This window comes from Rhinoderma darwinii, chromosome 2 (genome assembly GCF_050947455.1).
Source record: "Rhinoderma darwinii isolate aRhiDar2 chromosome 2, aRhiDar2.hap1, whole genome shotgun sequence".
In the NCBI taxonomy this organism is placed as follows: domain Eukaryota; kingdom Metazoa; phylum Chordata; class Amphibia; order Anura; family Rhinodermatidae; genus Rhinoderma; species Rhinoderma darwinii.
Genome location: NC_134688.1, coordinates 31180262 through 31252350, shown reverse-complemented (window position 1 = coordinate 31252350; position 72089 = coordinate 31180262). Strand labels below are relative to the sequence as shown.

Here is a 72089-nt window from a genome sequence, read left to right as displayed (position 1 = left end):
TCTGAACCTGGGCCCAGACTGTGCACAGTTCCCAATGAACGACAACTACCTCGGGATTGTTGGAACCACCAGGTGAAACGGAGGAGAACCGTGGATTAAACCCAAAATTACAGAAAAAGGGGGAGACCCCTGACGAGTTACTGACCCAGTTATTAAGATAAAATTCGGCGAGGGGAATGAAGGAGACCCAATCATATTGACAGTCAGAAATAGAATACCTTAAATATTGTTCTAGGGACTGATTAGTCCTCTCAGTTTGGCCATTAGTTTCAGGATGGAAGGCCGAGGAGGACAGATCAATCTCCAACTTTTTACAGAAGGCTCTCCAAAACAATGAAACAAATTGTACCCCTCTGTCAGAAACAATATTGACAGGAACCCCTTGGAGACGCAGGATGTGTTTGACAAGCAAGGTAGCTAACGTCTTGGCATTGGGTAATTTCTTGAGGGGCACAAAGTGGCACATCTAACTAAAGCTGTTGACTACAACCCACACCACCGACTTGCCTTGAGATGGAGGCAGATCGGTGATAAAATCCATGGACATATGGGTCCAAGGTCTCTAGGGAATGGGCAAAGAAGATAGTAAGCCCGCTGGTCGGGACCTGGGAGTCTTGGACCTAGCACAAACCTCACAAGCGGTGACGTAGGCCTTAACGTCTTTAGGCAAGCCAGGCCACCAATAGTTTCTAGAAATTAGGTGCTTAGTACCCAGGATGCCTGGATGGCCAGATAGTGCAGAGTCATGATTTTCCCTGAGTACCCTTACCCCTAATTGCAGGGGAACAAACAGCTTATTCTCAGGAAAATTCCCGGGAGCTGAATCCTGATCAGCTGCAATTTCGGAGACTAAGTCAGAATCAACAGTGGATATTATTATACCTGGGGGCAAAATACAAGCAGGATCTTCCTCCGAAGGAGGGCTGGCCATGAAGCTACGCGACAGTGCATCAGCTTTAATATTTTTAGACCCAGCCCTATAGGTGAAAAGTTGAATCTAGTAAAAAACAACGCCCATCGAGCTTGTCTCGGGTTTAGCCTCCGGGCAGATTCTAGGAAGACCAGATTCTTGTGGTCGGTAAGGACCGTTAGGTGGTGCCTAGCCCCCTCCAAAAAGTGGCGCCACTCTTCAAATGCCCATTTAATGGCTTAGAGTTTGCGGCTGCCCACGTCATAGTTACTCTCAGTGGGCGAAAACTTCCTGGAGAAGTAGGCACAGGGACGGAGATGGGTGAGGGAACTGTTACCCTGGGACAAGACAGCCCCCACTCTCACCTCGGACGCGTCAACCTCCACGACAAATGGCTCCATTTGGTTGGGCTGAACCAGCACCGGGGCCGAGATAAAGCACTTCTTAAGGACCTCAAAAGCCTGGACAGCCTCAGGAGGCCAGCGGAGGAGATCAGCACCTTTGCGAGTGAGGTCCGTAAGAGGCTTAGCGATGACCGAGAAGTTAGCTATAAATCTCCTGTAATAATTAGCGAACCCCAAGAAGCACTGTAACGCCTTCAGGGAGGCAGGTTGGACCCATTCCGCCACAGCCTGGACCTTGGCGGGGTCCATGCGGAATTCATGAGGAGTGAGGATTTGACCCAAAAATGGTATCTCTTGCACCCCAAACACACATTTTTCGGTCTTCGCAAACAGTTTGTTTTCCCGAAGGGCCTTGAGAACCTTCCTGACATGCTCAATGTGGGAGGACCAGTCCTCGGAAAACACAAGTATGTCATCAAGGTACACTACAATAAATACCCCCAGGTAATCTCTTAAAATCTCATTTATGAAATTCTGGAAGACCGTGGGAGCATTACACAACCCAAAGGGCATGACGAGGTATTCGAAATGACCTTCGGGCGTGTTAAACGCAGTCTTCCACTCATCCCCATCTTTGATGCGGTTAAGGTTATACGCCCCCCGTAGATCAAACTTAGAGAACCATTGGGCCCCCTGAACCTGATTAAAGAGATCAGGAATCAAAGGAAGGGATACTGATTCCTTACAGTGACCTTATTCAAGTTACGGTAGTCAATGCATGGCCTAAGACCACCATCCTTCTTCCTTACGAAGAAGAAGCCAGCACCTACAGGAGAAGTAGAGGGGCGACTGTAACCCTTGGCCAGGCATTCCTGGATATACTCTCTCATGGCTTCACGTTCAGGACAAGAGAGATTAAATATCCTACCCTTAGGGAACTTAGCTCCTGGTACCAAATCGATGGCGCAATCGTATTCTCTATGAGGAGGTAACACCTCGGAGGCCTCCTTAGAGAAAACATCAGCGAAGTCCTGAACAAACTCAGGTAGCGTGTTCACCTCCTCAGGGGGAGAAATAGAATTAACAGAAAAACATGACGTCAAGCATTCATTACCCCATTTGGTAAGCTCCCCAGTATTCCAGTCAAACGTGGGATTATGCAACTGCAACCAGGGAAGGCCTAAAACCAAATCGGACGATAATCCCTGCATCAACAGTACAGAGCACTGCTCCAAATGCACGGAGCCAACAAGGAGTTCAAAAACTGCGGTATGCTGTGTAAAATAACCATTAGCAAGAGGAGTGGAGTCGATACCCACTACCGGGACAGGTTTAGGCAAATCAAACAAAGGCATAGCTAGAGACATAACAAATTCCACAGACATGATATTAGCAGAAGACCCTGAATCCACGAAGGCACTGCCGGTAGCAGACCTACCACCAAAAGAGACTGGAAAGGGAAGCAAGATTTTATTAGTTTTCATATTTACGGGAAATACCTGTGCGCCCAAGTGACCTCCCCGATGATCACTTAGGTGCGGAAGTTTTCCGGCTGCTTATTCTTACGCCTAGGACAGGTGTTCACTTGATGCTTGTCATCCCCACAATAGAAGCAGAGACCATTCTTCCTGCGGAACTCTCTACGTTGTCGGGGGGACACGGAGGCCCCGAGTTCCAAAGGTACCTCCGAGTCTTCCGTGGAAGAAAGAAGCAACGGAACCTCGGGAGGCATCATGTGGGAGTCAGAGGGGAAAACACAAAAACATTCCAGTTGTCGTTCCCTGAGACGCCGGTCAAGTCATACCGCTAAAGCCATAACCTGGTCTAGGGACTCAGAAGAGGGATAACTAACTAGCAGGTCTTTCAGGGCGTTCGACAGACCCAACCTAAACTGGCACCTTTAGGCAGGGTCATTCCACCGAGAAGCTACACACCACTTCCTAAAGTCAGAACAATACTCCTCCACAGGTCTCTTACCCTGACGTAAGGTCACCAGCTGACTCTCGGCAAAGGCAGTCCTGTCAGTCTCGTCATAAATGAGTACGAGAGCAGAAAAGAAAAGATCAACGGAGGAAAGTTCAGGGGCGTCAGGGCCCAAGGAGAAGGCCCATTCTTGGGGCCCTTCCTGGAGCCGGGACATAATTATACCCACCCGCTGGCTCTCAGTACCTGAGGAGTGGGGCTTTAAGCGAAAATAGAGCCTACAACTCTCCTGAAAGGAGAAAAAAGTCTTCCAGGTCCCCTGAGAACCGGTCAGGCAACTTGAGGTGGGGTTCAAGAGGTGAGGTGAGGGGCACTACCATGGTAGCATCAGGCTGGTTTACCCTCTGAGCCAGGGCCTGGACCTGTAGGGAGAGACCCTGCATTTGCTGAGCCAGGGTCTCAAGGGGGTCCATAGTAGTGTGAGGGACCAGGGTAGACTAGGTAAAGGGCTTGTGATTATGTAATGATGGGGGTAGGGAAACAGACACGTGAGCCCTAATCTACCCGCCACTCAGTCCCTGCCTACTTGCAACGACCCGCCCTAGGCGACGGGGTACAACTGGGCGACGGTCCCTACGCTCAATAAGTGCACGACAGACAGACAAGGGTACACAGAAGCAAAGGGGAATGGGGCAGTTGCCCACGGCAACACCGTGAACAACAAGAGTAGTGAACGAGCCGAGTCAAACCAGGAGTGTACGAGGTACCAAACGCAGAGCAGGAGAGTAGTCAGTAAGCCAGGGTCATATGAAGCAGGGTCAAATAGTACAGAAGCTGCAGCAGGGCTAGGAAACCAAACAGAAGAATCACAAGCAAGGAGGAACAGGAAAGGCAGGTATAAATAGACAGAGGGCGGGAGCTAGCTCCGTCTGGCCAGGCTGTGATAGGCTCTCCCACTCCTAAGCCTGCCATCCTGAGTGGTGGAAGATGGAGTCAGTCTCACAGACATAAAAGCAGGTGCAGACTGATTATCTATGGGCGTATACATAGAAGCTGTGCCTGGCAGATCCTTAACAAAAATGGTTAATGAGGGTTGTGTTTTTTTATTTCAATAAAATATTTTTTCTATGCCCTAGTATTATTTTTAAACTTTATTATTACCGCCTTAGTAATGGCTGCTGACTGATTGACAACCTCCATTACTAAGGCGGGGCTTAATGTTAGCAGGTGTAGAGGCTAATACTAAGCCCCATTATTACCCCTGTACCCACCGCCACCAGGGTTACTGGGAAGAGCCAGGTACGAACCAGTACCCGACAATCTATCGTGATTGTCAGGCACCGGGGCGGTCGCAAGCTGGTAGTATTAGGCTGTGGAAGGCTAAAAACAGTGGCCCTCCCCACCCTGGTAATGCTAGGCTGCTGCTGTGTTGTATCTAGCTGGTTATGAAAATAGGGGGGGTCACCACATCGTTCTTTACAACTTTTTTTTTTAAATGACTTTGGGGCCCCCCATTTTTCATAACCAGCCAGATACAATAAAGCAGCAGCAGGTTAGCATTACCGGGGGCGAAATGTCCGCTGTTTCTGGCCATTCCTAGCCTGATAATACCAGCCTGCAGCTGCCCCATTACCCGACCATCACTACAGATGGTCAGGTACTGGATCGTACCCGGCTCTTCCCAGCACCCCTGGTGGCGGTGGGTACCGGCGTAATAATGGGGCTTAGTGTTAGCCTCATGCATTGGCTAACACCAAACCCCGCCTTCGTAATGGACGCTGTCAATCAGCCAGCGGCCAATACTAAGGCGGAAGTAATATAGTTTATAGATTACTGTCTGCTGGAGCCTTGTATCTAAGCCTACCATGTGGTATGCTGATATGCGGGGCCCCTTAGACAGGATCACACATGGGCCATGTATCTAAGCCTACCATGTGATTGGCTTAGATACAGTGCCCAGCTGACAGCATCACACAATCTGTGATCCTGTCTCATGGGCCCTCTAAGCTTGCTACATCGTAGGCTTAAATCGGTTGTCCAGTCCCTAAACATTGATGGCCTATCCTCAGGACAGGCCATCAATAGCTAATGGGTCAGGGTCCGACTCCCGGGACCCCTGCCAATCAGCTGTTTTGAAGGGGCCGCAGCGCTCGTACGAGAGCTGCTTCCCCTTCATTTCCCTTACTCGCTCACACTGTGAATCGCCGACACGGATTCACAGTGTGAGCAAGTGACCGGAATGAAGGGGAAGCACCAGCTCTCGTACGAGCACTGCAGCTCCTTCAAAACAGCTGATTGGCGGGGGTCCCGGGAGTCGGACCCCGCCAATCAGCTTCAGCAGACTGGGATATTAATCTTACCTTCCTCTTCAGCCGCAGCTGATGTCCTGACTCTATCCAGGATCAGGATGCTGTGCGCGGCGCATAGCGTTGTGACGTTATGCGCTGCGCACAGCGCTGTGACGTCAGGACCTCTGCTGCGCTCCGGAAGCAGGATGGTAATTGTATGCAATTGCGACTGGTGCAACTCCTATAGCTACGCCACTGACCCTAGTTTTATATATCTTTACAATACTACACATATAACTGGTATCGCTGCTTCCATAAAAATCTGAACTACAGTATTACAACATAACATTATTTAACCCACACGGTGAACGCCGCAAAAAAATAAATGTAAATGCCAGAATCGCTGTGTTATGGTCACTTCATCTCCCCAAAAAAATTAAATAAAAAGTGATTAAAAAGTATTATGTACCCCAAAGTGGTACCAATAGAAACTACAGCTCGACCTGCAAATAATAAGCCCTCACACCACTCAATAGACAGAAAATGTAAAAAAATAATCGCTCTCAGAATAGGGCACATTTTAGTTTTTAACAATCATTTTTTTCCTTGTAAATGTAGTAAAATATATAAAAAAAACATAAAATCGCAGTAATTGTGTTAACCCGCAGAATAAAGTTAAATGTCATATTTACTGCACAAAGACCCCCAAAAAATAGAGGAATCAAAGTTTTTTTTCCCATTCCACCCCACAAAGACTTTCTTTCCAGTTTCCCAGTACATTATATTGTACAATATATGGTGTCGTGAAAATATACAACTCATCCCGAAAAAAAAACAAGCCCTAAGATGGCTATATAGATGGAAAAATAAAAAAGTTGGCTTTTGGAAGGTGGGGAGGAAAAATATAAGTAAAAATACGAAAAATGGCTGCAGCGGAAAGGGGTTAAGAAAACATTATTTTCACATTGTACCCATTAAATGAAAGTTTTACATAAAAGTATGCAGAATTTCTAGTTTATCAGCAAACAGTAGACTGCATAATAGGAAGTTGTATGTTTGTAGTGTAGTTTGTGCTTCGTGTGAGATACAATTACAATATAAGGAGGAAACACTCAGTGTAGTACAATGTGGTTAAAGGGGGAGACAAACTTTTAATTTAACTGAAAAAAGTTTTTAAACCAAACACTAGCTGTTTATGCCATAAAATAAAATATAATATAAAATGCTGATTATGGAAATACAAGGGGGCTGCACGTTATTTTTTAAAATTATTTGATGAAAATCCCAAAAATCTTATATAAAAAAATAATTTTTAAAAACAATGTGCAGTTCCCCCGGATTTCCAAAATCAGCCAAGGAAAACCAACAGCCGCAGTGTGATAATATCAGGATGTGAAGGTTCATGGCTATTGGTGCCTTCCCTTCCTAAAAATACCAGTCTGCGGCTGCCCCGGGATCGTCCCGTCTCATCAGATTGGCCGATCCTGACTGTTCCCAGCACTTCCCGATACCTCTGGGGCATTGGATACCAGTGTAATAGTAGGGGTTAGTGTCAGCTAATCGTGGACATAGCATACCTCTGGCTGACACCAAGCCCCAGCGATAGTAAGGGTATGTTCACACGCAGTGACTTAAAACGTCTAAAAATACGGAGCTGTTTTCAGGCGAAAATAGCTCCGGATTTTCAGACGTTTTTGTAGCAACTCGCGTTTTTCTTGGCGTATTTTATGGCCGTTTTCGGAGCTGTTTTTCAATGGAGTCAATGAAAAACACCTCCAAAAACATCCCAAGAAGTATCCTACACTTCTTTTGATGAGCCGTCATTTTCCACGCCGTATTTTGACGACGCGTAAAATGAAGCCTCGTGGGAACAGAACACCGTAATTTCCATTGAAAGCAATGGGCAGATGTTTGTAGGCGTATTAGGGGCGTAAAACGCCCGAATTACGTCTGAAAACACTGCGTGTGAACATACCCTAATAGAGCGGCGTCAGTCAGAAACTGCCATTACTAAAAAAAACACGTTATTGAAATAAACACTTCCCCACTACAGCTCTCTATCACCAGTTTATTTGTAAAAATGTACATCCAAGACACGGATACCTGTAAAAAAAAAACACAGGCAATAAAACATGGCAATTACAAGCATACAATGATATAATTACATCCAAGAAGCTGATTCCTGACGTCCCCGGCGCTGTCAGCGAGGATGTTTCTGTAGCTGGAACTCCATCAAGATCCTAGCAGGGAAAGTGTCAGAAGAGATGGACACAGCGCTGACGTCATCAGCACTGACGTCGTCAGCGCTGGTCCATCCGAGGGCAGTGGAGCAGAGGGCATGTCTCAGATTTGCAAACAAAAGTCTCCATATGCAAGCCTGAGACAGCGGCGACAATCTTGCATCCAGAACAATAGAGAACGGACAAGAGGGAACAGTGTCAGAAGCAAGAAACAGAAGGACACAGGTAAGGTTTCGTTCACATCTGCATCGGGCTTCCGTTCATGGGTTCCGTCAGACCTTTCCTCAGGGGAACCCATGAACGGAACCTAGTTGCCTACGCTATTGATTCCACCAAAAGAACGGAAACCATAAGCAATGGAAGCATTACCATTGAAATCAATAGTAATGGAAAGCTATGGTTTCCGTTTGGTTTTTGTTCACGGGTTTCCCTGGCGGAAAGGTCTGACAGAACCCGTAGACAGAACCCCGACGCAGATGTGAACAAAGCCTAAGTTAACCATAATTTTGCAGTTTTTAATGAATTTTTTTATGTCTTTTTAAAACTGGATGGTTGCTTTAATTTTCGCTGTGGTGTGGCTTTATGAAATATATACGCACTGCCAGGTTTCCTTACAGATTACAGCTGGTCAATGGGGACGAGGGGGGACACTTTGTGGTCTACTTATTGTCAAGGGACCCTTCTGACAAATAGAGATTGTCCAAAGCGGAGAACCATTTTAAGGTCTGGTTTTGACTCTCCCTTTTTGTTAGAAAAATCCCTAAAAATACCTGCAGTGATCAGCACAATCTGCAGGGGAACCTAACAGGAAGTTTTTAATTTCCCTACAGCGCCACCTCAGCGGATATGAAGCATTGCAGTTTCCCACTGAAATTAATAGGATGTCCATGTAATGCACAGTTGATCCAGGTCCTCTAGAGACACTCTTTGTAGGATTTCTAAATCTCAAACAGCTGTAGAGAAAACTATTCCTTCTATGTATAGACCCAAATTCCTGGTGCTCTAGAGTTCTGTGATTTATAAATAAATTAAATATTATATAAAAGTTTTGACTTTTCATTTACAACTTTCCATAATCTGAAGTAATAACACGTTGTACTCCAAAATGAGTCAAATGTGAAATCCAATCTTGTTGTTGTACCTTGTAAAGTTGTACTTGTCACCTTGTTATTAATCAGATGTTCCATCACCGATTATAAGTCTTACATTATAGAAGCTTTATAGATCCTGAAACTCCAAATAGGAGAATTTTCCAGAAGTGATATAAACCAGATGCTGTATTGTCAAATCGTCAAGCAAAACCAATGACTCATGTTACTCCTGTCTAGTTATAGAGATAGAGAAATATAGGATTGGCTTGTACTCATGCTCTTCATGTGGTTGGGATACATGCGTTTACTAAGCAATGAAGCTGTACAATAAGTATAGCGGGCAGGGTCAAATTTAGAGTTTATTCCGCCCTAGGAACTTTAATCCCCCCCCCCCCCCTTCCATCAAATCCAAAACCTCTGGACTGGTCTCAATTCCTCTCCCTCCATCAAATCCAAAGATTCTGGTCGGGTCCATTGATTCTCCTCCCCCACCTCAACCAAATCCAAAGCTCTTGGGCTGATTATCCATTTGGACATCCATATCTCCCCTAATCAAAACCAAGGCAGACAGCCCCTGGGCTAATCTCATCACCCCCTCCCCATTAAATCCAGGAGTTGGTTATCCTGCAAGTTCAGAACTGTCTATTAGATCCCATTTAAGTGGTTACACCCATTTGAATCCATGATAGATTAGGGGGTTTCTACCATTTGATTTACATGACATGCCTACTGGTTTGAACCTACAAAATATTTTTTATTTTGAACCTGCAAAATATTTTTTATTTTGAACCAAACAATCATTAAGATAAAAAACCCAACTTTATTGTGATATGTATTCACCCTCTGAAAGTCAGTACTTTGTCGTGGTGCCGCCTTTTGGTGCCATTACAGAGAAAAGTCTCTTGGGGTGAGTCTCTATTGGCTTAGCACATCTAGACACTGGAGTCTTTGCCCATTCTTCCAGGCAAAACTGCTCCAACTCCGTCAGATTAGATGGTTATGTTGTGGTACAGCCCCGTACTACATCCCGTACTGTGTTAGCTCCTGTGCCTTATCTAGTGTTGGAGTCGTGTTGTGTCATCTGCCACGCCTGCTGTCATATACAACCTCTGGTATAATCCGCCATGACTGGTGTCATCTTCCTCACCTGTTGTCATATACCACATCTGGTATCATCCGCCACGTCTAGCGTCATCTGCCACATCAAGTTCCATCCGTGCCAAAGTCTCTGCTACTGTCTGGACTCTTTCAGGTACTCTAGTGCTAGGACTTTGCATAGACTTTTGATATAGACTGTTGTTTTGCCAGCTGGCACTCCACTAGGGCACAGCGGCTTAGTTGGTCCACATACCCCTAGATCTTGACAGGCACAGGGTATGGTACTATTATATTCAGGGGCACAGTGTATGGTACTATTATTTTCAGAGGCATAGTGTGTAGCACTATTATATTCAGGGACACAGGGTATTACACTATTATATTCAGGGGCATAGAGTGTGGCACCATGAGAATTTTTTCTTGGCTTATAGGTGCGAAATATTGGAAAAATTAGCTTCCGAAGACATCTGAGCGACAAACGCTGCAGAAATAGGTCGTGGCCAAGAGGTGTCATCATAGAGGTCTGGACTGGATGGAAAAGAAAAGAGAAAAAGAACGACTCCAATCTGAGAAGACATTACATTCACTAAATGTAAATGTTTATTCTTCCTGTTACTGATCAGTACTGTAGTCACTGTATGATATGCAGCGAGATGATGGGTGTATCATTCTTTTTTGTGAAACAGCAACTCCCAGCATATCCTTACCATTGTTCATGCTATACTGGGAACTGTGGTTTTATGCTATACAAAACATATGGCAGGGGTTATTTGTGCTTGTGCTCCATATATGTACTGTACTTTGTTCTGGTGCTGTATATATGTACTTAGCTTGGTCCAGGAGTTATATACATCAGAACAACCAAGCAAAATACATATATACAGCACCAAAGAGAAGCTCAATACATATATACAGCACTAAAGAGAAGATCGGTACATATATACAATTTCAGAACCAAGCTCAGCATATAAATACAGCACCAGAATCGAGCTCAGTGTAACACCACCGGGTTTGTGGACACGCTTGACCACTACAACATAATGTAGTAGTAGCTGGTCAAATAAATATAGGACCGTCACTAGTCAGTGGTATCTGGTTGGCAGGCTGGTGCCGGATAGCTGGAGGCTGGCTTGTGCTGGATTTTTGGAAGTGGGCCTGTGCCGGATTATTGGAAGATGACCTGTGCTGGGTTATCGGAAGCTGGCTTGTGCTCTATTATCGGAAGCAGAACTGGTCTCGAACAATGGAGGCAGATACTGGACTTGTCATGGACAACGGATACTGAAATCTTCAAGGACACGGGATTTGACACGGACACCAGACACGGATACTGAAGTTGTCACGGACGCTGGATACAGAAACAGGCTACGGAACCTTTGCAGACCAACACAAGGTCAGCAACAACATTGCTCAGGCACTGAGGAAGTGGGCGGAGTTCCTTAAAAAGTCCAGAGTGTGCTGGAAAAGTTTGGGAGCAATATTCTTGGTGAGCGAGCGCGCACTCTACGGGCACAGTCTGGAAGAGAGAGTAGCATGCTGGCGTCCCAGAGCAGAGATACACCGGTGCAGAGGACAGGATGGCTGGCGGCTACAAAACTAAAACCAAGCATAGTGCATATATGCATCATAACAACCAAGCTCAAAACATATATACATGTACCGAGCTTGGTTTTTGTGATGTATTTATGTACTAAGCTTGGTTGTGGTGCAGTATATACAGAATGTACTGAGCTTGGTTCTGGTGATGTATTATGTGCTGAGCTTTGTTCTGGTACTGTGTATATGTACTGATCGTCTCTTTGGTGCTGTATATATGTATTGAGCTTGGTTTCAGTGTAGTATATATGTATTGAGCTTTGTTCTGGAGTTGTACATTTGTATTGAGCTTGGTTCTAGTGTTGTATATATATGTACTGAGCTTTGTTCTGGTGCTGTATTTATGTACTGGGCTGTGTTCTAGTGCTGTATTTATGTACTGAGCTTGGTTCTGGTTTTATATATATGTATGATTTTGGATCTGGTGTTGTATTTATGTACCGAACTTGGCCTGGGAGATTTTTTCATCGCTTAATGCGCACGGCGCACTGTCCTCCACCTTTCTCACAGTGCACAGCCTAACTAAATGGGCTGAGCACGCTCACTATATTGAATGTGCGCATATAGGTCTATATGTAATTGGTGATTTTAATATGATGTGTGGGTGGGTAAGTAGATATGTAGGCTTATGTAATTATATACATAGTGTGGAAATCCAGTTAAACATTCTGGACATGGAATTTCTTTATTTAGAGTCAACTTTAATATAGGGTGTATTTGGAATATTGTAATTGTTTTATTTGTTTATTAGAATCATTTTCCATGGTGCGATACACAGCGAGTGCTCCCTTTCCACCGGGCATATGTCTTTGTGAGAAAAAAAGAGATCTTGTTGTTAAAAATTTGAATCCCACCCCTGCCTGTATGCCAATAGGTGGTTTGGTGTGTGGTCTGTATTCCTTTTAGGTGGGCTGAATGGGATCATGTGTACTATTTGTAATTCAAATACTTAAGGTTGTGGGTCTGACCTATGTAAATAGGCGGGGTGTAAGGAAAACGTGCAACTGACTTACTTTGCCCTCACCAATTACTCGTTTTTTAAACAAACTTCTGCCTTGCTTGCAGGTTGTTAACAAATGAAGACCTATGTCCGGCCAATGTACACCATGCTGTCTGAACCGTCCATTGCATCCCAAGTCCTTTTGCTGCATCACCAAGCAACCAATCCCACTTCTAGGGACAGGCATGCCTGCCTGCATGATTCTGGTCTTCTACCCAGGTAGTCGTTGGTCACCATGACCAATCTTCGTGACTCCCTGACCACCAGTGTCCAACAAATGTACAGCAAACAGTAGAAAATATGGTCTAGCGATCCAATCTTTGGACTTTATTAGAAACAAACTTCTTAAACCACAACTCGTGAAGTGGTGATACAAAACCGCATACGCGTTTCGAACGCCAACTGCCTTCCTCGCCAACAAATGGCTTCCGAACAGTCTATTACATCCCAAGTCCAAGTACTTGTGCTGCATGAATTCTGGATGCTTTATGTGTGGCGTTATCCTGGCCCCTTTCACTGCTTCCCGCTTGAGTCCTGTAGGCACAAAAACACAGTGCAAATATCCATCGTCACCCATGCCTGCAACTCCTGCCTGAGTAATGCAATTCACTCAACTACTTGTCTATTACATCGTTAACTGATGATTCATTTAGATGCAATAGATATAGTTTATTATATACTTAGCCTTCTTTATGGGCATCATTCCTTTTTATTGGCATCTGATTAAAAAGGGGGCCCTGCTTCACCCCCATAACACTGCAATATTTAAAAAAAAAATCCCTTCACCCAATCTCTAATAACCTCATCTGCCTCTTTTTCCCTTGACAAGGAGCTGCAGCAGCTGCCGGCACCCTTGTTCCTATTTCCCCGAAGCCCTTCCAGATACTTTTGATACCATTGTCCGGAATGTTTTTACTTGCTTTTACCTTCTTCTTTCATCCTGTTTGAACATTTGTTCAGCATCTTCAACATCTTGCCCATCAGCCCTACTATCCTCAACATTAGACCACTCATAATCATCTGACAGATCAGAATCAGACTCACCCACCTGCTGTTGCCATGCCTTCTTCTTCCATTGCTTCACTACAAGTCATATTGTCACCTGTCCTTCCAGTGGTCCTGTAGTGAATTACTTTCTCTGCTGCTCTTCACGATCCAAAAAACTGCTCCTGTAATTACAAACATTATGACAGTACCCTGTGTTGTAAACATTTTGGCAACCCCCATGTTCAGACTATGAGGACCTCCTGGGATCATGCTGCCCTCACCCTCTCAGGAACCCTGCACAAGGGCCCTAGCATTTTGCCCATCATCCTGCCATGTTCCCTCAAATTTTTGCTAGGCTTATACTCATACCTGCCTTGTTTCTACGATGCTAGGACATTTCCAGCCAAACAGCCCTTGTGTTGCATGACTTGTGGGGGCTCCATACGTGGCGATATCCTGGTCCGTTTTGCTGCTTTTTGCAGATTCCTGGAAATATAAAAACCTTCTGCCAGTATTCATTGTCACCCATGCCTGAAGACCGTGACTGGATAACACAACTCACTCAACTACTTGTTTATTGAATCATAGTCCTATGGCCACCTCCAGTTTCACATTGAAATAGCAGGCCCAAATAAAGCCGACTGAACTTCCAGCCTGTGGTGCTTTGAACTTGACGTGCAAGGAACTACAGTAGCCGCCAGCACCCTAGTTCCCACCTCCTCAAGGCCTTGATGTGTCGCAAACTTTTTAGGCAGGGCAACCCTGACTAAAATCCCCCTACACTACTCCACCCCTAATCCCCTCAACCAATTACCTCTACTGCACCCCTAATCCCCTCACACAATTATCTTACACCTAATCTTCAAGTACAAACCTCCATTTTGAACGAAAAAAAAAACCTAGCCTACACTATGCCTATTCCTACCAAACTCTTCATACTTCCCTACCACTGCCCCTTCCTGGGGGCCACATGGCCCACCTTAATAATAATAATAATAATAATCTTTATTTATATAACGCCAACATATTACGCAGCACTTTACAATTTAGAGGGAACATAAACAGACAATATCAGACATTACATAGTGACAAAGCTAGTTTACAATTCAGACAGGAGGATTGAGGACCCTGCTCGCAAGAGCTTACAATCTATGAGGAAATAAGGGAGACACAAAGTGTAAAAGTGTTTGTTCAGTACAATGGTCCAGCCATCTTTTATACACATGGGGTAGTACACACAAGTCTACATTAGCCGGTCACCAGCCAGTATCCGTGTATAACGGACATGAAATTCAGTACGGTGCAAGGAGTGTGAAGGAATCTTTTTCTGAGGACTAATGGGGCCAAGGAAAGGAGTCTGATTAGGGAATGTTATAGGCTTGTCCAAAAAGATTTGTTTTCAGGACACGTTTAAAACTGTGGATATTGGGAATTAATCTGATTGTCTGCGGTAGCGCATTCCAGAGGACGGTGCAGTGCGAGAAAAATCTTGGACAAAAGAGTGGGAGCTTCGGATTATGGAGGATTTTAATCTAAGGTCATTGGCAGAACATAGAGCATCACAACAGTAAACTATTATGGGGTCTCTGAGAGGGTTCATACACATATTCACAAATAGATACAGAGAGTAACTATACTAGAAGTCCTGCCACCCATACCCCTATAATCCTGCAGCTAAACGCTGTGGACCCCAGGGTGACGGGTAGCATGGATAGGTCCGCTTTCTGCCGCTCGCTTTTATTACTTGTAGTAATGACAACCGTTAGGTGAGCAGTGTCTCCCCTGACTGCTAGCAAAGTTTGGGGCTAAGTGTGGAATACTTGGCACAAGTGCCAAGCGCTGTTACACTAAGTAGTAGAGAAGGCTCCTGAACCCTGTACCTTTTCTTCACCACGGCATTACAATATACAGTATTATATAATATAACCCCTCAGCGGTTACACAACATGAAATCAGTGGCTATTAAATGCATAGGCCTAATGGGCAACCATCTTTTAACTTATCAGAGGGCTTTTCCCATTGGACTTTCTCACATAAATCATGGGTGGACATACCATATGTGAGACCCGGGCAGCTGCATTGGGATCCAGCAGGTAAGGGGGTCCACTATCACCCTAAAAGTAGCTAGTAGCATCCTACTGTCAGATTGCATGTAAAGCATTGAGACAATGAATTTCATAGCTCACAATTACTGGAGGATGGAGAGACATAAGGGAATACTCTATGATATGGGAGATGATATATGGTTGGAGAGCTAAGGCTCATATACTGTTCTTTTACAGGGGCCCTCTGGTGTCTATGTACGCCCCCGTTTGGGGCAATATGTTGCAGGTAGGTTGCCCTCCTATCTTTAGCTGCTGTCAGCTCAATACATTTACAAATCAGAAAAATAGAGGACACATCTGGATTGATGTTAAGTGTAGAGATTGACCGGCGGGTACTGTATATAGTAACTAATCATAGACGTATCTCATCATGTGCTGCATGACTTGTGGACCCTCTATATGTGGCGATATCCTGACCCCTTCCACTGCTTTCTGCTTGAGTCTTATAAATATAAAAACATTCTGCCAGCATCCATTGTCACCCATGTCTGCAGATAATGACTGGATAATGTAACTTACTCAACTCCTTGTCTATTTCATTTCTGTGGTATGGCCACCTCCAGTTGTGATTTAATAGAGTAGGCCTAAATTAGGGCTACCGAACTTTCACCAATGGCGCTGTGAGATCAAAGGCACTAATGTGTCCACTGCAAGTAGTTGCAGCAGCCGCCGGCATCCTGACTCTCACGCTACTTCTCCCCAAGCGCTTGCGAATGCTTGTACCAGGTCTTGATGAGTTGCAAATGTTCTAGGCAAGGAGCCCCTGCCTTAAATCTCGCTACGCTACTCCACCCCTAATCCCCTCAACTAATGGTCTTTGCATCTATCTTCAGGCCAATACCTTTCCCCGTAGACTACTCGGCACTCCCAGACATGTGGACAGCTCCATTTAGAAAAAAAAACAAAAACATTACCTACACTATCCCTATCCCTGCCAACTATCTAAGACTTCCCACTACTACCCCTCTCTTCGTGGGGGCCACATGGCCCTCCTTGTGGTTTCTTATGGGAATTTTGCCCGTTCATGACTTTTTCAGTGCAAAGAGCTACTAGCGGGTACTGTATATAGTAAGTAATGATGGACATACCGCATATAGATTAAATATTGCTTCAGAGAGTCCCCCTGGCAGCAGGCAGCCGATCTTAAGTATTTCTGGAACAAAAAGTTTAAATTGTAAATATATTATGACGTGCGCTTAGTATGGTTCATCATATCAACAAATATATGTTCAGCCTATTGACAACATTGGGGTATTTGTCCCCACAGTCTTGCTTGTCATGTGTCTCTATAGGAACATTCTGGATGACATTAGATTATAGAATTTCTATAGGTTATTTGCTTTAATACTTACATATATACAGTGGATCTTCTAGCATGTCGGCTGTCACTGGTGCCACATATTCAGATGTTATAAATGTCTGTAAAATACAAAATTGGTTTAATGCACATACATAAAATAACCCCATATCTATAATGAATAATAATATATTTACTTTCACACATTTCATTTTCTATCACAGGGCGAGTCCAATGCCCCTCTGCCACACAAATAACACCAGCAGTATAATGGCACACGATAGTTAGAGGACCATGATATAGATTTTGTATCAGGGACCAGGAGCTTACTGTTATTCTCCTATATAAACTTATCCTTAATGGAATACATCTAATTTGTCTATTGTGGAGTCTTTTGGACTGGAGTCGAGAAAGTAGAACATGGGGTATTAGGTTTTTCTGACAGTTCTACAAACCTCAGTATATATATGGCTAACAATAACGAATAGTCACTACTCATCTTCTATATTCCTGTGGCTCCTGCGCTGGTGGTTCTGTTGTCTTTGGTTACTAGACCACAGCGGTCATGTCAGTGTGGACGGCATGTTACTGCTGCAGTTATTATGTTACATCCAGGGCCGACCTTAGGTTTATTGATGTCCTGTGCAGTATCTTCTATGGGCCCCCTCCCACTTATGATGTACCATGTTGTACCCAAATAATGTAATCATATAGTGCCTAAATAACAATTATAACAACTAGGGATTGCATGTTTTTGTGTTTTTTTAGATTTGAGTACAAAGTGCTGGATCGGGAGTACAAGCTGTGGGTGCTCTGTGTATCTATGGTGGTGGTGCCCCCTTCAGTATTGACAAGTAATGCGCCCTGTGTGATCGTGTAGAGATGCAGGAAATAAAATACACTGACCTTGGACTCTCCTACTGAATACGTTAGGCTGAATGTAGAACGTCATGTGATGTGAGGTGGAGGGCTCTGCTTATTCTTTGACTTGCCCTCCTGGGACGTGTGGTTGTCATCAACTCTTATGAGGAATTAATGCTAGGAGTAAGAGGGACAATGTATTAGTACAAATCCCAATCAATGGAAACATTTTTATCTAGAGCAGAGACCTGACCCCAACCAGTGGCGGATTACCAAAGGTGTTAATGGGGTGACTGCCCGGGGCCCAGCGATGGGGCCCCATATGCCCCTGAAATTGGACAAACCATGACGGCGCAGGGAGCCATTGTGTTCCTGCTCTGCCGTATGATTTCGTAGGCCATGGCCTAGTTCAGGCCTGTAGCCTACGAGGCACTGGGAGTATGCTGATGACGTCAGCGGCCCAGCGCGATGACGTCACTAAATTACATCGTATGCGCCAGGCCACTGATTTCATAGGAAGCAGAATGTCTGACCAGGTTCTTTGTCTATTAGGTGAGTATCATTTTTTATTTTTGTGGCGCAAAGGGGGCGCTATTAATAGGGGCATAAAAATACTTAGTGGAGGCTTACAAAAGGGGGCTTCCTTACAGTGGAGGCATACAAAAGAGGTATTCCTACCCAGGGCATAAAAAAGTGTCATTCTAACTGTGAAGGGTATTGATGGATACTGCAGATAGTAACTAATGATAGACGCACCTTGTATAGATGAGATATTGCTTCGGAGAGTCCCCCTGGCAGCAGGCAGCCGATCTTAAGGTGTTCTGGAAAAAAGGATAATTGTGTAGTTTCAAATCTTCAGACAGACTGACGTGTGCTCAGTATAGACCACCCAACAATGAAGGAAATGTACATTAGGGCTCATGTACACAGCAACTTCATGTGGACGGACCTGTATGGTGGCGCACAGACTGCAGTACTGGTAATGTAGACACTCTGTGTGCGCTGTATGCTCCCCCATAAGCCAACGGTGTATTAGGAAATTACCTAAATAACAAGTCCCTTATATATTTCTAGTATCATAATATCTTCTTTATGGAGCATTTCTATAATAATACAGAGTTGCAGTAAAATACATCTGTAACACTTGTGAATTTTGCCGCGCAGCAAATCTGCAGCGTGTGAATTCAGCTTTAAGGAGTACAATATAGTACTCAAATAATGCAATCATACAGTGCCCAAATAACATCGCCAGATAGATATTGTCTGCCACACTGTAATGTAATCCATTATCAAGGGAATGTATCTGCATCCTGAGCAGTGCCCTTTCCTTAGGTTTTTGCACCAACTGAGGGATTAGGTGTGCAGGCCCTGGGTGCTCAAGACATCAATGCCAACAGTGCCCCATTCAGTAGTGAAAGGTAATGCACCCAGTGTAACCGCACAGGTCGCACACCCCTAAGGCCGGCCCTGGTTGACAGGTCTGTAACATTAGAGAATTTGTTCCCACAGTCTTGTCATGTGTCTCTATAGGAACATTCTGGATGACATCAGATTATAGAATTTCTATAGGTTGTTATTTGCTAAAATACTTACATATATACAGTGGATCTTCTAGCATGTCGGCTGTCACCGGTGCCACATATTCAGATGTTATAAATGTCTGTAAAATACATAATGGGTTTAATACATATACATAAAATAACCCCATATCTAAAACTAATAATAATATATTTACTTTCACATATTTCATTTTCTATCACAGGGCGAGTCAGACATTGAACACATTTTGTAATGTTAGTGTAAACCCAGGGAACATAACTATAGGGGTTAGGAGGTTGCAACCAGTCACACAGAGGCCCTGGTGTCCATGACATGCATAAGGGGGTCGCAATCTGGGCAAATCTGCAGTGCCCCCATCTTCTAGCTTGACTGCCCTCGACCGCCAGGTAATGTAAAAATAATCCCTTTACTGCCTTAAACCAGTGAATTTACACTGAACCCTTTCACAGCCTTAGACCACCAGATAAATGTAAAAAAAAACAATATAAAAAGATGACCTAGTGGGTGCGAGTCTACATTGCTTGTTGCCCAGGAGCCCATTTTCCATAAAACCAGTCTCTTCTGTCTGTGGGAGTGTAGATTATATATGGTATATGATAGTTGGTAGAACCTGATATAGATTTGGCATCAAGGCCCAGGAGCTTAAAGTTATATCTCTATATAAACCAGAACTTAAAGGGAAACTATAGAGAAATGTGGAGTTTCTGATTCTCTTTTTCTTTTGTGGTGTCTCTGGACACATATAATGTGGATACATGTAATGAATATACTGGGCATGCACCAAGTTTGCTGACAAAAATAAGTTTAGGTGGCAGCTTAGTCTGGATCCATAGTTGACCTCATCGGATTTCCAGGTTCAAGGTCTTTTCCTAATATATTACAGGTTTGTAGCTTGTCAGTAATAAGAAGTCACTATATTTTGTGAGGGGCATTTTTTTCTATTCTTCCATCTACCACCCCCTGTATTGAAGCGGGGAAATATTAGGCAGAACAACCTTGTTTTCTGAGGGACAATGTGAGATAAATTAAACTGGGTTCCTGGATTTCAGTACCAGAGAAAATATCCATTATTGTTATAAACCATCCAGCCAGTAAATATGTGATACAACGTGTGTGCAGAGATACAAGAAATATTCGGGACTTACCTTGGACTCTCCTACTTTATATGCTGGGCATTAGTTGGGCGCTCTCTATATTCTTTGAGCAGCCCGCCTACACCTGGACCTGAGACCATGATAGAGTTCTTCACTGTGCGGTTCCTCTTTTATTACTCCTGGAAATGTAAGAAGAAATTGACAACTGTGTGCTGCTATTTCCTTTTGTCATTGGCCATGGTCTGATACTATACAATCAGTGCTGATAGTTTCAGAATTTTTAGGGACATGGCCTATAATTGTTGTATGATAAAAATGCATAGAAAAACTGTGATTATTTGTGCCAAAACGCAAAGTTAAACATGGTCAATTCACGGTTTTTGCTTTCATTTTCACAAAAAAATGTAATTAATGGTAACGGGTGAATACGGCTTAAAGGCATGGTGTTGCCAGAAAAACATGTTTTTTTTTTAAAAATTAAACATTTAGTGTGTGGGTGATTAAACATGGTTCAAATTTTTTTTATTTTTTTCACGAGTCAGGAAATAGTCAGGAAATATTATAAATTAATTCTAATTTATAATACTACCCATTTTTGGTCACTAGATGGAGCTAGTTCCCAAAATTGCAGCATTGCAACATTGGGTTAAAAGCCCTCGCTCTAGTGAGCTCTCAGCATCCCCCCCTCCTTTATCCTGGCTAGTGCCGGGATAAACGAGGGGTTTGAAAGGTTTAACCTCCTACACTGTGTGTCGCCATTTTTTGAGGTAACCCACAGTGTAGTAGGTTTACATACAGTAGTAAACACACACAAACACTAACATACATTGAAATGTCTTACCTGCTCCTGCCGCCGCGGCTCCCTCCGGCCCGTCCGCTCCCTTTGCTGCCGCTGTTCCATGTGCACAAGTCCGGAAGCCGCGACCGGAAGTAGTAAGATTACAGTCCGGCCGCGACTTCCGGTCCACAGGAAAATGGCGCCGGACGGCGCCAATTTCGAATAGGACTGTGTGGGAGCGGCGCATGCGCAGTTCCCACACAGACGCCGTACACGGACGTGAATGGGACGGGAGCCGTTCACAGTCCCTATGGGACTGTGGCTGCCGTACTCCATGTCTGTGTGTGTCGTTAATCGACACACACAGAAATGGAACAAAAAATGGCAGCCCCCATAGGGAAGAAAAAGTGTAAAAATAAGAAAAAGTAAAACACAAACACACAAATGAATAAAAACGTTTTTATTAAAGCACTAACATCTTTAACATATAAAAAAAATTATTTGCCATGACACTGTTCCTTTAAGGAGTTTTTCAGGTCACAGATACTGATGTAGGTGACAACTTATCAGAGTGAAAATTCCTTGTATTATCTTTTAATGAAAATAGTCAAGCACGGGCGCACATGCATAGAGATACACCGGCTTATATGGGCCCGGGTTTGTCCTATCCTCTTTGCGGCTAGGTGGTGACAACCTACGCAGGACTCCTCTCTCCAGAGAAACTACATTGTTAGGAACCAAGGCGGTGGGGAACTGGCCCAAAGGTCATGGGAAGGAAATGGAGAGGTAAACAAACATCACGCCCTTCTGTCCTCAGTAGCTAAATTTGGGCACCATAATTGAGGGCCCAGTTTGATTTTTGGTTTAGGGACCCCTATGTTCTATGTATAGCTCTGTATCCATGAGTAGGATTATGTGACTGTTTGGTGTACACCTTGGTGTCAAAAGACTAAGAGTATTCATGATAACTATGACTTTCTCCAAGTGCCAGGTATCTATCTGCTTACATGACATGAAGGAGTCCCATCTGTTTTCTGACCAGATAATTTGGGATGTTTATGAGTAATATTCATGAAAGGAAAATTAAAGGATAGATAGATCAATACCTGAGTGTTGTATTCAGGATACTGGGCCGGCAGCAGCACTTCTGGGACAAATCGAGGGATCTGTTGAGAATAAAATACAAAGGTGAGATACTTGGTTTCCCCTTTAGACTCTGATAACTATCGCTGCCTCCAAGTGTTAGAAGTTACCATTCTGCCTAAATCACATGAAGGAGTGGAATCAGCCATATGTAAAAGTGTGAACTGTTGTTGGGGAGTTATGGGGAGTCGCTACTTTCACCATCGCATATTCACTGAATGAGTTCATGAATAAAGCTTAAAATGCAGGTTCAGTTTTATACTCAAATATTTTATCTTTTGGATAAGTTTTAGAGGACCTGGACGATAGATATAGATAGATAGATAGATAGATAGATAGATAGATAGATAGATAGATAGATAGATAGATAGATAGATAGATAGATAGATAGATAGATAGATAGATAGAGTATAACCAGGCTGGTTTATCCGGTTTACAGAATCAGATATTCTATTAGTAAGATGTTTGTTTAATTAAACAGAATGAAGCAATGAAATACACATAATAAGTAATATGAATGAAAAAATAAATCTGACCTGTTTACTGTATTCAAGGCACTTCCCAGGAAGTTGTGGCTCTGGGTCTTGTGCCATGACCTGTTGAGACAATATGGGAGAATATCATATAAAAGTCAATACCCACAAATTCAGTTTACATCTGTCTATAAGTATATTATTAGCATCTATTAGATCCATCTCAGTGAAAGTCTAACAGCAACATCTTCTATGAGTAAGCAAATGTAAACCTCCCTATGGAGGCTTATGCTACAGCTTCCTGGCCTTGAGGATACATCTACTGCCATATACATACAGAGTTTATATTCACTGTAGCCTGAAATGTGCAATAACATACAATAATATCATTCTTCTTACTATAGCACTTTATATTAATCCTCTTATATTATTGTCTATAGAAAATACCTCAGCGGTATGCCCCATGGCAGAGTTATTTGGTGAAGGAGGTGGTGGTTGTGACCTCCTCATATATGCTCTGTAATCTGGCAAATGTGGGACATGAACATTGAAGGGGTTTTCCGGGACTTTAAGAAAAGGCTATCAATAACAGATCATTGAAAGTCCAACTCCCAACATCCCAAACAAAAAGCTGAATGAAGGGGCCCCTTTACTGCTTACCAGGCACAGTGCCGTACATTTTGTAATGGCTTTGCCTGGTACTGCAGCTCTCTAAGCTGCAATACTTAGCACAGCCACTATCAAATGCATGGAGCTTTGCCTGGTAAACAATAAAGAGAACATGGGGATGACCACCAGGGGGGTGTGGCCCCTTTACTCTGATTATGGGGGTGGCAGGAGTAAGATCCCCATCTGATATTGATGGACTATCCTAAGTATAGGCCATCAATATTAAGGTCATGGAAACCCCATTTAAAAGGTAAATAAGACCATTTTATACAAAGGACAGAACATACATATAAAATGATAGAGGATCTGACGTCTCTCCTGACATGTCTGTTTTAGAAAATACTTAATAATTCACATTTCCATTCACACATTACTAATAGCTGCAATTTTCAGGAAATAGTAAGTTGTAACTTTAATGGGGAAATATGAAACCTTGAAATCTGAATGTAAAATCCACATGTTCGGTGGTTACTTGCATTAATAGAAACATGTTACTGGATCTTGAACTGTTTGTCTAAAAAAAAAAATAACCCAACCCCCGACAATCACCAGAAAAAATTCCTTCTACAATTATATAGTTGTGGTGAGATGTTTGTGCGGTTAGAAATTGCTGCAGTAATGTCCAGTGTGAATCTGGCCTTATATGAGAATTCTAGAGCGTATATATTTCATGTGTCCAGTAACATGTAGAATTAATGATAAAATGCTGCATCTTACCTGTCAATCACACAGTCAATCACAGTCCCGGTCCAGACGTCATTGGCAGAAATTGTAAAAAATATGTAATCCAGCTGCACATAGAACCTAACGGCTAGTACTGTCTATGACATCATCAGTGACATCATAAGTGGCTGCAGTATCTGTTACATCATCGATTATCTCCTACTGCCTGGATAGGCTGTCTGTGTATACACTGAATATAGGCATGTTACATGGGACTGCTGTTTTATAGACCTGGAAGAAAGATATGTGTGTTATTATAGGGGCTACGACTAAGAACATGTAATGTATGAAACATGTAAGCTGTTACTAGATGGATATAAACTGTTATACAGGGTGGGCCATTTATATGGATACACCTAAATAAAATGGGATTGGTTGGTGATATTAACTTCCTGTTTGTGGCACATTAGTATATGGGAGGGGGGAAACTTTTCAAGCTGGGTGTTGACCATGGCGGCCATTTTGAAGTCGGCCATTTTGTATCCAACTTTAGTTTTTTCAATGGAAAGAGGGTCATGTGACACATCAAAGTTATCGAGAATTTCACAAGAAAAACAATGGTGTGCTTGGTTTTAACGTTACTTTATTCTTTCATGAGTTATTTACAAGTTTCTGACCACTTATAAAATGTGTTCAAAGTGCTGCCCATTGTGTTGGATTGTCAATGCAAGCCTCTTCTCCCACTCTTCACACACTGATAGCAACACCGCAGAAGACATGCCTCCCGATCTGACCCCCTTAGACTTTTATCTTTGGGGTCATCTGAAGGCAATTGTCTATGCTGTGAAGTTACTAGATGTGCATCAACTGAAACTACGGATACTGGAAGCCTCTGCTAGCATTTCTTCTGCGGTGTTGCTATCAGTGTGTGAAGAGTGGGAGAAGAGGGTTGCATTGACAAATTATGCCCTTGATGATTATGCACCGTTCAGTCATAACATTAACCCCTTAAAGAGACTCTGTCACCACATTATAAGTGCCCTATCTCCTATATAAGGAGATGGGTGCTGTAATGTAGGTGACAGTAATGCTTTTTATTTTAAAAAACGATCTTTTTTTGTATCCATAAAAATAGAGGATATCTGTGGTGGCATCTTCATATAAAAATACCTTATGTGCCCGCACAATCACCATGACGTAACTGTAAGTCATGATGGCATAATGTAAGACAATCCGTGACGTACAATTATGCCATGTAGGCTTAAAGAGACTCTGTCACCACATTATAAGTGCCCTGTCTCCTATATAAGGAGATGGGCGCTGTAATGTAGGTGACAGTAATGCTTTTTATTTAAAAAAACGATCTTTTTTCACAACGTTAGGAGCGATTTTGGTTTATGCTAATGAGCTTTCTTAATGCCCAAGTGGGCGTACTTTTACTTTCGACCAAGTGGGCGTTGTACAGAGGAGTGCATGACGCTGACCAATCGGCATCATGCACTCCTCTCCATTCATTTACACTGCACTAGCGATATAGTTATATCACTATGTGCAGCCTCATACACAAGCCCTAACATTACTACAGTGTCCTGATAATGAATACACATAAAATCCAGCCTGGACGCAGTGGCGTAACTACCGCCGTAGCAGCAGTAGCGGCTGCTACGGGGCCCGCAGCATGAGGGGGCCCGTGTTGCCCGCCGGCACGGGGCCCCCACCATGGCCGGAGGCTCCGCTAGCAGCCGCTATGGCTGCTACAGCGGGACGCCACTGAACACTACGGCAGAGCAGGGAGGTATCTCCCCGCTCTGCCATTAACTGGTTCCCGACCGCTGGCTGTATTTTTACGGCCAGCGGTCAGGGTCCTTAAAACCCGAGCCATAGACTTTCTACGGCTCGGGTTTTAACTTGCTGCCCGCGCGATCGGGCAGCTGAATGTCGGGTCTCCGGCTGTCAGTGACTGCCGGGGACCCTGAGGAGAGGATAGAAGCAGCTTTCGCTGCTTCTGTCTTCTCTGATCACTTGTATGCAGCGCTGAATGCGCGCTGTGTACAGGAATAGACAGCAGCAGCGGCGCTGTCTCTATTCCTCCCGGTGATCATGTGACAGGTCACATGAACGCCGGGTGCCGTTAGTGGCAGGCTGCTGCTGGGTCTAACTAGACCCAGCACAGCCTTATTCGTGACAATCGTCACTATGAGAGGGCTGATATCCCCTGTAACTGGGGCTGCTGTGCAGCTCCAGTTACAGTGGAAAAACATGGTGTAAAAGAAAGAAAAAATATATATAAAGTTCCCCAAAGGTCTTCTTTGACCTTTGGGGGACAGACCATAGTAATAAAAAAAGAATAAAGTAAAGTGCAAAAAAACTGTAAATAATAAATACACATAAAATACCCACCCCAAAAAAAAAACGTTCCCCCCCGCCAATCATTGTTGTAACGCTAGCGCTGACCCAATTACCCTAATATAGACATGTAATATATACAAATTTACGGTAGACAATGATGATCACAAATAAAAGGTCTATTTTAGGGTAAAACTATGTTATTACCAAAAAAAAAATAGCTGAAATGTAAAAAAGCTTATTTTTTTACTATTATTTTCAAACTTTATGAATAAAAATTCTAAAATAGCAAAAAAGGTGTGTATAAAAACGATAAAAAATTAAACCTCCATTGTCTACGGAAAAAACGTCGCAAAAATCACGTTGTTAGCCCAACAAATAAAAAAGTTATAGCCATTTAACTAACACGTGCTAAAAATGGCTAAACGGTGTCTGGTCCTGAAGGCGCAAAATAGAGCAAAAGACATGTATAGGGGATAGTCAGAGGTTTGCCGGAAGTCAGAGGTTTGTCATGGAGAAGTTCAGGGGACTTTTAGTCCCCCGTTCTCCCTATCGCTGCCAGCGATCACTCATGTATCCCCTATCCTGTGGAGATCCTGTGGAGAAGGGATACATGTATTTTGTAGGACACACTGTAGGTCGCATGTTTTTGGGAGGGGGGACGCTGTATGGCGTTCCCTACAGGGGGGGTGGCTGTATGGCGTTCCCTACAGGGGGGAGCTGTATGGCGTTCCCTACAGGGGGGGCTGTATGGCGTTCTCTACAGGGGGGGCTGTATGGCGTTCTCTACAGGGGGGCTGTATGGCGTTCTCTGCAGGGGGGCTGTATGGCGTTCTCTACAGGGGGATGTATGACGCTATTTACAGAGGGGGGGCTGTATGGCGTTATCTACAGGGGGGGGCTGTAAAAAAGGCACTCTCTACAAGGGGGGGGTGGTTGTGTGACACCCAGGGGAGGGGGGGCCCCAGTCAAAAGTTTGCTATGGGGCCCAGTCTTTCCTAGTTACGCCCCTGCCTGGACGTCATGTGTACTCAGAATCCTGACACTTCTGACTCTTTTTTGTGAGATTCCAGCAACAGATACGAAATCTCGCGAGATCACGGAGCTAAACGAGATTTGGTTTCACTTGCCGGAATCTCACAAAAAAAGATTCAGAAGTGTCAGGATTCTGAGTACACATGACGTCCAGGCTGGATTTCATGTGTATTCTTTATCAGGACACTGTAGTAATGTTAGGGCTTGTGTATGAGGCTGCACATAGCGATATATCTATATCGCTAGTGCAGTGTAAATGAATGGAGAGGAGTGCATGATGCCGATTGGTCAGCGTCATGAACTCCTCTGTACAACGCCCACTTGGTCGAAAGTAAAAGTACGCCCACTTGGGCATTAAGAAAGCTCATTAGCATAAACCAAAATCGCTCCTAACGTTGTGAAAAAAGATCGTTTTTTTAAATAAAAAGCATTACTGTCACCTACATTACAGCGCCGATCACCTTATGTAGGAGATAGGGCACTTATAATGTGGTGACAGAGTCTCTTTAAGCCTACATGGCATAATTGTACGTCACGGATTGTCTTACATTATGCCATCATGACTTACAGTTACGTCATGGTGATTGTGCGGGCACATAAGGTATTTTTATATGAAGATGCCACCACAGATATCCTCTATTTTTATGGATACAAAATCTATTTACTATTGTTTTAACATTGATCTTTTTGTGCATTTATAACATTTGTAACAATAATATAAATGTAAATGGGTCTTAAAGGAGTATTCCCAGCTTACACATTAAGGGCATGATCAAAATCTTATCTTCAGGCGTATTTCGGAGCTAAAATGCTTGTGTTGCGCTCCGGAAATAACTTGAAATACGCCTGCAAACTGCTTCCCATTGTTTTCATAAGGAAAATACACTGTGTAGTTCATATGAGGTGTGTTTCTTCACTGCTGAATTAAAAACACCACGTAAAAAAATGGTTTGTATAAAAGTGACATGTCCCTTTTTTTAAAAAACACCTCAAAATAAGCTTCAAAAATACTTGGAATATCAGTTCTAAAAACCGCCTGGATTCAAAGTCTGTTTAGTCTTGATATCAGCCTCGTGTTTTTCAGCCTAAACATCTGCGGTGTGAACCTGACCTAACATGTACGTTACCTGCAGATTTTACCAAGTCATGGCTACTTGCTTGATGCTAAATTTTTTTGGGGAAGTATGGCCCCCCCCCCCCCCCAAATGTCAATGTTGAGGAGTTCATGTACTGAGCTTTGTTCTAGTGCTGTATATATGTACTGAGCTTGGTTCTGGTACTGTATTTATGTACTACGTTTTGTTCTGGTGCTGTATAAATGTAGGAGCTTGGTTCTGATCCTGTGTTTATGTATTAATTTGGCTTTAGTACTTTATATATATGTACTAAGCTTGATTCTTGTGCTGTATTTATATTCTGAGCTTTGTTCTGGTACTGTATATAGGTACTGAGCTTGGATCTTTAGATGTATTTCTGTACTGAGCTTTGTTCTAGTTTTGTATTAATGTACTGAGCTTGGTTCTAGTGTTATATATATATATATATATATATATATATATGTAGCAGTGCAGCTACTGTACAGTGCAGAAACTCAGGTTTTAAGCAACCAGGGAACATGTACAGCAGAGAGGGTTTTCTCTTCTATTGCTTGGGTGTAAAGCCTGGAATAGGGCCTAGTTTGCTGGAGTGTGAAGGAGAAGGGCGGGCTTCCACTCCATACAGACAGTCCATGTCTTGGGCTGTCTGATGAGCTTAGTTAGGCTTCACCTGAGACGGCTCTTTAATTCAGGTGTGTGCTGTTCACACAGGGCTCAGTCTGGGGAAGAAAGGCATGCTAGCCTGTGAGAGTCACCTCCGTGTGAGGTAAAGCTGTGAAGGTTTTGAGGTGCTGGGCACAAGGCCCAGTGTCACATAGTGAGGGACACTGAATGTGTTAGTTAGAGGCTGGACGGCCTAGGGTTTATTTTGTATGTTTATTGTTGTACCCAGTGGCGGATTATCATATGGGCGTTTCGGGCGGCCGCCCGGGGCCCGAGGCTCCCAGGGGGCCCATGGCAGCCCGAAACGCACATCATCTCCTAAATCTATTCAGCGCGCTAGCGCTGCTAACGGCTGAAGATGAGGAGGAGCAGGGAATTGGCCGGGAAATAGGTAGGACACGCCTCCCTGACAAGTGCGGCCCGCCGCCATTGAGTAACAGAACAGCGACGGACGGCTGTTCTGTTACTCCAAAGCAGCAAGAGAAGAGCCGGGCGGGCGGTCACCGGCGCTGAGGTCAGTACAGGCTTATCCTCCTGCCCAACTGGTTCCCGACCGCTGGCTGTATTTTTACGGCCAGCGGTCAGGGACGGGTCCTTAAAACCCGAGCCATAGACTTTCTACGGCTCGGGTTTTAACTTGCTGCCCGCGCGATCGGGCAGCTGAATGTCGGGTCTCCGGCTGTCAGTGACTGCCGGGGACCCTGAGGAGAAGATAGAAGCAGCTTTCGCTGCTTCTGTCTTCTCCGATGTCTTCTTACACAGCGTTCAATGAACGCTGTGAACAGGAATAGAGACAGCAGCAGCGGCGCTGTCTCTATTCCTCCCGGTGATCATGTGACTGGTCACATGATCGCCGGGTGCCGTTAGTGGCAGACTGTATCTGGGTCTTACTAGAGTAGACCCAGCACAGCCCTGTTAGTGACGATCGTCACTGTGAGAGGGCTGATTTCCCCTGTAACTGGGGCTGCTGTGCAGCCCCAGTTACAGTGGGAAAACATGGTGTAGAACAAAGAAAAAAAATATATAAAGTTCCCCAAAGGTCTTTTTTGACCTTTGAGGATCAGACCATAGTAATAAAAAAAATAATAAAGTGCAAAAAAAATGTAAATAATAAATACACATAAAATACCCACCCCAAAAAAAACCTCCCCCCCCCGCCAATCATTGTTGTAACGCTAGCGCTGACCCAATTACCCTAATATAGACATGTAATATATTAAAGTTTACGGTAGACAATGGCGATCACAAACAAAAGGTCTATTTTAGGGTAAAACTATGTTATTACCCCAAAAAAATAGCTGAAACGTAAAAAAGCTTATTTTTTTATTATTATTTTCAAACTTTATGAATAAAAATTCTAAAATAGCAAAAAAGGTGTTTATAAAAATGATAAAAAACGAAACCTGCATTGTCTACGGAAAAAACGTCGCAAAAATCACGTTGGTTTTATTTTTTTTTAATAAAAATGTGTGTTTGGTGCAACTTTGTAATTACATTTTATTAAAAAATATTTTCACTTTGAGATACAGCTGCTTTGTATCCTGTATCCGTCAGGTCAGCAGGACTGACGGGATCAGTGAAACGGGCCCTGCGCTAAATTATAATCTTAAATGTGATAGATTTGAGGTGGATCCTGCGTGTCACTGATCCTGTCAGTCCTGCTGACCTGACGGATACAGGATACAAAGCAGCTGTATCTCAAAAAGTAAAAATATTTTTTAATAAAATCAATCAATCAATCACACTGATACACACACATACTATATATATATATATATATATATATATATATATATATATATATAATTATAATATAACGTTTTTAAATGTGTACATAGCATTGTGGCACTATATACAAGGGGGAGCGCTGTGAGGCACTATATACAAGGGGGAGCGCTGTGAGGCACTATATACAAGGGGGAGCGCTGTGAGGCACTATATACAAGGGGGAGCGCTGTGTGGCACTATATACAAGGGGGAGCGCTGTGTGGCACTATATACAAGGGGGAGCGCTGTGTGGCACTATATACAAGGGGGAGCGCTGTGTGGCACTATATACAAGGGGGGGGCTGTGTCGTGCTATCCACAGTGGTATGTGTGTGGCGCTCTTTATATGTGGGGCTTTTTGGTGCTATTTACAAGAGGGGGATGGCTGTATGGCACTATCTATAGGGGGCTGTGTGTAACGCTCTACGAGGGGGATGTGTGATATATAGAGGGGGCTGTGTATGGCGATATATGGGGGTGTGCAATATCTACAGGGGCTGTGTGTGGCACTATGTACAGGGGGCTGTGTGTATGTGGTGTTTTACAGTGTGTGGTATTATATTCAGGCGCGCAGTGTTTGGTGCTATTATATTTAGGGGCACAGTATGTGGCACCATGATAACTTTATTTTCGTTTATAGGTGTGGAAATGTTGGAAAAGTGAGGAGACGTCTGAGTGGCAAATTCTGCAGAAATGAGTCATGGCCGGGAGAAGTCGTCATGAGTGCTGGACCGGATGGAGAAGAAAAGAGGAAAAAAACTACTAGAATCTGAGACGTCGTCACCTGTGAGTCACTAGATTTATAGAGAATCTGTCAGCTCTCCTGACATGTTTATTATAGGAATCCTTGTATTTCACAAAAAGTCATTCTGCAGTCCAGGACTGATAGACAATTCCCCTTGTCAGGAGGTTGTGTCCCTGCACAGTGTGATCCTGTCAGTATGTAGGGACACCGCGCTGTGACAAGGGGAATCGTAACACTGTTAATGCTTGCCCAAAAAGGTAGTGTTAAAAATAGTTACGGTGAGGAAGGGGGGCCCAAGTTTGGGTAACAGCCCAGGGCCCATGGTCTACTTAATCCGCCACTGGTTGTACCACTGACTGCTGTTGTGAAGACAATAAAGCTAGCTGCGGCTGGTTTAAACCTTTTACTCAAGGAGTTGGAGTGAACTTTCTATGTGTGCCAACCATCTCACCTGGGAGATGGCGATCCCATGAGCTAAGTGGTCCCCAGGTTGTCACAATATATATTCATATATATATATATATATATATATATATATATATATATATAGATATATATATATATATATACTGAGAGTGGTTCTGGGGCTATATTTATGTACTGAGCTTGGTTCTGGATTTATGCACTGAGCTTTGTTCTGGTGCTGTATATACGTATTGTTCTTGCTTTTGGTGTTGTATATATGTACTTTGCTTTGTTCTGGTGCTGTTTTTATGTACTGAACTTGGTTCAGGTAGAGTATATATGTATTAGCTCGGTTCTGGTGCTGTATATATGTATGAGCTTGGTTCTAGTGCTATGTATATATATGTATGGAGCTCCATTCTGATTCTATATTTATGTACTAAGCTCAGTTCTACTGCTGTATAAATGAATTGAGCTTAGCTCTGGTGCTGTATTTATGTATTATCTTGGTTGTGGTGCTGTATATCTATACTGAGCTTTGTTCTGGTGCTGAATATATATGTACTGAGCTTGGTTCCTGTGCTGTATATATGTACTGAGCTTGGTTCTGATGCTGTATTTATGCACTGAGCTTAGTTCTGGTGCTGTATTTATGTATCAAGCTTAGTTCTGGTGTTGAATATACGTGGGTTAAAGATAGATAGCACCTGGTGGCCCAGAATGTCTGGCGTTCCCGAACGTAAGTGGTGTCCATACCTTTCCTTAACCCCTTAAGGACGCAGCCATTTTTGGACCATATGACACAGCCTCATTTTTTAAATCTGACTTGTATTACTATATGTGGTAATAACTTGGGAATGCTTTTACCTATCCAAGCGATTCTGAGATGTTACCAGGCTTATAAGTTTAGCAGCAATTTCTAAAATTTTCAAGAAAATTTCAAAAGCCTATTTTTTTAGGGAACAGTTCAGTTCTGAAGTGGCTTTGAGGGCCTTATATATTAGGAACCTCCACAAATCACCCAATTTTAAAAACTGCACCCCTTAAAGTATTCAAAACAACATTTAGAAAGTTTCTTAACCCTTTATGCGTTTCACAGGAATTAAAGCAAAGTGGAAGGGAAATTTGCAAATTTAAATTTTTTTTGCAGAAATTCCATTTTAATAAATTTTTCCTGTAATACTGAAGGTTTTTTTTACCAGAGAAACACAACTGAATATTTATTGCCGTGATTCTGAAGTTTTTAGAAATATCCCACATGTGGCCGTAGTGCGCTACTGGACTGAAACAAAAGCCCCAGAAGTAAAGGAGTACCTAGAGGATTTTTGGGCCTTCCTTTTCTTAAATTATATTTCAGGCACCATGTCAGGTTAGAAGAGGTCTTGTGGTGCAAAAATAAAGGAAACACCCAAAAAAAGGCCCCATTTTGGAAACTACACCGCTTGAGGAATTCACCTAGGGGTGTAGTGAGAATTTTGACCACACAGGTGTTTCATAGATTTCATTAGAATTGGGCAGTGAAAATGAATAAATTCAATTATTTTCCAATAAGATGTAGATTTACCTCAAAATTTTAAATTTTTTAAACAAATAAATGAGGAAAAGCACCCCAACATTTGTAAAGCAACTTCTCCAGAGTACGGAAATACCAAACATGTGGTCATAAACTGCTGTTTGGGCAAGCGGCAGTGTAGCGTCCATGGCCGCGGGCCGTCGTGTTCACTCACCTCCCGACGCCCGCAGCCATGTATCTGTGAGCGCTGGTCCCCGTCTCCCTCCTAGGAGACACCAGCGCTCACTTCCGCTCCGTTCGGCTGTGTCCCGTAGGGTGCGCGCGCACACTCGCACCCGGACATAAAGGGCCAGTGCGTGCAATAAGGAAATCGTCATCATCATCAACTGCCACGATTTCCTGGTCTATAAGAAGGCCTTCTAATCCTTGCCTGAGCGTTGTTAGTTTTCCCTGTCTGTCTTGCAAATGGTCCCTTAGTGTTTCCCGTTCCTGTTGTTACCCGTGCTTTGTTCCCCGTTCCTGTTTCCCGTGCTTTGCCTTAGTATCAAGTCGTGCCACGTCCTGTGTCATCTGCCACGTCCAGAGGAATCTGCCACATCCAGAGGAATCTGCCATGTCCTGTGTCATCTGCCACGTCCAGAGGAATCTGCCACGTCCTGTGTCATCAGCCACATCCGGAGGAATCTGCCACGTCCTGTGTCATCGGCCACGTCCGCGCAATCCGCCACGTCCTGTGTCATCTGCCACGTCCGGAGGAATCCACCACGTCTGGCGCAACTTGCGGCTCCTGTGTCATTCGCCACGTTTGGCGCCATCCGCTGCACCCATCTCATCTGTGCCAGAGCTGCGGCCACCATCCGGACTATTCAGGCACCCTTGTGCGGGACATTATATTTCTGGGGTTTCCTGTGGTTTGGCCAGCTGCCTTCCCGCTACGGCGGTATGGCCTAGTGGGTCCACTAACCCGCTTCGTGACAGGCAGGAGTCGGAAGGGAAGGCACTCCATTTAGCTTTTGGAGCGCTGATTTTGCTGGATTAATTTCTCTGCACCATGTCGCATTTGTAAAGCTCCTAAGGTACCAGTACAGTAGAAACCCCCCAAAAGTGACTCCATTTAGGAAACTACACCCCTTGAGGAATTCATCTAGAGGTGTAGTGAGCATTTTGACTTCACAGGTGTTTCATAGATTTCATTAGAATTGGGCAGTGAAAATGAAAAATTATATTATTTTCCAATAAGATGTAGATTTACCTTAAAATTTAAATTTTTTTCAACAAATAAATGAGGCAAAGCACCCCAACATTTGTAAAGCAACTTCTACAGAGTACAGAAATACCAAACTTGTGGTCATAAACTGCTGTTTGGGCAAGCGGCAGGAGTCGGAAGGGAAGGCACGCCATTTAGCTTTTGGAGCGCTGATTTTGCTAACAGGAAGTTTTTAATTTCCCTACAGCGCCACTTCAGCGGATATGAAGCATTGCAGTTTCCCACTGAAATTAATAGGATGTCCATGTAATGCACAGTTGATCCAGGTCCTCTAGAGATGCTCTTTGTAGGATTTCTAAATCTCAAACAGCTGTAGAGAAAACTATTCCTTCTATGTATAGACCCAAATGCCTGGTGCTCTAGAGTTCTGTGATTTATAAATAAATTAAATATTATATAAAATTTTTGACTTTTCATTTACAACTTTCCATAATCTGAAGTAATAACACGTTGTACTCCAAAATGAGTCAAATGTGAAATCCAATCTTGTTGTTGTACCTTGTGAAGTTGTACTTGTCACCTTCTTATTAATCAGATGTTCCATCACCGATTATAAGTCTTACATTATAGAAGCTTTATAGATCCTGAAACTCCAAATAGGAGAATTTTCCAGAAGTGATATAAACCAGATACTGTATCGTCAAATCGACAAGCAAAACCAATGACTCATATTACTCCTGTCCAGTTATAGAAATAGAGAAATTTAGGATTGGCTTGTACTCATGTTCTTCATGTGGTTGGGATACATATGTTTACTAAGCAATGAAGCTGTATAATAAGTATAGCGGGCAGGGTCAAATTTAGAGTTTATTCCACCCTAGGAAAATTAATCCCCCCCCCCCCCCTTCCATCAAATCCAAAACTTCTGGACTGGTCTCAATTCCTCTCCCTCCATCAAATCCAAAGATTCTGGTCGGGTCCATTGATTCTCCTCCCCCACCTCAATCAAATCCAAAGCTCTTGGGCTGATTATCCATTTGGACATCCATATCTCCCCTAATCAAAACGAAGGCTGACAGCCCCTGGGTTAATCTCATCACCCCCTCCCCATTAAATCCAGGAGTTGGTTATCCTGCAAGTTCTGAATTGTCTATTAGATCCCATTTAAGTGGTTACACTCATTTGAATCCATGATAGATTAGGGGGTTTCTACCATTTGATTTACATGACATGCCTACTGGTTTGAACCTGCAAATTATTTTTTATTTTGAACCTGCAAAATATTTTTATTTTGAACCAAACAATCATTAAGATAAAAAACACAACTTTATTGTGATATGTATTCACCCTCTGAAAGTCAATACTTTCTCGTGGTGCCGCCTTTTGGTGCCATTACAGAGAAAAGTCTCTTGGGGTGAGACTCTATTGGCTTAGCACATCTAGACACTGGAGTCTTGGCCCATTCTTCCAGGCAAAACTGCTCCAACTCCGTCAGATTAGATGGTTATGTTGGGGTACAGCCCCGTACTGTATCCCGTACTGTGTTAGTTCCTGTGCCTTATCTAGTGTTGGAGTCGTGTTGTGTCATCTGCCACGCCTGCTGTCATATACCACCTCTGGTATAATCCGCCACGACTGGTGTCATCTTCCTCACCTGCTGTCATATACCACATCTGGTATCATCCGCCACGTCTAGCGTCATCTGCCACATCAAGTTCCATCCGTGCCAAAGTCTCTGCTACTGTCTGGACTCTTTCAGGTACTCTAGTGCTAGGACTTTGCATAGACTTTTGATATAGACTGTTGTTTTGCCAGCTCGCACTCCACTAGGGCACAGCGGCTTAGTTGGTCCACATACCCCTAGATCTTGACAGGCACAGGGTATGGTACTATTATATTCAGGGGCACAGTGTATTACACTATTATATTCAGGGGCATAGAGTGTGGCACCATGAGAATTTTTTCTTGGCTTATAGGTGCGAAATGTTGGAAAAATTAGCTTCCGAAGACATCTGAGTGACAAACCCTGCAGAAATAGGTCGTGGCCAAGAGGTGTCATCATAGAGGTCTGGACTGGATGGAAAAGAAAAGAGAAAAAGAACGACTCCAATCTGAGAAGACATTACAGTCACTAAATGTAAATGTTTATTCTTCCTGTTACTGATCAGTACTGTAGTCACTGTATGATATGCAGCGAGATGATGGGTGTATCATTCTTTTTTGTGAAACAGCAACTCCCAGCATATCCTTACCATTGTTCATGCTATACTGGGAACTGTGGTTTTATGCTATACAAACATATGGCAGGGGTTATTTGTGCTTGTGCTCCATATATATACTGTACTTTGTTCTGGTGCTGTATATATGTACTGAGCTTGGTTCTGGTGCTGTATATATGTACTTAGCTTGGTCCTGGAGTTATATACATCAGAACAACCAAGCAAAATACATATATACAGCACCAAAGAGAAGCTCAATACATATATACAGCACTAAAGAGAAGATTGGTACATATATACAATTTCAGAACCAAGCTCAGCATATAAACACAGCACCAGAATCGAGCTCAGTGTAATACCATCGTGTTTGTGGACACGCTGGACCACTACACCATAACGGAGTAGCAGCTGGTCAAACAAATATAGGACCGTCACTAGTCAGTGGTATCTGGTTGGCAGGCTGGTGCCGGATAGCTGGAGGCTGGCTTTTGCTGGATTTTTGGAAGTGGGCCTGTGCCGGATTATTAGAAGATGACCTGTGCTGGGTTATCGGAAGCTGGCTTGTGCTCTATTATCGGAAGCAGAACTGGTCTCGGACAATGGAGGCAGATACTGGACTTGTCATGGACAACGGATACTGAAATCTTCAAGGACACGGGATTTGACACAGACACCAGACACGGATACTGAAGTTGTCACGGACACTGGATACAGGAACTGGCTATGGAACCTTTGCAGACCAACACAAGGTCAGCAACAACATTGCGCAGGCACTGAGGAAGTGGGCGGAGTTCCTTAAAAAGCCCAGAGTGTGCTGGAAAAGTTTGGGAGCAATATTCCTGGTGATCGCGCAAGCACTCTACGGGCACAGTCTGGAAGAGAGAGCAGAGCATGCTTGCGTCCCAGAGCAGAGAGACACCGGTGCAGAGGACAGGAAGGCTGGCTACAGAACTAAAACCAAGCCTAGTGCATATATGCATCATAACAACCAAGCTCAAAACATATATACATGTACTGAGCTTGGTTTTTGTGATATATTTATGTACTAAGCTTGGTTGTGGTGCAGTATATACAGAATGTACTGAGCTTGGTTCTGGTGATGTATTATGTGCTGAGCTTTGTTCTGGTACTGTGTATATTAACTGATCATCTCTTTGGTGCTGTATATATGTATTGAGCTTGGTTTCAGTGCAGTATATATGTATTGAGCTTTGTTCTGGAGTTGTACATTTGTATTGAGCTTGGTTCTAGTGTTGTATATATGTACTGAGCTTTGTTCTGGTGCTGTATTTATGTACTGGGCTTTGTTCTAGTGCTGAATTTATGTACGGAGCTTGGTTTTGATGCTCTATTTATGTGCTGAACTTGGTTCTGGTGTTGTGTGTGTGTGTGTGTGTGTGTGTGTGTGTATATATATATATATATATATATATATATATGTTCTGAGCTTTGTTCTGGTGCTGTATTTATGTACTGAGCTTGGTTCTGGTTTTATATATATGTATGATTTTGGTTCTGGTGTTGTATTTATGTACCAAACTTGGCCTGGGAGATTTTTTCATCGCTTAATGCGCACGGCGCACTGTCCTCCACCTTTCTCACAGTGCACAGCCTAACTAAATGGGCTGAGCACGCTCAGTATATTGAATGTGCACATATAGGTCTATATGTAATTGGTGATTTTAATATGATGTGTCCGTGGGTAAGTAGGTATGTAGGCTTATGTAATTATATACATAGTGTGGAAATCCAGTTAAACATTCTGGACATGGAATTTCTTTATTTAGAGTCAACTTTAACCCCTTCCCGACATCCGCCGTATATATACGGCGCACGCCGGGTGGGGGAATATGGAGCGGGCTCACGGGCTGAGTCCGCTCCACAGAGCGAGTGTGTCGACTGTGTGTTACAGCCGACACTTCCGGGCTACGAGCGGGATCGCGCTTTAGCGCGATCCCGCTTGTTTAACCCGTTAAATGTCGTGTTCAATAGAGATCGCAGCATTTAAATTACTAAAAACAGGGGGGCGACCCCCTGTAACGTCTCAACGGCCCCCCCCGCGGCGAGATCGGGGGGAGCCGTTGGTTCACACGGCTGCCTGGGGGTCTGATGAAGTCCCCCAGGTCCGCCATCTTGGTACTCCTATGAAGCTCTGCCTCCGGCAGGGCTTCATAGGAGACTGTCAGAATCACGATATACTGCAATACATTAGTATTGCAGTATATCGTACAAGCGATCTATTGATCGCTGGTTGAAGTCCCCTAGGGGGACTAATAAAAAATGTAAAAATGAGTTCAATAAAGTTTTTTTGTTTTGTGTAAAAAAATTTTTTTAATTACAAGTTAAAAAAAAAAACTTTTCCCATTTTCCCCCTAGAGCATAGTAAAGAATTAAATAAATAAACATAATTGGTATCGCCACGTCCGTAAAAGTCTGAACTATCACAATATATCATTATTTAACCCGCACGGTGAACGGCGTAAAAAAAAAAAAATTGTAGACGCCAGAATCTCTATTTTTTGTTCACCTAATCTCCCGCAAAAAATGAAATAAAAAGCGATCAAACCATCGCATTTACACCAAAATGGTATTATTAAAAACTACAGCTTATCCCGCAGAAAAATAAGCCCTTATACAAGTTAATCGACGGAAAAATAAAAAAGTTGTGGCTCTCAGAATTTGGCGAAACAAAATAAATTTTCTTTTTTACACTTAGGTTTTTACTTGTAAAAGTAGTAAAATATAGAAAAAACTACACATATTTGGTATCGGCGTAATCGTATTGACCCATAGAATAAAATTAACATGTTGTTTTAATTGTACAGTGAATTCCGTAAAAATGTTGCGCAAAAAAACCATGGCGGAATCGCTGTTTTTTTTCATTTTCTACCCCACAAATAATTTTTTTTTCCCGTTTCCTAGTACATTATACGGTAAAATAAATGGTGCTACGAAAAACTACAACTTGACCCGCAAAAATCAAGCCCTCATAGGACTTTATTGACGGAAAAATAAAGGCGTTATGTCCTTTGGAAGGTGGGGAGGGAAAAACGAAAATGAAAATCTGAAAAAGGGCTGCGGCGTGAAAGGGTTAATATAGGGTGTATTTGGAATATTGTAATTGTTTTATTTGATTATTAGAATAATTTTCCATGGCGCGATACAATGCGAGCGCTCCCTTTCCACGGCGCATATGTCTTTGTGAGAAAAAAAGAGAACTTGTTGTTAAAAATTTGAATCCCACCCCTGCCTGTATGCCAATAGGCGGTTTGGTGTGTGGTCTGTATTCCTTTTAGGTGGGCTGAATGGGATCATGTGTACTATTTGTAATTCAAATACTTAAGGTTGTGGGTCTGACCTATGTAAATAGGCGGGGCGTAAGGAAAACGTGCAACTGACTTACTTTGCCCTCACCAATTACTCGTTTTTTAAACAATCTTCTGCCTTGCTTGCAGGTTGTTAGCAAATGAAGACCTATGTCCGGCCAATTTACACCATGCTGTCTGAACCGTCCATTGCATCCCAAGTCCTTGTGCTGCATCACCAAGCAACCAATCCCACTTCTAGGGACAGGCATGCCTGCCTGCATGCAGCTGGCCTTCTACCCATGTAGCCGTTGATCACCATGACCAATCTTCGTGACTCCCTGACTACCAGTGTCCAACAAATGTACAGCAAACAGTAGAAAATATGGTCTAGCGATCCAATCTGAGGACTTTATTAGAAACAAACTTCTTAAACCACAACTGGTGAAGTGGTGATACAAAACAGCTTACGCGTTTCGAACGCCAACTGCCTTCCTCGCCAACAAATGGCTTCAGAACAGTCTATTACATCCCAAGTCCAAGTACTTGTGCTGCATGAATTCTGGATGCTTTATGCGTGGCATTATCCTGGCCCCTTTCACTGCTTCCCGCTTGAGTCCTGTAGGCACAAAAACACAGTGCAAATATCCATCGTCACCCATGCCAGCAACTCCTGCCTGAGTAATGCAATTCACTCAACTACTTGTCTATTGCATCGTTAACTGATGATTCATTTAGATGCAATAGATATAGTTTATTATATACTTAGCCTTCTTTATGGGCATCATTCCTTTTTATTGGCATTTGATTAAAAAAGGGGGCCCTGCTTCACCACCATAACACTGCAATATTTAAAAAAAAATCCCTTCACCCAATCTCTAGTAACCTTATCTGCCTCTTTTTCCCTTGACAAGGAACTGCAACAGCTGGCGGCACCCTTGTTACTATTTCCCCGAAGCCCTTACACAGGGGCGTAGCTAGGGGGGGCAAGCGGGGCATGTGCCCCGGGTGCAGTGCAGAGGGGGGCGCCAGCGCCACCTCCTCCTGCACTATAATTGTACCTGTGTCGCAAGGACACAGGTACAATTAGAAGAAATGAATGACCGGGCACGTTCCGTGCCCGGCCATTCAGCGCCTTTCCACGAATGAAGCGACTGGTACCTTTTGTACCAGTGACGCTTCCGTCGATGAAAGGCGCTGACTGACTGACAGGGAAAGTCATCCTGCCCAGCCAATCAGCGCCTTTCATAGACGCTGTGTTCAACCCCCTGGAGACCTGCGCAGAAGAGAGCAGGTCTATATGGCTGCCGGACGGCGTGGGAGCGGGAATAAGGTGAGTTTGAAATGTTTTGTTTTTAAAAAAAATTGTAATAGAAATGTGCGGCTGTATCTGCGGGGGGGACTTTGTCTACTCGCGGGGGGCTTTATCTACGGGGGGTGTCTATCTACAGGGGGACTATATCTACAGGGCTGGGCTATATACAGGGGGACTATATCTACAGGGCTGGGCTATATACAGGGGGACTATATCTACAGGGCTGGGCTATATACAGGGGGACTATATCTACAGGGCTGGGCTATATACAGGGGGACTATATCTACAGGGGGGCTATATACAGGGGGATTATATCTACAGGGGGCTATATACAGGGGGACTATATCTACAGGGCTGGGCTATATACAGGGGGACTATATCTGCTGGGCTATATACAGGGGGACTATATCTACAGGGGGCTATATACAGGGGGACTATATCTACAGGGGGGGCTATATACTGGAGTGGGCTGTCTATAGAGCACCATATACAGGGGTGGGCTATATAGTATATAGCCCCCTGTAGATATAGCCCACCCCTGTATATGGTGCTCCATAGATAGCCCACCCCAGTATATAGCCCCCCCCCTGTAGATATAGTCGCCCTGTATATAGCCCAGCCCTGTTGATATAGCCCCCTGTAGATATATTCCCCATGTATATAGCCTACCCCTGTATATAGCCCACCCCTGTATATAGCCCCCCTCTGTAGATATAGCCCCCCTGTGTATAGCCCACCCCTGTAGATATAGCCCCCCTGTGTATATCCCAGCCCTGTGTATATCCCAGCCCTGTGTATAGCCCAGCCCTGTAGATATGGTCCCCCTGTAGATATGGTCCCCCTGTATATAGTCCCCCTGTAGATATAGACCACCCCTGTATATAGTATCCCACAAATAGCTCCCCCTATAGTACTCCACAGAAAGCCCACCCCTGTATATAGCCCCCTTGTACATATAGTCCACTGCTGTATATAGTGCTCCACAGATAGCCCACCCTTGTATATAGTATATACAGGGGTGGGCTATCTGTGGAGCACTATATACAGGGGTGGACTATCTAGTGGAGCACTATATACAGGAGTGGACTATATGTACAAGGGGGGGCTATATACAGGGGTGGGCTATCTGTGAAACACTATATACAGGGGTGGACTATATGTGGAGCACTATATACAGGGGTGGGCTATATCTACAGGGGGGCTACATACATGGTTGGGCTATCTGTAGAGCTCTATATACAGGGGTGGGCTATATCTACAGGGTGCTATATACAGGGGTGGGCTATCTGTAGAGCACTATAGGGGGAGTTATTTGTGGGACACTATATACAGGGGTGGTCTATATGGGGGCACTATCTACAGGGGCTCTATGGCAGGCACTATCTACAGGGGGCTCTATGGCAGGCATTATCTACAGGGGGCACTGTGTGTGTGTGGGACACGGTGTATGGTGCTATTATAATTAGAGGTGCAGTGTTTGGCGCTATTATATTTAGGGGTGTAGTGTGTGGTATAATGATAACTTTATATTTATTTATAGTGTGTGGTATAATGATAACTTTATATTTATTTATAGGTGCAGAAATGTTGGAAAAGTGAGAAGCTGAAGACATCTGAGCAGCAAACTGCAGAAATGGACCGGGAGAAGTCATCATAGAGGTCTGGACCAAATGGAGAAAAAGAACTAGAATCTGAGACGTCACCGGTGAGTCACTTAATGTAAATGTTTATTCTGCCTCTAATCAGTAATGTAGTCACTGTATGATCTGCAGCGAGATGATGGGTGGTATGATTATGATAGGATTTATTTTTTGTGAAACGGCATCTCCCAGCATATCCTTATCATTGTTCGGGCTATGCTGGGAGCTGTAGTTTTACGCCGTACAAACCTATACGGCAGGGGTTGCACTAAATTGAGCTGTATTTGTTCTGGGGCTGTATATATGTACCGAGCTTGGTTCTGGTGTTGTGTATAGAACCATATTGCTTGTGAAATGTACAAATAATTTTATGCTCGCGTTACATAAAAAGAAATGACACGTCGATTGGTAGAGAAAACAAACACGGCGAGGGGGAAGGAGATGTCGGGAAAGAGGTTGGGGGGGGGTGCCAAACTGAATCTTTGCCCCGGGTGCTGGAGAACCTAGCTACGCCTCTGCCTTACAAATACTTTTGATACCATTGTCCGGAATTTATTTACTTGCTTTTACCTTCTTCTTTCATCCTGTTTGAACATTTGCTCAGCATCTTCAACATCTTGCCCATCAGCCCTACTATCCTCAACATTAGACCACTCATAATCATCTGAAAGATCAGAATAAAACTCGCCCACCTGCTGTTGCCATGCCTTCTTCTTCCATTGCTACACTACTAGTCATATGATCACCTGTCCTTCCAGTGGTCCTGTAGTGAATTGCTTTCTCTGCTGCTCTTCACGTTCCAAAAAACTGCTCCTGTAATTACAAACATTATGACAGTACCCTGTGTTGTAAACATTTTGACAACCCCCATGTTCAGACTATGAGGCCCTCCTGGGATCATGCTGCCCTCACCCTCTCAGGAACCCTGCGCAAGGGCCCTGGCATTTTGCCCATCATCCTGCCATGTTTCCCTCAAATTTTTTCTAGGCTTATACCATTGAGGATACCTGCCTTGTTTCTACGATGCTAGGACATTTCCAACCAAACAGCCCTTGTGTTGCAAGACTTGTGGGGGCTCCATACGTGGCGATATCCTGGTCTGTTCTGCTGCTTTTTGCAGATTCCTTGAAATATAAAAACCTTCTGCCAGTATTCATTGTCACCCATGCCTGAAGACCGTGACTGGGTAACACAACTCACTCAACTACTTGTTTATTGAATCGTAGTCCTATGACCACCTCCAGTTTCACATTGAAATAGCAGGCCTAAATTAAGCCTACTGAACTTCCAGCCTGTGGTGCTTTGAACTTGACGTACAGTAGCCGCCAGCACCCTAGTTCCCACCTCCTCAAGGCCTTGATGTGTCGCAAACTTTTTAGGCAGGGCAACCCTGACTAAAATCCCCCTACACTACTGCACCCCTAATCCCCTCAACCAATTACCTCTACTGCACCCCTAATCCCCTCACACAATTATCTTACACCTAATCTTCAGGTACAAACCTCCATTTTGAACGAAAAAAAAACCTAGCCTACACTATGCCTATTCCTACCAAACTCTTCATACTTCCCCACCACTACCCCTTCCTGGGGGCCACATGGCCCACCTTAATAATAATAATAATAATCTTTATTTATATAGCGCCAACATATTACGCAGCACTTTACAATTTAGAGGGAACATAAACAGACAATATCAGACATTACATAGTGACAAAGCTAGTTTACAATTCAGACAGGAGGATTGAGGACCCTGCTCGCAAGAGCTTACAATCTATGAGGAAATAAGGGAGACACAAAGTGTAAAAGTGTTTGTTCAGTACAATGGTCCAGCCATCTTTTATACACATGGGGTAGTACACACAAGTCTACATTAGCCGGTCACCAGCCAGTATCCGTGTATAACGGACATGAAATGCAGTACGGTGCAAGGAGTGTGAAGGAATCTTTTTCTGAGGACTAATGGGGCCAAGGAAAGGAGTCAGATTAGGGAATGTTATAGGATTGTCCAAAAAGATGTGTTTTCAGGGCACGTTTAAAACTGTGGATATTGGGAATTAATCTGATTGTCTGCGGTGGCGCATTCCAGAGGACTGGTGCAGTGCGAGAAAAATCTTGGAGACAAGAGTGGGAGGTTCGGATTATGGAGGATTTTAATCTAAGGTCGTTGGCAGAACATAGAGCTCGAGTAAGCTGGTAGACAGAGATATTATAAAGTGTGGTTAGTATGGTTCAGCAAATATATGTTGAGCCTATTGACGACTTTGGTTCCCACAGCCTTGGTTGTCATGTGTCTCTATAGGCACATTCTGGATGACATCAGATTATAGATTTTCTACAGGTTGTTATTTGCTATAATACTTACATATATACAGTGGATCTTCTAGCATGTCGGCTGTCACTGGTTCCACATATTCAGATGTTTAAAATGTTTGTAAAATACATAAAATAACCCCATATCTCTAATGAATTATAATAATATATTTACTTTCCAATAGCCCCTCTGCCACATAAATAACAGTAGCAGTATAATGGCACATGATAGTTGGAGGACCCTGGTATCAGGGCCGGCCTTAGGATAGATGGCGCCCCATGCAAAATTATCTTTCGGCGCCCCTCCCCATCATAAAAAATGCCCCATAAAAAAGTATAATGCCACCCCATTGTACAATGCCCTATATAGTGCACCACACAGAGTATAATCCCTTTTTAGTGCCCCACACACAGTATAGGGGGGCACCAGACGTGTGTATAAAAGAACAGTTCAGAGAACCCCACTGTGTATGGGGCTCTGAAGCAGATGGATGGTCACTCTGAAAAAAAGGCTTCAATTTGCACGGCAGTGTCGGAATTGGACTACCGATGATTGGCAAAGGGTTGCTTTCTCCAATGAGTCAGGTTTTCTGCTCAATCGAACGTATGGACGTTGGGGTGTCAGGCGAGAAACATCAGAGAACAAATACTCTGCAAATATTGCTGCAAACATTGCTGGAAATTTCTGGGTAATTTTTTCATGGCATTCTCTGAGCCCACTCATCCATGTGGAAGGTACTCTGATCCGATTTGTGTATGAATCCATCGTTGCAGATTGTGTCTACCCATACATGCTGTTTGTCTTCCCTGGGGAAAATGTAATCTCACAGCAAGACAATGCGACAAGTTACATGGCTTGAAATGTCCGACAGTGGTTGGAAGAGCACGACTAAGATGTCCAAGTACTTCTCAGCCCCCTAATTCGCCAGACTTGAACCCAATAGAGCATCTGTGGGACCATCTCGATCATCTTGTTCGCTCTATGGATCCTCCCCCACGCACCCTCCAGCAAATGTGGGATGCACTGCAGTCAGCATGGCTCCAGATACCAGAGACAACCGACAAGCACCTCATTGAGTCACTCCCAGCCTGTCTAACTGTTAGGTAAGACTAAACGTGGACACCACAACACTACTCAGTTCTTTTCAAATAAACGGTTTACTGAAAATCACAATTTCAAACAGGCCAAATAACGACAATACAGTATTCAAATCAAGTCTCTCAGTAGCTGAGGCACTCGCCCTCGTGGGAGTCCTACCAGCTCATGGGTGGCTGCGCCTGGCGCTCACTGACCCGGCCCGGCGGGTCTCAAGAAGGAAATGGGCCGTCTCCGCGGATCACTGTGGTGCTACCACTCACACTGCGGAATCCCCAAAGGTGGAAGCTATGCCCCTCGCCCTTTGGCTACGGCGTGAGTCCGGCGGATATATTACCGCGTGCGCCTCCGCGGGTCAGAGTGAGAGCTACTCACTACCACGCGGCATACCACCCTTACCTCTGCTTTCTGCTCCTCTGTTGAAGAAGACGACATCTTTTCCCTTGTGTCTCCTGACACTGCTGAGCTGTAGTGAATGTCCAGCTAGTCCTCCTCCAGGAACATTGAGCCAAGGATCCTTCTCCTACAAATGGCGGCAGCCTGGTCACTGTGCCCCCTCTCTGTCACACAAGTCCTCTTTCTTTCTTCCCCCTGAGTCACCTCGCTCTCCCTCACTTCCACTTCCTGTCACCCAGCTCTGTCTCCTCAGTCACTCGTCCTGCAGTGACACCTTGTGGCTGCTAATAATATGACAGGCATACACAGGATAACACAGAAGAAAAATACCACTAAACATGAAAGATGCACAGGGAAGACAGTTCACTTTAGAAGGGCCGTATCACCCCCTTACATAACTGCTGTCCATGCTGCACACGGCGGTTACTCTAGATTAGCTGCTGCTCATAATAATGTGATTCAACTGAGAATAATGAACTATATTCTTATTACATCACAACAGTAAACTATTATGGGGTCTCTGAGAGGGTTCATACACATATTCACAAATAGATACAGAGTAACTATACTAGAAGTCCTGCCACCCATACCCCTATAATCCTGCAGCTAAACGCTGTGGACCCCAGGGTGACGGGCAGCATGGATAGGTCCGCTTTCTACCGCCCGCTTTTATTACTTGTAGTAATGACAACCGTTAGGTGAGCAGTGTCTCCCCTGACTGCTAGCAAAGTTTGGGGCTAAGTGTGGAATACTTGGCACAAGTGCCCAGCGCTGTTACACTAAGTAGTAGAGAAGGCTCCTGAACCCTGTACCTTTCCTTCACCACGGCATTACCATGTACAGTATTATATAATATAACCCCTCAGCGGTTACACAACTTGAAATCAGTGGCTATTAAATGCATAGGCCTAATGGGCAACCATCTTTTAACTTATCAGAGTGCTTTTCCCATATGACTTTCTCACATAAATCATGGGTGGACATACCATATGTGAGACCCGGGCAGCTGCATCGGTGTCCAGCGGGTAAGGGGGTCCACTATCACCCTAAAAGTAGCTAGTAGCATCCTACTGTCAGATTGCATGTAAAGCATTGAGACAATGAATTTCATAGCTCACAATTACTGGAGGATGGAGAGACATAAGGGGATGCTCTATGATATGGGAGATGATATATGGTTGGAGAGCTAAGGCTCATATACTGTTCTTTTACAGGGGCCCTCTGGTGTCTATGTATACCCCTGTTTGGTGCAATATGTTCCAGGTACGTTGCAGGTAAGTTGCCCTCCTATCTTGAGCTGCTGTCAGCTCAATACATTTACAAATCAGAAAACTAGAGGAGACATCTGGAATAGAGATGAGCGAACCGGGACAACCGAACCCGGTTTTGGTCCGAACATCGTGAAAAGTTCGGTTCGCAGCGAATCCGAACTTCACCGGGTTCGGCCGAACCCGTTTTGACCGAACCCGACTACATTTTGGCGCCTGCCACATGTTAGATCTAAAATGGAGGATTTCAAAATATCACCTGAGATCAGGCTACCCCATAATGCCTTGCAAACGGCTCTACCAGCCAATCGGGAGGCAGCATAGGGGCAGGCTCAAGCCTGCAATAAAAGTCTATGCACGGAGCTCAGCGGCCATTTTAGAGACAGGAGCTGTAGGGATAGCATCTCTGTGCAGTTAGGGAAAGCTTTAGGAATCTAAAAGTCAGGAATCCAGCAATCGAAGTGGCTCATCCACTACAGCGGGAGTCTACTCTACTCTCAACAATCAACATCCAAATTGCAATACAAATTCTCCATTTGCCATTTGCCATTCTTCATTGCCATTTGCCAAGCCAGTGTGTGAATAAGCTTTTATAAGGGGCTCATCCCCGTTGCATGGGTTAACATCCACTTGCAATACAGGCAGCCTTTGTAGTACTACAACGTCCAGCATTCCCTGAGTGCACAGTGGCTGATAGAAATTCTCATTCATTGCCATTTGCCAAACCAGTGTGTGATTAAGCTTTTATAAGGGGCTCATCCAACTTGCATTACAGGCAGCCTTTGTAGTACTACAACGCCCAGCATTCCCCGACTGACTGGCACCTTATGTGTCACTGATTTTCCACCAGTCCGTATAACAATTTAAAAGGGCCTCATTTCTGTCTAAGGGTTTAATTCAACGTGCTAATTAAGTACAGCCAGTGCCTTTGGTGCTATTATACAAGTCACAGCATACACTGACTGCCACCTATTCACAGTCACTCATTTTCAGCCCGTCCAAATAATATTTTATAAGGGCCTCATTCCTCTAGTAGGGGAAGGGGTTTTGATTCAACTTGCTGCACTCCAGCAGTGAAATGTCTGGTAAAAAAAAGGTTGTGAAAGGACGGGGTAGAGGAAAACACACCCATGCCATGTCCTCTTCCAGTCCAAATGTTGGATCTGTTGGTGCCAGACCCAGTACCAGCATTTTTGGCACAAGACATGTGCCCAGTTCTACTAGTAGCAGCAGCCATGTGCCTGCTGGTAGTAGTAGCAGTATCAGCAAGCCAGACTTGTCCATCTCCTCCGGTGGGCGGGTTATTTTAGACAATACGGCCATTGTGGACTGGTTTTTCTGTACCTTCCCGAAGGACGAAAACATGGCACAGTGCCGTATCTGCAAGCAGAAAGTAAGGCGTGGGCAGGGCAGCAATGTAGGAACTACCGCTCTACGTAAACACATGGAGCGGCATCACAAGGCCATGTGGGACAATCGACATGCCCCACCATCATGTACATCTAATGAAGACCCCTCTGCCACTGCTGCTTCTGCTTCTGCTCCAAGTCCCTGTCATCTAAGTAGTAGCCAGGCCTTATCCACCATCTCGTTGTCATCATCATCACTGTCATCTAGTGCTCCTCCTACGTCCCGTCAGTTATCCATTACGGAATCGTTGTCCAATAAGCAACAATATATACCCAGTCATCCACTTGTCGTGCAGCTTAATTCACACCTGGCTAAGTTGTTGGTGGTGCAGTCGCTGCCGTACCACCTGGTCGACTCTGCCGGCTTCAAGCAATTGATGGCGTGCACTCAGCCTAGGTGGCGAATACCTAGCCGCCATTACTTCTCCAAAACAGCAGTCCCTGCCTTGCACAAGCACAAGCACGTGGAGGAAAAGGTGGGCCAGTCCTTGCAATTATCCATGTGCAGCAGGGTACATGCCACCGTCGACACGTGGAGCAGCAACTATGGGCAGGGACAGTACATGTCTTTCACGGCCCACTGGGTCAATATTTTGCAGTCCGATGCACCACCGCAGCAATGCTAGGCATTACCACCTCCACGCTTGTATCTTTCTGGTTCAACTCCGGACACCAGACGCCTACCATCCTCCTCCTCCATCCTCCTCCTCCTACTCCTCCTCCTCCTCCTTGCCCTCCTCAATGGAGGTCTTCCCATCCCCGACAGGACACAGCGTATCTTCCACTCCTCCTCCCTCCTCTTTTCATAGGTGCAAGGTGAAGCGCCACAACGCTGTGTTACACCTGCTGAGCCTGGGTGAGAAAAGCCACACAGGGCAGGAGCTGCTGCTGTGCATCAAGGAGGAAATCGCACGCTGGCTGTCTCCTCTGAAACTCACACTGGGCAATGTTAACGGGAAGAACGTTGTGGCTGCACTGCATCTAGGTCACCTGACACACGCTCCTTGCATGGCACATGTGATCAATCTGGTCATAACACGCTTCTTAAAGTCATATGTTGGTTTGAAGGGTGTGCTGGCCATGTCCAGGAGGGTTTGCGTTCGCTTTAGACGTTCGTAAGCATTTAAGCACACCCTCCTGGACTTGCAGCGTCAAAACTATCTCCCAGAACACAGCCTGATTTGCGACGTTCCAACACGCTGGAATTCCACCCTGCACATGTTGGACCGTCTGTACGAACAGCGGAAAGCCGTGAATGATTTCCTGATGCAGCAGACGGGCAGCGTTTGGAGCCAGTGTAATTTCGAGCTCAGGCACTGGCAGCTGGTTAGAGATGCATGTGGCGTTTTGAGGCCCTTTGAAGAGGCCACACGATTTGTGAGCCGTGACGCTAGTGGAATGCACGATGTTATGCCGCTGATATTCATTATGGAGCAAACGCTCACAGCGATGATTCAGCAAAGGATGGAAGAAGGATCACATCTGGCTATGGATGTTGAGGAGGAGGAGGAGGATGAGGATGAGGAAACAGGACCTGAAGAGGAGCTGCATTTGGAGATGGAATCACAGGAAGGGATAGGGGACGAGGCAGCCGCGCAACATGACAGTGATGATGACGAGTCTGACGACGACCTTGATGATGTACAACCATGGCAGTATGGGGCGGAAATGGAACCAACTGGGCCCTCTGAAACGCTGGCCAGGATGGCGAACTGTATGCTTCGTTACTTGCGCGCTGACTGTCGTATTATTAGCATGAAGCAGAGATGAGTGCTGGATAGCCACACTTTTAGACCCTCGGTATAAAGCCAGAATGGGGGAGTTTTTTGCGCCTTCCGAGAGGGAGGCAAAATTGGCCTATTATCGAGAGAAGCTATGCAGCCAGCTTGTCACGGCTTTCAAACGGCAAACACCTGCTGCAAGCATGTCTGACCGGGGGGCCACTCTCCGCTTCCCACTGTCTCATCGTTCCACTGCCTCTGGCAGAGCTACCTCTGCAATAGGCGGCAGCAGGGGCAGCAGCAGCAGCAGCCAATTCAGTTTGGAATATATGATGACAAAATTTTTACATCCAATACCCCAACCTGACACACATCGTAGTCACCAAAGGGATGTTCACCATCACCAGCACCTAAACAACCAGGTTCACTCGTACCTGGACTGTGCCCTTTCTCCGTCAGAAATCCTGATCCCAGACCCCATGGACTTCTGGGTCAGCAGATTGGATCATTGGCAAGAACTGGCCCAGTTTGCCATGGGTGTACTGTCTTGTCCACCCTCCAGTGTAGCGTCAGAGAGGGTATTCAGCGCGGCAGGGGGCTTCGTCACCGCTAAGCGAACAAGATTGTCCGCCAACAGCTTGGAAAATCTCACGTTTCTGAAAATGAATCAAGCGTGGATCGGTTAGGATTTTAAAACCCCTGTGCCTGATGCCACTGATTAGATCTGACATTGCTGCTGCAGCTGCCGCCTGCTACTGCCGCCTGCTACTACGGGATTCTGTCCTGTCCACTCTTTTTTTAATGTGCCGCTGTTGGTGCTGCTACTACTTCTACCACCAATCCACCCCCAGTGCCGTCTGCTACAAGCAGGCCTGCCCCACCAGAGGGCTTTGTCCTGTGACTGTCCAGTGTCTTTTAATGTGCTGCTACTACTACTACCACCACCCTTGCTGTCCATTGGCTACCTCTACTACCACCAATACACCTCCACTGCCGTCTGCTACAAGCAGGCCTGCCCCACCACAGGGCTTTGTCCTGTGACTGTCCAGTGTCTTTTAATGTGCTGCTACTACTACTACCACCACCCTTGCTGTCCGTTGGCTACTTCTACTACCACCAATCCACCCCCAGTGCCGTCTGCTAAAAGCAGGCCTGCCCCACCACAGGGCTTTGTCCTGTGACTGTCCAGTGTCTTTTAATGTGCTGCTACTACTACTACTACTACTACCACCACCCGTGCTGTCCGTTGACTACCTCTACTATCACCAATCCACCCCCAGTGCCGTCTGCTACAAGCAGGCCTGCCCCACCACAGGGCTTTGTCCTGTGACTGTCCAGTCTCTTTTAATGTGCTGCTGCTACTACTACTACTACCACCCTTGCTGTCCATTGGCTACCTCTACTACCACCAATACACCTCCACTGCCGTCTGCTACAAGCAGGTCTGGAGGGCTAGTCAAAAGCCATTGCTTGTTGCTTTTACATCCATGTATGGATGAACCCCGGCAGGCATATGCCAATAAAAAGGGTACATTTTTGGAGGGCTTGTCAAAAGCCATTGCTTGTTGCTTTTACATTACATCCATGTATGGATGAACCCTGGCAGGCATCTGCCAATAAAAAGGGTAAATTTTTGGAGGGCTTGTGAAAAGCCATTGCTTGTTGCTTTTACATCCATGTATCTGTACGGATGAACCCCGGCAGGCATCTGCCAATAAAAAGGGTAAAGTTTTTGGAGGGCTTGTCAAAAGCCATTGCTTCTTCTTTTACCACCTTATATGTATGAACCCTGGCAGGCATCTGCCGCCAAAAATGGTTAATTTTTGTACCTGTTTTAACAATGCATTAAGCATACAGCATGCACAAGTGCAGTGATTTCTGTTAGTTATCACCGTGTCCCATCCGTTTTCCTATAGCCATACATGTTGGCGTAACTTTGACACTAACTTTGCCTTAAAGACAGCTCAAAACTACTTGGATACACTCATGGGTGACCTAAAGTGTTATATATACATGGCTTCTAGGGCTTTTAAACGGTGTTATACACGATTTTTAGGGGCTTTCTTGAATTACAGGTTCGGTCAGAACTAGTTCGGTCCGAATCAAACCTTTTCATGAAATTCGGCAAACCAGCCGAACCGAACTTTTCATAAGGTCGCTCATCTCTAATCTGGAATGATGCTAAGTGTAGAGATTGACCGGCGGGTACTGTATATAGTAACTAATCATAGACGTATCTCATCATTTGCTGCATGACTTGTGGCTGCTCTATATGTGGCGATATCCTGACCCCTTCCACTGCTTTCTGCTTGAGTCTTATAAATATAAAAACATTCTGCCAGCATCCATTGTCACCCATGTCTGCAGATAATGTCTGGATAATGTAACTTACTCAACTCCTTGTCTATGGCATTGCAGTGGTACGGCCGCCTCCAGTTTTGATTTAAAAGAGTAGGCCTAAATTAGGGCTACCGAACTTTCACCAATGGCGCTGTAAGATCAAAGGCACCAATGTGTCCTCTGCAAGTAGTTGCAGCAGCCGCCGGCATCCTGACTCTCACGCTACTTCTCCCCAAGCGCTTGCGAATGCTTGTACCAGGTCTTGATAAGTTGCAAATGTTCTTGGCAAGGAGCCCCTGCCTTAAATCTCGCTACGCTACTCCACCCCTAATCCCCTCAACTAATGGCCTTTGCATCTATCTTCAGGCCAAATACCATTCCCTGTAGACTACTCGGCACTCCCAGACATGTGGACAGCTCCATTTAGACAAAAAAAAAAAAAACATTACCTACACTATCCCTATCCCTGCCAACTATCTAAGACTCCCCAATACTACCCCTCTCTTCGTGGGGGCCACATGGCCCTCCTTGTGATTTCTTATGGGCATTTTGCCCGTTCAAGACTTTTTCAGCGCAGAGAACTACTAGCGGGTACTGTATATAGTAAGTAATGATAAACATACCGCATATAGATGAAATATTGCTTCAGAGAGTCCCCCTGGCAGCAGGCAGCCAATCTTAAGTATTTCTGGAACAAAAAGTTTAAATTGTAAATATATTATGACGTGCGCTTAGTATGGTTCATCATATCAACAAATATATGTTCAGCCTATTGACAACATTGGGGTATTTGTCCCCACAGTCTTGTCATGTGTCTCTATAGGAACATTCTGGATGACATTAGATTATAGAATTTTTATAGGTTGTTTGCTATAATACTTACATATATACAGTGGATCTTCTAGCATGTCGGCTGTCACTGGTGCCACATATTCAGATGTTATAAATGTCTGTAAAATACATAATGGGTTTAATGCACATACATAAAATAACCCCATATCTATAATGAATAATAATATATTTACTTTCACACATTTCATTTTCTATCACAGGGCGAGTCCAATGCCCCTCTGCCACACAAATAACACCAGCAGTATAATGGCACATAATAGTTGGAGGACCCTGGTATAGATTTTGTATCAGGGACCAGGAGCTTATAGTTATTCTCCTATATAAACCTATCCTTAATGGAATACATCTAATTTGTCTATTGTGGAGTCTTTTGGACTGGAGTCGAGAGAGTAGAACATGGGGTATTAGGTTTCTAGATTTAGATACCAGAGAAAATATTCCTAAAAGGGTTTTTCTGACAGTTCTACAAACCTCAGTATATATATGGCTAACAATAACGAATAGTCACTACTCATCTTCTATATTCCTGTGGCTCCTGCGCTGGTGGTTCTGTTGTCTTTGGTTACTAGACCACAGTGGTCATGTCAGTGTGGACGGCATGTTACTGCTGCAGTTATTATGTTACATCCAGGGCCGACCTTAGGTTTATTGATGTCCTGTGCAGTATCTTCTATGGGCCCCCTCCCACTTATGTTGTACCATGTTGTACCCAAATAATTTAATCATATAGTGCCCAAATAACAATTATAACAACTAGGGATTGCATCTTTTTGTGTTTTTGTAGATTTGAGTACAAAGTGTTGGATCAGGAGTACAAGCTGTGGGTGCTCTGTGTATCTATGGTGGTGGTGCCCCCTTCAGTATTGACCAGTAATGCGCCCTGTGTGATCGTTTAGAGATGCAGGAAATAAAATACACTGACCTTGGACTCTCCTACTGAATACATCCGGCTGAATGTAGAACAATATGTGCTTATTCTTTGACTTGCCCTCCTGGGACGTGTGGTTGTCATCGACTCTTATGAGGAATTAATGCTAGGAGTAAGAGGGACAATGTATTAGTACAAATCCCAATCAAAGGAAACATTTTTATCTAGAGCAGAGACCTGACCCCAACTAGTGGCGGATTACCAAAGGTGTGAATGGGGTGACTGCCCGGGGCCCAGGGCTTTGGGCTGGCCCACAGTGATGGGGCCCCATATGCCCCTGAAATTGGACAAACCGTGACGGCACATGGAGCCATTGTGTTCCTGCCCTGCCGTATGATTTCGTAGGCCATGGCCTAGTTCAGGCCTGTAGCCTACGAGGCACTGGGAGTATGCTGATTACGTAAGCGGCCCAGCGCGATTAAGTCACTAAATTACATCGTATGCGCCAGGCCACTGATTTCATAGGAAGCAGAATGTCTGACCAGGTTCTTTGTCTATTAGGTGAGTATCATTTGTTATTTTTGTGGCACAAAGGGGGCGCTATTAATGGGGGCATAAAAATACTTAGTGGAGGCTTACAAAAGGGGGCTTCCTTACAGTGGAGGCATACAAAAGAGGCATTCCTACCCAGGGCATAAAAAAGTGTCATTCTAACTGTGAAGGGTATTGATGGATACTGCATATAGTAACTAATGATAGACGCACCTTGTATAGATGAGATATTGCTTCGGAGAGTCCCCCTGGCAGCAGGTAGCCGATCTTAAGGTGTTCTGGAAAAAAGGATAATTGTGTAGTTTCAAATCTTCAGACAGACTGACGTGTGCTCAGTATAGACCACCCAACAATGAAGGAAATGTACATTAGGGCTCATGTACACAGCAATTTCATGTGGACGGACCTGTATGGGGGCGCACAGACTGCAGTACTGGTAATGTAGACACTCTGTGTGCTCTGTGTGCTCCCCCATAAGCCAAATGTGTATTAGGAAATTACCTAAATAACAAGTCCCTTATATATTTCTAGTATCATAATATCTTCTTTATGGAGCATTTCTATAATAATACAGAGTTGCAGTAAAATACATCTGTAACACTTGTGGATTTTGCTGCGCAGGAAATCTGCAGCGTGTGAATTCAGCTTTAAGGAGTACAATATAGTACTCAAATAATGCAATCATACAGTGCCCAAATAACACCGCCAGACAGATATTGTCTGCCACACTGTAATGTAATCCATTATCAAGGGAATGTATCCGCATCCTGAGCAGTGCTCTTTCCTTAGGTTTTTGCACCAACTGAGGGATTAGGTGTGCAGGCCCTGGGTGCTCAAGACATCAATGCCAGCAGTGCCCCATTCAGTAGTGACAGGTAATGCACCCAGTGTAACCGCACAGGTCGCACACCCCTAAGGCCGGCCCTGGTTGACAGGTCTGTAACATTAGGGAATTTGTTCCCACAGTCTTGTCATGTGTCTCTATAGGAACATTCTGGATGACATCACATTATAGAATTTCTATAGGTTGCTATTTGCTAAAATACTTACATATATACAGTGGATCTTCTAGCATGTCGGCTGTCACTGGTGCCACATATTCAGATGTTATAAATGTCTGTAAAATACATAATGGGTTTAATACATATACATAAAATAACCCCATATCTAAAACTAATAATAATATATTTACTTTCACATATTTCATTTTCTATCACAGGGCGAGTCAGACATTGAACACATTTTGTAATGTTAGTGTAAACCCAGGGAACATAACTATAGGGGTGAAGAGGTTGCAACCAGTCACACACAGGCCCTGGTGTCCATGACATGCATAAGGGGGTCGCAATCTGGGCAAATCTGCAGTGCCCCCATCTCCTAGAGGAATCCTGATTGCACTTTTGACCCCCTTGACTGCCCTCGACCACCAGGTAATGTAAAAATAATCCCTTTACTGCCTTAAACCACCGAATTTACACTGAACCCTTTCACATTTTTAGACCACCAGATAAATAAATAAAAAACAATATAAAAAGATGACGTAGTGGGTGCGCGTCTACTTTGCTTGTTGCCCAGGAGCCCATTTTCCATAAAACCAGTCTCTTCTGTCTGTGGGAGTGTAGATTATATATGGTATATGATAGTTGGTAGAACCTGATATAGATTTGGCATCAAGGCCCAGGAGCTTAAAGTTATATCTCTAAATAAACCAGAACTTAAAGGGAAACTATAGAGAAATGTGGAGTTTCTGATTCTCTTTTTCTTTTGTGGTGTCTCTGGACACATATAATGTGGATACATGTAATGAATATACTGGGCATGCACCAAGTTTGCTGACAAAAATAAGTTTAGGTGGCAGCTTAGTCTGGATCCATAGTTGACCTCATCGGATTTCCAGGTTCTTGGTCTTTTTCTAATATATTACAGGTTTGTAGCTTGTCAGTAATAAGAAGTCACTATATTTTGTGAGGGGCATTTTTTTCTATTCTTCCATCTACCACCCTCTGTATTGAAGCGGGGAAATATTAGGCAGAACAACCTTGTTTTCTGAGGGACAATGTGAGATAAATTAAACTGGGTTCCTGGATTTCAGTACCAGAGAAAATATCCATTATTGTTATAAACCATCCAGCCAGTAAATATGTGATACAACGTGTGTGCAGAGATACAAGAAATATTCGGGACTTACCTTGGACTCTCCTACTTTATATGCTGGGCATTAGTTGGGCGCTCTCTATATTCTTTGAGCAGCCCGCCTACACCTGGACCTGAGACCATGATAGAGTTCCTCACTGTGCGGTTCCTCTTTTATTACTCCTGGAAATGTAAGAAGAAATTGACAACTGCGTGCTGCTATTTCCTTTTGTCATTGGCCATGGTCTGATACTATACAATCAGTGCTGATAGTTTCAGAATTTTTAGGGACATGGCCTATAATTGTTGTATGATAAAAATGCATAGAAAAACTGCGATAATTTGTGCCAAAACGCAAAGTGAAACATGGTCAATTCACGGTTTTTGCTTTCATTTTCACAAAAAAATGTAATTAATGGTAACGGGTGAACACGGCTTAAGGAGTTTTTCAGGTCACAGATACTGATGTAGGTGACAACTTATCAGAGTGAAAATTCCTTGTATTATCTTTTAATGAAAATAGTCAAGCACGGGCGCACATGCATAGAGATACACCTTATATGGGCCCGGGTTTGTCCTATCCTCTTTGCGGCTAGGTGGTGACAACCTACGCAGGACTCCTCTCTCCAGAGAAACTACATTGTTAGGAACCAAGGCGGTGGGGAACTGGCCACCACAAAGGTCATGGGAAGGAAATGGAGACGTAAACAAACATCACGCCCTTCTGTCCTCAGTAGCTAAATTTGGGCACCATAATTGAGGGTCCTGCTTGATCTTTGGTTTGTGTCCCCTATGTTCTATGTATAGCTCTGTATCCATGAGTAGGATTATGTTTGGTGAACACCTTGGTGTCAAAAGACTAAGGGTATTTGTGATAACTATGACTGCCTCCAAGTGCCAGGTATCTATCTGCTTATATGACATGAAGGAGTCCCATCTGTTTTCTGACCAGATAATTTGGGATGTTTATGAGTAATATTCATGAAAAGGAAAATTAAAGGAAAGATAGATCAATACCTGAGTGTTGTATTCAGGATACTGGGCCGGCAGCAGCACTTCTGGGACAAATCGAGGGATCTGTTGAGAATAAAATACAAAGGTGAGATACTTGGTTTCCCCTTTAGACTCTGATAACTATCGCTGCCTCCAAGTGTTAGAAGTTACCATTCTGCCTAAATCACATGAAGGAGTGGAATCAGCCATATGTAAAAGTGTGAACTGTTGTTGGGGAGTTATGGGGAGTCGCTACTTTCACCATCGCATATTCACTGAATGAGTTCATGAATAAAGCTTAAAATGCAGGTTCAGTTTTATACTCAAATATTTTATCTTTTGGATAAGTTTGTGAGGACCTGGACCATAGATTAGATAGATTAGATAGATTAGATAGAATAGATAGAATAGATAGAATATAACCAGGCTGGTTTATCCGGTTTACAGAATCAGATATTCTATTAGTAAGATGTTTGTTTAATTAAACAGAATGAAGCAATGAAATACACATAATAAGTAATATGAATGAAAAAATAAATCTGACCTGTTCACTGTATTCAAGGCACTTCCCAGGAAGTTGTGGCTCTGGGTCTTGTGCCATGACCTGTTGAGACAATATGGGAGAATATCATATAAAAGTCAATACCCACAAATTCAGTTTACATCTGTCTATAAGTATATTATTAGCATCTATTAGATCCATCTCAGTGAAAGTCTAACAGCAACATCTTCTATGAGTAAGCAAATGTAAACCTCCCTATGGAGGCTTATGCTACAGCTTCCTGGCCTTGAGGATACATCTACTACCATATACATACAGAGTTTATATTCACTGTAGCCTGAAATGTGCAATAACATACAATAATATCATTCTTCTTACTATAGCACTTTATATTAATCCTCTTATATTATTGTCTATAGAAAATACCTCAGCGGTATGCCCCATGGCAGAGTTATTTGGTGAAGGAGGTGGTGGTTGTGACCTCCTCATATATGCTCTGTAATCTGGCAAATGTGGGACATGAACATTGAAGGGGTTTTCCGGGACTTTAAGAAAAGGCTATCAATAACAGATCATTGAAAGTCCAACTCCCAACATCCCAAACAAAAAGCTGAATGAAGGGGCCCCTTTACTGCTTACCAGGCACAGTGCCGTACATTTTGTAATGGCTGTGCCTGGTACTGCAGCTCTCTAAGCTGCAATACTTAGCACAGCCACTATCAAATGCATGGAGCTTTGCCTGGTAAACAATAAAGAGAACATGGGGATGACCACCAGGGGGGTGTGGCCCCTTTACTCTGATTATGGGGGTGGCAGGAGTAAGATCCACGTCTGATATTGATGGACTATCCTAAGTATAGGCCATCAATATTAAGGTCATGGAAAACCCATTTAAAAGGTAAATAAGACCATTTTATACAAAGGACAGAACATACATATAAAATGATAGAGGATCTGACGTCTTTCCTGACATGTCTGTTTTAGAAAATACTTAATAATTCACATTTCCATTCACACATTACTGATAGCTGCAATTTTCAGGAAATAGTAAGTTGTAACTTTAATGGGGAAATATGAAACCTTGAAATCTGAATGTAAAATCCACATGTTCGGTTGTTACTTGCATTAATAGAAACATGTTACTGGATCTTGAACTGTTTGTCTAAAAAAAAATAACCCAACCCCCGACAAAATTCCTTCTACAATTATATATGTGGTGAGATGTTTGTGCGGTTAGAAATTGCTGCAGTAATGTCCAGTGTGAATCCGGCCTTATATGAGAATTTCTAGAGCCTATATATTTCAGTAACATGTATAATTAATAACACTGACATTATAGCTGATAAATGATAAAATGCTGCGTCTTACCTGTCAATCACAGTCATCACAGTCCTGGTCCAGATGTTATTGCCAGAAATGGTAGAAAAAGCCAAAAAAGTCATGAGCTGTAGGATACACTGATCAAATATCAAGTGCAAAGTGAGTGTAATCCAGCTGCACATAGAACCTAACGACTAGTACTGTCTATGACATCATCAGTGACATCATAAGTGGCTGCAGTATCTGTTACATCATCGATTATCTCCTACTACCTGGATAGACTGTCTGTGTATACACTGAATATAGGCATGTTACATGGGACTGCTGTTTTATAGACCTGGAAGAAAGATACATGTGTTATTATAGGGGCTACGACTATGAACATGTAATGTATGAAACATGTAAGCTGTTACTAGATGGATATAAACTGTTATACTTATAAAGGATATATTTGATTTAATTTCGTCTGAGTTCTGGATTATCTAATTTTTAATGCTCCATAAAGTTACCAGACTATTATCCGCACACCGAGAGTTTATTAGACACATGCACGGCCTGGTGAGCAGATAAACTTCTTGTTCGTTTGTGTGAAGTCATGTACAGATGTAGCAATCATTAACGGCCTTTTACACCAGCCGACATCGTTGATCGGTGCTCATTTGCTCCTGTCACACAGAGCTATGTATGGGAACGAGCAGTCGTTACTCTGATTGCTCGTCCCCATACATTATTATCATGTCGGCAGTGCGTCTCCCTGTTTACACAGAGAGATGTGCTGCCGACAACGATAATATTGAACTTTTTTTAAACGATACGATCAGCATATGATCGAGCGTTTGCGCGTAAATCTGCTGATCGCTGTGCCCTGTTTACACAATTATAGGTAACGAGCGTACTATGAACGTTTGTCTGTCCGATAATCGGCCAGTGTAAAAGGGCTTTTATCCTGACTCTGATAACTTGCTGCAGCGTTGTAACTTACCACTTAAGCCATTAAAAACCAGTGAAAAAGTGAAATGTAAGTTTCTTGCCACTGTGTATTTAACACATTAAGTCAAGTTAAAGATCTCTACATCTGTACATAGAAAAAGGCCATACTTACAAATGTTTCACACACTTGCACCCCATTATTCATTTATTTCTATTGAGGCACTTTACTCATTACTGCCCCCTATTGTAATGATGGGGGTAGGGAAACGGACAAGTGATCCCTAATCTACCCGCCACTCTGTCCCTGCCTACTTGCAACGACCCGCCCTAGGCGACGGGGTACAACTGGGCGGCGGTCCCTACGCTCAGTAAGTGATTGAGACAAACAGACAAGGGTACACAAAGCTAAGGGAAATGGGGCAGTTGCCCACGGCAACACCGTGAGCAACATGAGTGGTGAACGAGCCGAGTCAAACCAGGAGTGAACGAGGTACCAAACGCAGAGCAGGAGAGTAGTCAGTAAGCCAGGGTCAGTATGGAGCAGGATCAAATAGTCAGAAGCTGTAGCTGAGCCAGGAAACCACACGAGAAGAATCACAAACAAAGGAGGAACAGGAAAGGCAGGTATAAATAGACAGAGGGCGGGAGCTAGCTCCATCTGGCCAGGCTGCGATAGGCTCTCCCACTCCTAAGCCTGCCATCCTGAGTGGTGGAAGATGGAGTCAGTCTCAGAGGCATAGACTCAGGTGCAGACTGATTACCTATGGGCGTATACACAGAAGTTGTGCCTGGCAGATCCTTTACAGTACCCCCCTTTTATGAGGGGCCACCGGACCCTTTCTAAGTGGACCTGGTTTATTGGGGAAACGAAGGTGGAACTTCCTGACCAATACCCCAGCGTGAACATCCCGGGCGGGTACCCAAGTCCTCTCCTCAGGCCCATATCCTCTCCAATGGACCAGGTACTGAAGGGAGCCTTGGACCATCTTGCTGTCCACAATCTTGGCCACCTCGAATTCCACCCCCTCAGGGGTGAGAACGGGAACAGGAGGTTTCCTCGAGGGAGCCAAGGACGGGGAGCAGCGTTTAAGGAGGGAGGCATGAAACACGTCGTGTATTCGAAAAGATGGGGGCAACTCCAGTCGGAAGGAGACAGGATTGAGGACTTCAATGACCTTATACGGCCCAATAAACCGGGGAGCAAACTTCTTGGACGGGACCTTAAGGCGCAAGTTCCTAGACGATAACCACACCAGATCCCCGACCATAAACAAGGGGTTAGCAGACCGTCTTCTATCAGCCTGAGTTTTTTGTACGCTCTGGGACGCCTCTAGGTTCTTCTGAACCTGGGCCCAGACTGTGCACAGTTCCCGATGAACGACCTCTACCTCGGGATTGTTGGAACTACCAGGTGAAACGGAGGAGAACCGTGGATTAAACCCAAAATTACAGAAAAAGGGGGAGACCCCTGACGAGTTACTGACCCGGTTATTAAGGGAAAATTCAGCGAGGGGAATGAATGAGACCCAATCATATTGACAGTCAGAGACAAAACACCTTAAATATTGTTCTAGAGATTGATTAGTCCTCTCCGTTTGGCCATTAGTTTCAGGATGGAAGGCAGAGGAGAAGGACAGATCAATCTCCAACTTTTTACAGAAGGCTCTCCAAAACAATGAAACAAATTGTACCCCTCTGTCCGAAACAATATTGACTGGGGCCCCATGGAGACGCAGGATGTGTTTGATAAATAAGGTAGCTAACGTCTTGGCATTGGGTAGTTTCTTGAGGGGCACAAATTGGCACATCTTACTGAAGCGGTCTACTACAACCCACACCACCGACTTGCCTTGAGATGGAGGCAAATCGGTGCAAAAATCCATGGAGATATGGGTCCAAGGTCTCTGGGGAATGGGCAAAGAACGTAGTAAGCCCGCTGGTCGGGACCTGGGAGTCTTGGACCTAGCACAAACCTCACAAGCGGCGACGTAAGCCTTAACGTCTTTAGGCAACCCAGGCCACCAATAGTTTCTGGCAATGAGGTGTTTGGTACCCAGGACGCCTGGATGACCCGATAGTGCGGAGTCATGATTCTCCCTAAGTACCCTTAGCCGGAATTGCAGGGGAACAAACAGCTTGTCCTCAGGAAGGTTCCCGGGAGCTGAACCTTGATCGGCCGAAATTTCAGAGACTAAATCAGAATCAATAGAAGAAATGATTATACCAGGAGGCAAAATACAAGAAGGATCCTCCTCCGAAGGAGGGCTGGCCATGAAGCTACGCGACAGAGCATCGGCCTTAATATTTTTAGACCCAGCCCTATAGGTAACCAAAAAGTTGAATCTGATAAAAAATAGCGCCCATCGAGCGTTACCTGGTGCCTAGACCCCTCCAGGAAGTGGCGCCACTCTTCAAATGCCCATTTAATGGCTAATAGTTCGCGGTTGCCAATATCATAGTTACTCTCAGTGGGCGAAAACTTCCTGGAGAAGTAGGCACAGGGACGGAGATGGGTGAGGGACCTGGTACCCTGGGACAAGACAGCCCCCACTCCCACCTCGGATGCGTCAACTTCCACAATAAATGGCTCCATTTGGTTGGGCTGAACCAGCACCAGGGCCGAGATAAAGCACTTCTTAAGGACCTCAAAAGCCTGGATAGCCTCAGGAGGCCAGTGGAGGAGATCAGCATCTTTGCGAGTGAGGTCCGTAAGAGGCTTAGCGATGACCGAGAAGTTAGCAATAAATCTCCTGTAATAATTAGCGAACCCCAAGAAACACTGTAACGCCTTCAGGGAGGCAGGTTGGACCCATTCTGCCACAGCCTGGACCTTGGCGGGGTCCATGCGGAATTCATGAGGAGTGAGGATTTGACCCAAATATAGTATCTCCTGTACCCCAAACACACATTTTTCGGTTTTCGCAAACAGTTTGTTTTCCCGAAGGACCTGGAGCACCTTCCTGACATGCTCAATGTGGGAGGACAAGTCCTTGGAAAACACCAGTATGTCATCAAGGTACACTACAAGAAATACCCCCAGGTAATCTCTTAAAATCTAATTTATGAAATTCTGGAAGACCGCAGGAGCATTACACAACCCAAAGGGCATGACGAGGTATTCGAAATGACCTTCGGGTGTATTAAACACAGTCTTCCACTCATCCCCCTCTTTGATGCGGATAAGGTTATACGCCCCCCGTAGATCAAACTTAGAGAACCATTGGGCCCCCTGAACCTGATTAAAGAGATCAGGAATCAAAGGAAGGGGATACTGGTTCCTTACAGTGACCTTATTCAAGTTACGGTAGTCAATGCATGGCCTAAGACCACCATCCTTCTTCCCTACGAAGTAGAAGCCAGCACCTACCGGGGAAGTAGAGGGGCGAATGTAACCCTTGGCCCGGCATTCCTGGATATACTCTCTCATGGCTTCACGTTCGGGACAAGAAAGATTAAATATCCTACCATTAGGGAGCTTAGCTCCTGGTACCAATTCGATAGCGCAATCGTATTCTCTATGAGGAGGTAAAACTTCGGAGGCCTACTTAGAGAAAACATCAGCGAAGTCCTGAACAATCTCAGGTAGCGTGTTCACCTCCTCAGGGGGAGAAATAGAATTAACAGAAATACATGACGTCAAGCATTCATTACCCCATTTGGTAAGCTCCCCAGTATTCCAGTCAAATGTGGGATTAGGCAACTGCAACCAGGGAAGGCCTAAAACCAAATCGGACGATAATCCCTGCATCAACAGTACAGAGCACTGCTCCAAATGCACGGAGCCAACAAGGAGTTCAAAAACAGGGGTATGCTGTGTAAAATAACCATTAGCAAGAGGAGTGGAGTCGATACCCACTACAGGGACAGGTTTAGGCAAATCAATCAAAGGCATAGCTAGAGATATAGCAAATTCCACAGACATGATATTAGCAGAAGACCCTGAATCCATGAAGGCACTGCCGATAGCAGACCTACCACCAAAAGAGACCTGAAAGGGAAGCAAGATTTTATTACGTTTCATATTTACGGGAAATACCTGTGCGCCCAAGTGACCTCCCCGATGATCACTTAGGCGCGGAAGTTTTCCGGCTGCTTATTCTTACGCCTAGGACAGGTGTTCACTTGATGCTTGTCATCCCCACAATAGAAGCAGAGACCATTCTTCCTGCGGAACTCTCTACGTTGTCGGGGGGACACGGAGGCCCCGAGTTGCATAGGTACCTCCGAGTCTTCCGTGGAAGAGCGAAGCAACGGGACCTCGGGAGGCATCATGGGGGAGTCAGAGGGGAAAACACAAAAACGTTCAAGTTGTCGTTCCCTGAGACGTCGGTCAAGTCGTACCGCTAAAGCCATAACCTGGTCTAGGGAGTCAGAAGAGGGATAGCTAACTAGCAGGTCTTTCAGGGCGTTCGACAGGCCCAACCTAAACTGGCACCTTAAGGCAGGGTCATTCCACCGAGAAGCTACGCACCACTTCCTAAAGTCAGCACAATACTCCTCAACAGGTCTCTTACCCTGACGTAAGGTCACCAGCTGACTCTCAGCAAAGGCAGTCCTGTCAGTCTCGTCATAAATGAGTCCGAGAGCAGAAAAGAAACGATCAACGGAGGAAAGTTCCGGGGCGTCAGGAGCCAAGGAGAAGGCCCACTCTTGGGGCCCTTCCTGGAGCCGGGACATAATTATACCCACCCGCTGGCTCTCAGAACCTGAGGAGTGGGGCTTTAAGCGAAAGTAGAGCCTACAACTCTCCCGAAAGGAAAGAAAAGTCCTCCGGTCCCCTGAGAACCGGTCAGGCAACTTGAGGTGGGGTTCAAGAGGTGAGGTGAGGGGCACTACCATGGTAGCGTCAGGCTGGTTGACCCTCTGAGCCAGGGCCTGGACCTGTAGGGAGAGACCCTGCATTTGCTGGGCCAGGGTCTCAAGGGGGTCCATAGTAGTGTCAGGGACCAGGGTAGACTAGGTATAGGGCTTGTGATTATGTAATGATGGGGGTAGGGAAACGGACAAGTGAGCCCTAATCTACCCGCCACTCTGTCCCTGCCTACTTGCAACGACCCGCCCTATGCGACGGGGTACAACTGGGCGGCGGTCCCTACGCTCAGTAAGTGCACGAGACAAACAGACAAGGGTACACAAAGCTAAGGGAAATGGGGCAGTTGCCCATGGCAACACCGTGAGCAACAAGAATGGTGAACGAGCCGAGTCAAACCAGGAGTGAACGATGTACCAAACGCAGAGCAGGAGAGTATTCAGTAAGCCAGGGTCAGTATGGAGCAGGATCAAATAGTCAGAAGCTGTAGCTGAGCCAGGAAACCACACAAGAAGAATCAAGCAAAGGAGGAACAGGAAAGGCAGGTATAAATAGACAGAGGGCGGGAGCTAGCTCCGTCTGGCCAGGCTGCGATAGGCTCTCCCACTCCTAAGCCTGCCATCCTGAGTGGTGGAAGATGGAGTCAGTCTCAGAGGCATAGACTCAGGTGCAGACTGATTACCTATGGGCGTATACACAGAAGTTGTGCCTGGCAGATCCTTTACACCTATATTTCACTTATATTATTACACCTGCACATACACTATTCATTTATTATTTCTTACTACACATCCCATGCACCACACGCCACTCCCCTCAAGACTAGTGGGAGTGGCTATTATTATTTAAAGCACCTGCTCACCCCCCTTCATCAGCGTTTCTTACCTGGCTGTATCCATTTGTAAGTATGCCCTTTTTCGGTGTTTTTGTATATATGTCCCCTTGTTTTTATCTGTTTTGTCTGTGCATCAGGAGCTTTTCGTTCCAGTTAGGGAGTTAGGGACTCGCAAGTCTGGGGATCCTTGTCGTGGATTGCGAGCTTGTGTCCTTTTTGCCAAAATTGATCACTAATACCCCAGGTATTTTTCATTATTACTTATATTTGCTTCTTTTGGACACAGCCGGGTCTTTGATGCTGGGAGAGCATGGTGTGTTGTTGTTTGGCATAGAAGCAGGGTAGCCCGCTCTATGAATTATCAAGGCGTCACAAATAGGCTTCTACCTGGCATTACACGTTGTGCCTCATGACTTACACACTATCCCTCCATGTTTCACACACTTGCACCTCATTATTCATTTATTTTTATTGAGGCACTTTACTCATTACTGCCCCCTATATTTCACTTATATTATTACACTTGCACATACACTATTCATTTATTATTCTTTACTACACAACCCATGCACCACACACCACTCCCCTCAAGACTACTGGGAGTGGCTATTATTATTTAAAGCACCTGCTCACTCTCCTTCATCGGCCTTTCTGACCTGGCTGTGTCCATTTGTAAGTATGGCTTTTTCGGTGTTTTTCTATATGTCCCCTTGTTTTTATCTGTACATAGAAGCTGACATATTGCAGAACAATTACATCAATAGTGTCACTTATATAAATTGGATCCGTGTGTAAAACTGTCACTTCTGCATTAAGAGGGGTCGTCTCTATTATTACAACCTTGTTTAGAAATTACATATTCTTTTTATTCTGGACGCTACAGACACTGACCAATAGGCAACTATTTAGATAGACTAAGTGCCATTTATAATATTAGTATTGTCTTTTGGCCCCTCATATTCCAGCCCCCAGTGAGACTTTTACCTTTGCAACCCCTATTATTATGCCCTTGATGATTATACACCGTTCAGTCATAACATTAACCCCTTAAAGGGAATGTGTTGCCAGAAAAACATGTTTTTTTTTAAAAAATTAAACATTTAGTGTGTGGGTGATTAAACATTGTTCAAATTTTTTTTATTTTTTTCGCGAGTCAGGAAATATTATAAATTTTTTCTAATTTATAATACTACCCATTTTTGGTCACTAGATGGAGCTAGTTCCCAAAATTGCAGCATTGCAACATTGGGTTAAAAGCCCTCGCTCTAGTGAGCTCTCAGCATCCCCCCCTCCTTTATCCTGGCTAGTGCCGGGATAAACGAGGGGTTTGAAAGGTTTAACCTCCTACACTGTGTGTCGCCATTTTTTGAGGTAACCCACAGTGTAGTAGGTTTACATACAGTAGTAAACACACACAAACACTAACATACATTGAAATCTCTTACCTGCTCCTGCCGCCGCGGCTCCCTCCGGCCCGTCCGCTCCGTTTGCTGCCGCTGTTCCATGTGCACAAGTCCGGAAGCCGCGACCGGAAGTAGTAATATTACTGTCCGGCCGCGACTTCCGGTCCACAGGAAAATGGCGCCGGACGGCGCCAATTTCGAATAGGACTGTGTGGGAGCGGCGCATGCGCAGTTCCCACACAGACGCCGTACACGGCAGTCAATGGGACGGGAGCCGTTCACAGTCCCTATGGGACTGTGGCTGCCGTATTCCATGTCTGTGTGTGTCGTTAATCGACACACACAGAAATGGAACAAAAAATGGCAGCCCCCATAGGGAAGAAAAAGTGTAAAAATAAGAAACAGTAAAACACAAACACACAAATGAATATAAACGTTTTTATTAAAGCACTAACATCTTTAACATATAAAAAATTTATTTGTGATGACACTGTTCCTTTAAGCCTTCATTGGAATAACTGTACATCAGATTGTCTTACATTATGCCATCATGACTTACAGTTACGTCATGGTGATTGTGCGGGCACATAAGGTATTTTTATATGAAGATGCCACCACAGATATCCTCTATTTTTATGGATACAAAATCTTTTTACTATTGTTTTAACATTGATCTTTTTGTGCATTTATAACATTTGTAACAATAATATAAATGTAAATGGGTCTTAAAGGAGTATTCCCAGCTTACACATTAAGGGCATGATCAAAATCTTATTTTCAGGCGTATTTCGGAGCTAAAATGCTCGTGTTGCGCTCCGGAATTAACTTGAAATACACCTGCAAACTGCTTCCCATTGTTTTCATAAGGAAAATACACTGTGTAGTTCATATGAGGTGTGTTTCTTCACTGCTGAATTAAAAACACCACGTAAAAAAATGGTTTGTAAAAAAGTGACATGTCCCTTTATTAAAAACACCTCAAAACAAGCTTCAAAAATACTTGGAATATCAGTTCTAAAAACCGCCTGGATTCAGAGTCTGGTTGTGTTCAGACAGCACCAGTATCTTCGGGTGCTCGAAATAGGGTCCCAAACCAGATATAGGTCAAGAAATGTATTCCGCACACCTTGATTGCGTTCAACAAAATTTTTTTTAAATTTATTTCTCAGGGTAAATGCCAGAGGATATACGTGCAACGTCAACGTTTCGGTCGTGAGACCTTCGTCGGGCACTGAGGAAACATATACATGTAATTTATAGCATATCATATGCGTTTGGAAAATTACCATATAACACATAACAGGACATGTCATTCATAGACTGAATATAACATTGTATATACAAGCTAGGTCAATATTTGCAAAATTAGAAAATAAAGTTAAAAACAAGAGTATAGGAAGATACAGTTACAGACATCTTTGGAACAGTCGCCATATCAAAGGGAATGGTAGTAATAGTACATGTGTATATAGGCTAGGGCTAGTATTAGTACATTTGTCAACATCCAGTATTCCCTGCTCCATGTGGATGAGTGGGGGTGCCCCTTGTACACGGTGATCTATGAAGAGGTTAAGGAATCAATGTAAAGTTAAATGTAAAGTTTAAGCTGAACTCAAATTGGCAAGAGTAGAGGTGCATAGTAAAGAGCACAGCACTACGTTGTAGTTAACAGGTAGGTTATAACACTTATAAGTGGTGATCCCAGAATGCATTACACAAATGAAATACATGAATAAAATACATGCAACTCGAAGAGGGGGAAGCCATGAGTACAAGGTGCATCAAAGGATGTGGGCACCTTTGTAGAAAATGATCTGTACATACCTGAGCCGTACTGGGGACTGAATCAGTGTTAGTATAGCGATTGTAGTAGCGCAGCTTACAATTGAATATGGCGGCTTACCGCTCTTCAGGGCGCTAGTAATCCCTAGTTACTTCCGGTCTTATGTATGCTGCTTGGAGGACGTACGTGATAGGTTGGAACGCATCGGCCAAGATGGACGTGCGTTCCACCGTGGAGTGCATGTGAGGCGTGGAACGCATGTGCATGCTGTGAAAGTGATTAGAATATGTTTAAAAGATAACATTTTGCATGGACTCCATTTTGTATGGTAGGCATCCATTTTGGATCGTTGGAATCCATCTTTTGGCCTGAAGGAGCCATCTTGAGATTAATAAGTAAAAAGTAAATGTCAGCAGATGTCCTGAAGCAATTCTATGTTATGTGTTCTTGAATTGAATGTTTTATTACTCTTGTAAGGAGCAGATCAAATAGCCTTGGCCTGAAATGTGTGTCTTCCCATGGGACAAGGTTCAGGCCATGTGGGGCTTGGAGGGTGAAGAATTATTATAATGCATTGAAATATTCTCATTGGCTGAATCAGAGTCCTTATCATATTGTAGATGATTGGCTGAAACCAAAGCCTACACCTTTCCTGTCATTATACTTATATACTTGTTTGGATCAATAAAGATCAGAGAAGGATTTTGAGCATACAAGCATGGTCTCTTGTGTCATCTTTTCTCTCAGATATATATATCTATTACCTATGATTTGGAAACGGGATAAATCACTGGAGGGCGGGTATCGGTTGACATACCCATTACAAATTTCAGTCTAATATATTTTGGCCCATGATTGCGTTAACACATGCGCAGACCATTCATGGAGTCTTTGAAGTCGAGGTAATTACTGCCGCGCAGTGGGGGGACGCTGTGTCCTGGTAGACACAATAAAGTAAGAACACGGTGTATGAACTTGTAAGAGATCATATGTAGATCAAATTGAAACCGTTATGCTAAGGAAATGAGGAAATAGTTGTAATCAGCTACTTAACAGCGCCATCTTGTGTATGTGTCAGGTAGTGGACGAAATGAAATCATGTGGATAGTAAAGATAATGACAGAATATGAGCTAGTTGGCTCTGGTACGCCCTATAGTAAAAAAGGATACCGTGTCAATAGAGGTGGTT

At 44.1% G+C, this 72089-nt stretch overlaps 1 long non-coding RNA gene across 6 annotated transcripts; it reads right to left on the bottom strand.

Moving 5' to 3' along the window:
- Positions 1 to 12779: 12779 nt before the first annotated feature.
- On the bottom strand, positions 12780 to 71414 carry LOC142742088 (uncharacterized). Of its 6 annotated transcripts, none has more exons than XR_012881293.1 (25): positions 70942 to 71380; positions 70244 to 70348; positions 61188 to 61476; positions 59862 to 59921; positions 59342 to 59401; positions 58380 to 58507; positions 57242 to 57308; positions 56405 to 56469; positions 55694 to 55805; positions 54803 to 54869; positions 54543 to 54607; positions 44124 to 47465; positions 40894 to 41041; positions 24175 to 24411; positions 22852 to 22911; positions 22279 to 22338; positions 20446 to 20573; positions 19334 to 19400; positions 18497 to 18561; positions 17786 to 17917; positions 16935 to 17001; positions 16671 to 16735; positions 13847 to 13963; positions 13539 to 13659; positions 12780 to 13024 (listed from the first exon to the last, which is right to left on the bottom strand). It is a non-coding gene; the product is annotated as an uncharacterized LOC142742088 (long non-coding RNA). The 6 variants fall into 6 exon arrangements; XR_012881290.1 differs by having other exon boundaries at positions 13847 to 16735; positions 44124 to 44190; positions 45742 to 47465; XR_012881291.1 differs by having other exon boundaries at positions 13847 to 16735; positions 44124 to 44190; positions 70942 to 71414.
- Between the last annotated feature and the right edge of the window lie 675 nt (positions 71415 to 72089).